Source organism: Lathyrus oleraceus, chromosome 1 (genome assembly GCF_024323335.1).
Source record: "Lathyrus oleraceus cultivar Zhongwan6 chromosome 1, CAAS_Psat_ZW6_1.0, whole genome shotgun sequence".
Lineage (NCBI taxonomy): Eukaryota > Viridiplantae > Streptophyta > Magnoliopsida > Fabales > Fabaceae > Lathyrus > Lathyrus oleraceus.
This window is the reverse complement of record NC_066579.1, coordinates 344539826-344611914: the sequence shown is the minus strand read 5'-3', so window position 1 is coordinate 344611914 and position 72089 is coordinate 344539826. Positions and strand designations below refer to the sequence as shown.

Here is a 72089-nt window from a genome sequence, read left to right as displayed (position 1 = left end):
CACCTTAATGAGGTGTAACGACTAAATATGATTTCTTTCCATTTTTAAACTAGTAGTTGATTAATTTGATGGCAACCAATCGACTGGAGTATGTTGTCAATCGACTGACAAGTCATTAAAGAGCGTAAATTATTTTCCTTTTTTGTGTCAGCCTCTAGCCTATAAATAGAGGTTTATTCCCACTTTTTTCATCATCCAGAAACGTTATTTCATTTCTCAATACTCACTTTCTCTCTAAAAATTCTTTTTGTTTACTTTCTCTCTCTAAAAGTTTAGTCAAAGTGCTTTTCGATAAAGTCATTTTACGAGTGACGAAGCTGTAATTATGGAAAGGTAATTTTGTAAGTTCACCAAGGAAGTTTTGTTTTCATCTTAGTTGAACATTTTATCCACTTAGGTTTTTTTGGGGGGTTCAAAGTTAAACTTGTGATAAACTTTTGTTTGGGGATTGTGTGATCAAGTCTCCGTTTAGGTTATTGGTTAGCCTGTGATAAAACCAAGTTTAGGTTCAAGCTCAGCCCGTGATAAAAGCTTGTTTCGATTAAAGCTCGGCCTATGATAAAAGCTTTTTTTGGTTAAAACTCAGCCTGCGATAAAACCTTAATACGATTAAATATCAGACTGGTGGTAAAATCTCATAGGTTCTTGGTTAGCCCAGTATAAAATCAAGTCTCACTCTGTGAGGTCATCTCGGTGTTAAAAGCTTCTAAGGTTTGTTTGAAGCTTGAAGAGTAACAACTCCAAGTTTCTTGTGGAAAAGAGACTAACCGTTTCGATCCATCATTTGGAAGGAAGACTCATTGTTTCTCTCTCTGTGTTTGTTGTTTGGTTGGAAGTTAGCCATAAACTTCATTTTTCCTTGTATAAGGGGGTTCGAGAGTTCAACCTACTAAAAATCTTAAGTTCATTGGATAATCTCAAGAATAATTCTTGGGGACAGGACTAAGTCATTTTTTACGGAACCTGTATAACTCCTGATATTTTCTCTCTTCCCTAAAACTCTTTATATTTCCGCATGTTATATTCTTCAAGTTTATTTTCCGCTGCATAACTCTAGAACTTTTCTAAAAATGTTTTCAAATTTTGATTTTAATTTCAAAGTTTTTCAAAATCAAGTTTTTCTGAAACACACAATTCACCCTCTTCGCCCCCTTCTCTTGTGTGCAAAATCACATGTCCAACAAAAATATCCTCTCATACAATCGTTCACCATTTTCATAACATCTTACAGTCTGCAAACACATTTATCCTCTTAGCTTCCACGTTCATCACTATTTCCTTGGAATTGATGATTCCTTATGCTTTAGTTGCTATTGCGTATAGGTATCTGTTTTTCCTCCATGTCGCCTTAGCTAAGTTATCATTTTTCCTCCCTTAAAGATGGCTTCCATATTCATTCACTAGCTATTGTCATGTCTCATCAGTGTATATCTTAATGTTTTCATTCTTCCAACTTCTGTGACTTGTGAGTTTTTGGATATCCTGCATCTCAATTTTATTATGATTATTCTTCCTTTTTTCCTTTTGAGGTCTGTGAATGAGCTTAAAAGCAAGGGTTTTTGTCTCCCTATTGTTATTCTTCATAAGATCGCGGTAAGTATTAAAGGTTTCCTTTGTGATGTTTTGAGTATCTTTCATATCGCCTTTGTTCTGATTATACTTTCTTTGTTCACTTTGGGATATGACTCAACTCTAAAGAAATAGTTTGCCTTTCATGGTCCTTACTTTTTAGACTATTGAGATAAGCATTTTGATTTTTCATATTTAGATGGATTTGTTAGGCTTACTATGTTTCCTTTTATCACTTTGATGACTCGTATTGAGCTTTGATACAAGAGTATTCTTCTCCAGACCATCATTCTCTAGACAATTGAAGTAAGTCCTTTGATTATCCTTGGTTTTGTTGGTCCTATGATATTTGTTATTATCCTTGTTCTCATGAAATACAATTTAGTTATGTATGTCCCAATGGGTACTCTGTTTGCTATTTTGCTGGTAGCATCAAGGTTATTATTTTGTTTATGTATCTTAATGTCTCCATTCTTCTTCTCATTCCGACTCCCTTTGTTGCTTTTCATGTTGGTGATCTGTAACCTTTGCTCACATCTCTAGTTACATTGCTCATATTTTTACTTCAAGATATCCATACCGAATTTTCTAGTGCTTTTCTGAACATTATTGGTATGTTTCTTGGATTTTGCTTCCTTATGATCCCACTTCTCTTTATTAGAGCTAGTGATGTTTTGTTGATTTTTGTTCCAGTTGTTTTCAGATTTGGTACCTTGGTATTGATTGATGGTATGATGTTGGATATCTTAATTATTTTTTCTTCATTTAATTGTTTTTATTCTTTGTATGAGTATGTCTAACTTGACCTTTAACTGTGTGGCAAGCATCTGGATCTTGATGAGAGTTACTCTGGCCTTTGGAGCATTCACATATCTGCCAATTTCTCTTGATGTTGATATTCAAAGAGGTTCCCTAATTCCCTCATTCCTCTATTTTCATGTATATACCCTAGGTTGACTTTGAATACTAAAAAAATTTTGAAACCTTTGAATCTTCCTTGTAGTTAGAGTGACCTGGGTTATTTGACTATCCTGATTGTAGAATCGATGACATCTGGTTTTGACTGAATAGTTACCATCCTCAGTATCCATTAACATGATAGAGTCTTCATAATCTAAGTTATCCATTACTACGGAAAAACCCTTTCATAAAGGTTGGAAAAGGGATTTCATCACACCTGACCAAACGTGGTAAAGTAGGGTGTGGTTGTTAGTTCGATGTTTTCAACCACAAGCGTGCAACCATTGTGATAAACTATGTAGCATGCTACCAATCACAACGGTTGGCTTAAATAACAGTTGTCATAAATATATGGTCATGAGTTTGGTACCCAACTACAACCAAATTAATGCGCATAAAAAATAATATTTCACCACAAATATATGTCCAAATGTGGTGGTATGTGTAAGAGTTTATTATAAAATATGAGATTGCTAGTTTTTTCATGTCCCTCATTAACCTAATTGCACGCATCTTATCTTATAATTAACTATTATTTAAATTCAATTTAATATCTATAACTCATAATATCTTAAAACCACATAACATATAATATCGGTTATTTTGAGATTTTTTTTTAAATGAGTTTATTTTTAATTGTGTTTTTAAGAAAAAAACAAATTATTGATTATTGACACTATAGATCTTGTTAACATCAACTTTTTTCTTCTTATTAGGCTCTACAATTATTATAATTGAAGCATCATAGATCTTTCTACTGCACCACGTGAATTTTTATAAATACTTTTTATTTTTGGAGATACACCTCCAGACGCACCTCTTGCACACTCAAGTAAGGTCATTGTGAGATACGTCATATATGTTAAATAATTTTTATTTCAAATATGTATTTCCGAAACGTTTTAAAAAAGACCTTAATTATTTAACAGTTCAGTAGATATTCCAAAGATGCATCTCCGAATATATGGGAAACATTTTAAAATTTACATCACTTTTGCATGTCAGATATTTTCGGAGATGAATCTTCGAAAATATCTGATAAAAGAAACATCTGCATGATCACACAACCATTGTTGACATAGTTGATTTCAACCAAACTCTTCACTCTAAAAACCCATCATTCTCAATCCATTTTTCATTCCAAATCTCCATCCTATTGATTCATCACATCATAGGGAGCAAAAGAAAATAAAATTTTAGATAAAAATTCTTCTTTCCCTCTGCATTGCTCACATTAATCTTTAATTTTTATTGAAAAAAGTTACGCCGTGTCCGAAAATGTATCTTCGGAACGTATATGAATTTGTCCGGAGACGCATTTCCGGAATTTGAGATTTTTTTAAAATGAGTTTATTTTTAATTGTTTTTTTAAGAAAAAAACAAATTATTGATTATTGGCACTATAGACCTTGTTAACATCAACGTTTTTTCTTCTTATTAGGCTCTACAATTATTATAATTGAAGCATCATAGATCTTTCTACTGCACCACGTGAATTTTTATAAATACTTTTCATTTTTGGAGATGCACCTCCAGACGCACCTCTTGCACACTCAAGTAAGATCATTGTGAGATATGTCATATATGTTAGATAATTTTTATTTTAGAGATGTATTTCCGAAACATTTTAAAAAAGACCTTAATTATTTAACAGTTCAGTAGATATTCCGGAGATGCATCTCCGAATATATGGGAAACATTTTAAAATTTACATCGCTTTTGCATGTCAGATATTTTCGGAGATGAATCTTCGAAAATATATGAAAAAAGAAACAACTGCATGATCACACAGCCATTGTTGACATAGTTGATTTCAACCAAACTCTTCACTCTAAAAACCCATCATTCTCAATCCATTTTTCATTCCAAATCTCCATCCTTTTGATTCATCACATCATAGGGAGCAAAAGAAAATAAAATTTTAGATAAAAAGTCTTCTTTCCCTCTGCATTTCTCACATTAATCTTTCATTTTTATTGAAAAAAGTTACGTCGTGTCCGAAAATGTATCTTCGGAACGTATATGAATTTGTCCGGAGATGTATTTCCGGAATTTGTTTGTATTCATTTTTGAAGCATTCTACAACAGTGGTAGCGCTTATGTTATGTTATGGTTTTAATTGTATTTATTAGATAAGGTGCACCCCGATGTTTTCTAAAAACAAGTTGTTTTTTCGAATGTCCAATGTGTAGTTGTTTCTCCAAATGTTTAAGGTGTTGTTGTGAAGGCGGTAGATGTTGACAACGACTTTAAAAATAAGCAAGAGTTTGAATTTTGTGATCAAATATTTCAATGGATTTGTATAATATCAAGATTCTAAATTTGAATTTTCTATTAATCGATATACAACATAGTTAGACTATTATATTTTTTGATAATGATTTTATTTGATTTAATAGTAATTTAAATTAGATCTAATAAACTATACCTGTGATATATAAAAGTGTTGTGTTACATGCCCATGCTGATGGCATAATGACGTAACAAGTTTCTTTCAAGTTTTATACATTGTAACTATATTATGTTATTGTTTTGCCAACACATAAACAGATGCAATATTAAGAAAGCATGATGTAAATATCATGTCATAGATATATGTATATTAGTTCATATCCTCATCATGCATGAAATTCAATTCTAAATAAAATGTTACATTTAAGATTTGACTTTATAATTAAAACTGAGTTTTCAATATGGTAATGGTCTTTTCGCTTTTGATTTGTCTTAAATGAATTATAATTTATAATGTAATCAATTTTCAAGCACGTAGTACCAGTGGTTTGATGGTAAAGTTTGTCTTTTGTTTATTTTTTAAATTAATTTGTAAAAAGAAAAATTATGAATTATGTAGTGTTAAGTAGAACAGTAGAAAGATAATTTGAAATTTTAAAGTACAAATTGATTGATTAGTAAAGTAGTCAAATTTATTAAAGTTTATGATTTTAAATTATACAATAGAATTTTCACTACGCCAAAAACTGGAATAGACAGCGCACCTTAGAGGGCGCTTTACTACAAAAGCGCTCTTTAAAGTGAAGCGAAAAATAAGGAGCAATAGACAGCGCACTTTAGAGAGCGCTTTTGTAACAAAGCGCCCTCTAAGGTGAAGCGAAAAAATAAGGAGGAGATAGAGGGACAACAATACATGGCGCTTTTTAGAAAGCGCTCTCTAAGGTTACCCTTAGAGGGCGCTTTTAATAAAGCGCTGTTATAAGTCCATGTGCATTTCCAGCTTATAAAGCGCTTCTGGAAAGCCTTAGAGAGCGCTTTCATAAGCGCCCTCTTAGGCCCCCTTTAGAGGGCGCTTTGTTTCCACAAGCGCCCTCTAAGGTGAAACGAAAAAATAAGGAGGAGATAGAGGGACAACAATACATGGAGCTTTTTAGAAAGCGCCCTCTAAGGTTACCCTTAGAGGGCGCTTTTAATAAAGCGCTGTTATAAGTCCACGTGCATTTCCAGCTTATAAAGCGCTTCTGGAAAGCCTTAGAGAGCGCTTTCATAAGCGCCCTCTTAGGCCCCCTTTAGAGGGCGCTTTGTTTCCACAAGCGCCCTCTAAGGTGAAACGAAAAAATAAGGAGGAGATAGAGGGACAACAATACATGGAGCTTTTTAGAAAGCGCCCTCTAAGGTTACCCTTAGAGGGCGCTTTTAATAAAGCGCTGTTATAAGTCCACGTGCATTTCCAGCTTATAAAGCGCTTCTGGAAAGCCTCAGAGAGCGCTTTCGTAACAAAGCGCCCTCTAAAGTGAAGCCAAAAAAAAAATGGAGGGACAACAATAGAGGGCGCTTTTGTGAAAGCGCCCTCTAAGGTTACCCTTAGAGGGCGCTTTTGAAAAAGCGCTCTCTAAGTCCATGTACATTTCCAGTTTAGAAGGCGCTTTTGGAAAGCCTTAGAGAGCGCTTTCAGAAGCGCCCTCTTAGGCCCCCTTTAGAGGGCGCTTTTTTTAAAAAAGCGCCCTCTAAGGTCCCCTTTAGTAAACATTAAAAATATAACATATACTGCATGTCTCTTTATTTTCCCTCTCTATAAGCTATTTCGTTTTCTCTCAACTGCGATTACTCTCTACTGCGATTACTCCCTCACCGTTCATCGTTCGTTCTCCCTCCCTCACCGTCATCGTCGCCGTTCGTTCTCCCTCCCTCACCGTTCACGTTCACTGCGTTATCCTCTTCCACCGTCACTGTTCACTTTCTTCTCCATCGTTACCGTCACCTTTAAGGTATTTCTCTTCTCCATCGTTACCGTTCACTTTCTTCATGTGTTTGATTATGGCATTTTCTAAACTTAGTTTTTCATTTTGTGCATTATGTTGATTAATGTTGTTTAGGGCAAACTGAGTTTTTTATTTCTGATTGAAAACTGATATATTTGAAGTGTGTTTGAGCTTGTTTTTGGAAGTTTGATGATTATGGATACAAGTTTGTTCATGTTCCAAACACCATAAGTTTGCATTGGTCTTTTGCATGCAGTAGGTGTGTGTGAGTTTGTATTCAATAATGATAAAAAAAAAAGAGTTTAGATTGTTGTAACATGAGAGAAATGGAAGGTATATGAATGTGTTCACGTATTGAATCATTGTCTTACTTGGGTCTTATTGAATCATTTCTATATTACAGATAAAATGGCTAACCAAGACGATACCAATGCCGCGAATGAATCACGTAATAATGTTGAAAAAGAAATCAAACTAGGATTGACTGTTATGAAGTCAATCATTCGTGCAAGAGACAAGGGTGTAAAATTTGAAGTACATTGGAGTGCTGAAGACCAACTAATTGAGCCTAACGGTTCAATGTTGGCAAGTTACATTGGTTTCCTTGTTCGCCAACATATTCCGATTACATGTGATAATTGGAGAAGTCCGGACTTGAAGGTTGGCAAGGAAAAAATATGGTCGGAGATAAAGGTACTTACCATATATTGTTATATGTTTTTTTGTTGACTATTTGTTAACCATATATTGTTATAATATTACTTTATAATAACACACTCCATTTGTATGTTTTTTAGAGATCCTTTCACATCGATGAAAGCCGGCAAAAATATTGTATTCAATTGGCCGGAAAAAGACTCCGAGGATTTCGATCCTTTTTGTGCAACAAATTTCTCAAGGATGAGGAAGGAAAATTTGTTGAAGGAGAACGGCCAATGAAGTATGCCGAGATTATTTCAGCCGATGAATGGAATAACTTTGTCGCCAAACGAAGAAACGAAAAATTCCATGTAATGTCTATTAATTATGCTATTATACAATTGTTAAGTTACTAAGTTCTAATATGCCTTAAAATTTTTTATCCAGGAAGTAAGCGACATAAATAGGAAAAGGGCATCAAAACCCGCGTATCCGTACAAAAAAGGGCGTATGGGTTATGCACGGTTACAACAAAGAATTGTGAGTATATTCAAATACTATGAGCTTATACATTGTCACAATATGTTATAATTGATGATCTTATAATCTAATTCAATGTGTAGCTAGCCGAGGAGAAAAGTGACGCAACATCTCTTCCGGATCACGTATTATGGAAGGCTGCTCGGGTTGGGAAGGATGGGGCTGTCGTTGAAGCGGTCCAAAATGTTTATGACGAATGTGTAAGTATATGTAACATTATTTCTTTAATTATATCGAAAATTTTGTTAGACATATAATTCATTTTTAATCTCCTCTAATAATATTTCAGGAGACTTTATCCCAAACCGTACCTTCAACCGAGGTCCAGGATTGCAGGAGCGTACTTAGTCGAGTACTAAATGTTCCTGAGTATTCTGGTCGTGTGAGGGGTAAGGGTTTTGGTGTGACTCCGTCGTCATTTTATAAAAAAACAAAAACAAAAAATCCTACCAACAAAGAGGTGATGGAGACCTTGGCGGAGTTAAGGGCACAAGTACTCCAACTGCAAAACGAGAATGCAAGGTATAGAGAGGAAAGGTGCGCTTCCGAGGCAAAAGATACTAGTGACCGAGCTAGTATCAATCATCAACCGAAATTTCCCGAGGTAATTATATATGTTATTATGAAATTAAAATAGCACTTTTTTACTTGACACATATACAAGTTAACAATAACATTTATTATTGGTTTAGGGCATTTCACCTTGTCAGCTGTATCTATCGTCACCAACTTATCGCATGGTTGGCAAGGGAAAAGTGCACAATACTTCGGGTGAATTACTTCACCATAATCCCCTCCCGGTGGGATTTATGAAAGTTTCGGTTGACCTCGTATTCGATACGGACGCCCGTCTACCATTACCTGACGTTGTTTCAGAGACAACGTTGATGCGAGATGCAGTCGGATCCTTTGTTGGTTGGCCGTCAGAGCTAATTTTCCCTGATGCCGAGGTATGTATGTTCTAAATGATTATGAATATTTAGTATTCACATTTCAATTGAGCTACAATTATGATATTTAATCAATTATATGGTAATGTTAGACTCCTACAAGACCCACACATAAAGTTGGTAAAGGGATTTCAAGACGCATCGAGTCGGTTGCATCTCAAAAAGAGGTACAAATATATATACCCATTGAATTATATACGCAACGATTCTGTTGCATCACAAAAAGTCATGATTTATTTTATATGAATTTTTAGGTTCCCGGTCGAGAGTTGAAAAGCGCTGCTAAGGATATTCCAACGACGTCCGGGACAAAATCTCAAATTTTGATGCGTCTTGAGAAAATGGTGGAGGAGTCCGATATTATGCATGGGGGGGCCATTCGTACTATAAATTTTGATGAAGGTGTTTTCGGAGCTGCTCATTTCGAAATAATTGGAAAGGAGGACTTCCAACAACTTTTTGAACACACCGAATTGGGCATCGCTGTCATTCATACATACATATGGTACTCCGATCAATCTATAATTTACTTAGTTGAACAATTTATTTACACATTTCAATGAGTAGTCTAATGTTTATTATGTTTCTATTTAAGGTATATGTATGTAACATTGATGCGGGGAACTGAATTGTGTAACCGTTTCAATTTTATTGCTGCTTCCCGTATCAACGCAACGTTAATAACGAATAATTCAACATCCGTAAAGAATGATCTAGTCGATATATTCATGGCGGCCGGCGATAAGTCTACACCCAGTTTGTATTTTTTACCGTTTAATTCTGGCAACGGGTTAGATTTTCTTTCTAATAATTTCATTCTAATCTATGTATATCTTTTACGTAGAAAATTTTCATTCATCTAAATTTTTGTTTTATTTTACAGTGGTCACTGGGTGTTGGTTGCTATGGATCTTTCGAGACTAATAGTGTATTATCTCGATTCTTTATCGGGTGATTGGAGTAAATATCCGAGTATGAAGAAGACGGTTGACGCGTAAGTGAAATTCCCCTAAATAATCGTGTGTATTTGTATATTTAATTATGTCTGTCAGATTGATCTCAATATACGTTTTTATTTTGTTAGGGCAATAATAAAATTTAGATTGAAAAAGAAATACCGCAATAGGAAGGACATTACCTGGATCAGAGTTCAGGTATATATTAAGTATCTTATTTTTGCTTATAATAGTGTTTGTTTTTTTGCTTATAATAGTGTTTGTAAGAAATTAACTATATATATATTGTTTGTTTTTCTGTGTAGTGTCCTCAGCAAAATAATTCGGTCGATTGCGGATTTTTTGTAATGAGATTTATGAGAGACATCATTGCGTTGAATCGTATAGACATCCCAAAAATGGTATGGAATAATAACTTAGGGTTTATTTTAATATTATCGGATATTTCATCTAATTTGTTACTAAATCATGAATATGTTTTATTCTCTTAATTGTAGTACTTTGAGGAATACAAATCTTACTCAAGAGCTCATTTGGATGAAATCAAGGATGAATTGTGTCAATACATTGTTGATCAAAGAATCATATAGCTAGGTTGTATATTGTTGTACATATATGTATGGAATGTTGTTGTTGTATGCTGTTGTTGTATATATGTTGTATATTGTTGTTGTAATTTTACTAAATCATGAATATGTTGTTGTATATTTTTGATCAAAGAATCATATATTAATGTTGTATATATGGAGGATTAATGTTGTATATAAATGGATTCATGTTGTATATATCAATGGATTAATGGTGTATAACATTGGATTAAAGGATGAAATCAATATGAATTTTACACTTTTGCAGCATGCGAACAGGTTACCAATTAAATATCCACTGTTTTTCAAACAAATTTTTTTTAAAATAACTAACACTTTAGAGGGCGCTTTGTCCAGAAAGCGCCCTCTAAACACTTTACATTGACAACTTTAGAGGGCGCTTTTTCCTGAAAGCGCCCTCTAAACACTTTACATTGTCAACTTTAGAGGGCGCTTTTTCCTGAAAGCGCCCTCTAAACACTTTACATTGACAACTTTAGAGGGCGCTTATTCCTGAAAGCGCCCTCTAAACACTTTACATTGACAACTTTAGAGGGCGCTTTTTCCTGAAAGCGCCCTCTAAGGTGTCTCTTTATGGACCACTCCAGAGGGCGCTTTTTTCTTAAAGCGCACTATAATGTGGCCCTTAAAGGGCCACTTTAGACAACGCTTTCTCCAGGAAAACAAAGCGCTGTCTTTACCTATGCCAGCGCCACTTTAGAGGGCGCTTAAAAGCGCTGTTATAGGCCAAAATAAGCGCCCTCTTTTCCCTTATTTGGCGTAGTGTTTGATTTGGATTCTATTATTGAATCCTGAGATGAAGAATTTTTTATGAACCTTATCACAAAAGATAAGAAATTCAAAATTCTCACATATAAAGAATCTTATGAATTGCTGAAACATAATCCTAACATAGAATAAACAAGAGAGTCTAAAAGGCTAAAGATTTAGGACCGAATACAATTGATAAATACTATATTTCTTTTATCTAATGGAAGGAAATATTAAGAATTTTATTTGTAAGATTCCTATTATTCTTCAAGTGGAAGATGATCCTAAGACTTATAAGGAAACAATAGCTTCAAGGGACTGCTCTTGTTTATAAGGAAGTATCATAGGGTGATTGTACACTAAACACCTACAAATCGAGATTAGTGACCAAAGGGTTTTTTAAACAAAAAGAAGGTGTTTATCATTTTGACACATATGCACTAGTAGCAAGCACAACGAAAATTAGAGTATCATTTGAATTAGCTTCTTTGCATGATCTTATAGTTCCTCAAATGGATGTCAAAATACCATTCCTATATAGAGATCTTGATGAGGAGATTTACATGGAGAAGCTAGAAGGCTTGTGACAATGAACAAATGGTGTGCTAGTTTGACAAATCCTTGTTGTTAGACGATATTGAGGAAATGCTTGATAAGTTCAAACACTTACACTTTAAGGAAGTGACCACTCCATTTGATCCTAGTGTCAAACTTCAAAAGAATTATGAAAGAGTTGTGGCTCAATTGGAATATACAAGTGCAAGCAATGTACTAGACATAACATAACATTTGCAATTAGTAAAATGAGTAAATTTTACAAGCAATCCAAATGGTGAGCACTGGAAGACCATCATTAGGATTTTCGGCTATCTTATGAAAACCAAAAATATTGGTCTCCATTATGGTAGATTTCCTTCCATATTAGAAGGGTATACCGATGTAAGTTTGATATCGAGTGTTGAATATCATAAATATGCATTTTGGTGGATTTTTTTACACTAGCCAGGGTTGCAATTTCTTGGAAGAACAGGAAACAAAAGTGGATCACTCTCTCATTTATAGAATCAAAGTTCGATGCTCTTGCTTCCGCTGGTGAAGAAGTTGAATGTTTGAGGGACATTCTTTTGGAAGTTCCATTAGCTAAAGACAATGTTTTAAAGGTGTTAATACATTATGGTAGTCTAGCCACTTTACCTAAAGCATACAAAAGGTGTATAATAAAAAGTCTAGGCAAGTAGAACTTAGACATTCTTTCGTGAGAAAATTGATTAAGGATGTAATCATTTCATTCACATATATATAATGGATTGCTTGATACATTTACTAAACCACTGACCATAGATTTATTAAAGACTACCTCGAGAGGTATGAGATTGAAACTCCTTGAATAAGGGTTCTGACAACGGTAGAAACCAAATTTGAAGTTTACAAACCTTAACCTTAGATTCAATGGGTAACAACTGGTTGTTGATTTGGATGTTTGTGCAATATTTTGTGACAATTTTGACTATTACATATTGAGGGTTGAGTTTTTTCAAACTCTTAATGAAGTTTTATAATAAGGATATGTATCTCAAGAAATAGATAGAAAAAGAAACTTCACCTATATGAATTTCGAGATGGTTTCGTCTCAAAGTGAGATTTGGAGTTTCTCTCATGAAAAATTCACGAAAACAGGAAAAACACACAGTTATAAATAGTGATAAGCGAGAGATGTAGGTGAAAAACCACTGAAGAGTGTGTGTGTGTGTGTGTAAGGTAATGTTGGTTTAATCACAAGGGATAATAGTTTAAAGCATTACTATCTACCATTTCGATTAGACTTTGCATTATCCTCACTAAGGTTCAGTTCACATCGAAAGATACTCAACTGTATTAACATTCTTTGTTTCTATTTTTCTGGAAATGATCTTGTTGTTATTAGAACAAGTGGGAGATTGTTATATATTATTCCAAAATGACAAGTAAATATGAAAGTGAATGTTAATTTTTTAATTCAAAAATTGGCAATACTTGTGAAGTGTTGCAGTAGGCAGTTTGTATTTTGAATTCATAAATAGGCCACGATTCATGAAGCGTTGCAGAATACGAAACAATACAACCTTTGAAAACTGTTGTTGTAGATGAAACAATGCAACGTTTGAAAAATGTTGTTGTAGGCGAAACAATATAATATTTAGCAAAAGTGTTGCTGAAAGTGCGTGTTTCATCAAGGGTCGCAACCTTATGAAACAACACCAGTATGACCTATAAATTAATCATTTTGGATTCTGTAAAACACATTATAAAAACCTATCTTCTTCACACAAAATTTCGTATTTCATCTTTCCGACATTCGAGTTTTCATCGGTCTTGTGCAAACTCGAGTATATGCTGAATTATCTTGGGTATTCCTATGTAGAAAATCTAAGACAATTCAAGAGTGTTTGAAATACTATAAAAAAGACGATTCCTTCGCGATTCTAGCCTCAATCCATTTAATTTACAAATTATTTTTCTAACAAAAAGCTTAACAATTTAGAAACTATACCTCCTTAAATCCAACATTTTTTTTTGTAGTGGCAATGACATTATGTTATATCTAAATAAGATGTAATATTATAGTATTTCTCTAGAACACCATATTTGATTTGTGCATTAAATTATTGGTTCATATTATTATTATTATTATTATTATTATTATTATTATTATGAGATTAATTAGAATACACTGTGAGTGTAAAACCATTTTACACTATCATCCAATTAAAACTATTCATTTTGACATATAAGCCTGTAAACTAAAATAAATATAATAGTAATTATTAAATCATAATAATAACAATTTCTCCACGTTTCTCTCTTTCTCTTTCTTCTTTCACGTTTCTCTCACTCTCTTTCTCTTTCTTCTTCCACTTTTCTCTCACTCCCTTTATTTCTCATTTCAGTTACATCTATTATTCTTCCCCTACTCCATCCATCTATTCAAAATTGATCTTTATACTTTCACAAATTTTATCTCACAAACTATATTTGCAAATCTCTACATACATGAGGTTAAACCCTACACTAATAATATTTTCTTCTTTTTTATGATTGTCTGACTTTCCAATTTTTTTTTTTTAATATTAAATTTAAGTAGAATAATTTATGAAATTCTACTGATTGTTGAAACTTTATAAAATTTAAAGCAATGGTAGCTTGAGTTTTAACAAATAATATGGGATTTGATTAAAAGAGAAAGATATAAGTATTGTATTCAATTTTACTAGCTTTACTAGTACAATATTATTTTTGTTATCATGTTTAACAGTTGTGTCAATATTGTTTTTATTATTATAACAGATTAAGAGATGCAAAACATACATGAAGATTCAACCATAGTTAGCTCTGATGACATGCTTGAAAGTGTTGTTGGTATTGATCCTCTCAATAGCAGACTACCAACAGAGCCTCCCTTAGAGCCATACGAAGGAATGGAGTTTGCATTAATTGAAGAGACGAGAATTTACAACACAAGGTATGCTAAGAACACAGGTTTTAGTTTCCGTATGGGTCGTGTTACTAAATCAAGAACAAATGGTATGATAATAGGTCGAGAATTTCTCTGTTCAAAGGAGGGATTTCGGGCAAAAAAAAATATGTGAAAGAAGAAAGTAATAGTATTATCGTACACGATGAAACAAGGGTAGGATGCAAGGTAATGTTGTATTTAAAGAAAAGTGGAGAAATATGGATTGTTTCAAGATTTGTAAGGGAGCATAATCATGAACTATTTTCTCCTAAAAGTTCACAGTTTCTTCGAGTACATAGAAAGAAGACTAATGTGCAAAAAAAACTTATTGATGTGTTGCATGATTCTGGTTTAGGCCCTAGTAAAATAAGATATGTCTTATGTACTGAAAGTGGTGGTGTTGATAATGTTAGATTTAGTCCACAAGATGTTATCAATTACTTAACTGAAAAGAGACAAAAAAGTTAGAAAATGGAGATGCTCAAATGATGTTATCATATTTTAAAAGTTATCAATTGAAGAATCCTGGGTTTTTCTATGCTTTTCAAATGGACGCTGAAGGAAGATTAGCAAATTGTTTTTGAGTTGATTCAAGGTCCAAAATGGCATATAAATACTTTGGTGATGTTGTTACTTTTGATCCGACATATTTGACAAATAAATATAAAATGCCTTTTGTTCCATTCACATGAGTTAATCATCATCAACAATCCATTCTTTTTGGTTGTGCTCTATTATGGGATGAAACTATAGAGAGTTTTTTTTTGTTGCTAAGTACTTGGTTAGAAGCAATGAGTGGAATTTCTCCTAAAACTATCATCACAGATCAAGATGCTGCTATTAGTAATGCAGTTGAAAAGGTATTTCCAAAGGTGAATCATCATTATTGCATGTGGCATATTGAGAAAAAAAGTTCCTGAATACTTGAATCGTGTCTATCATGAACATGGTGAATTTAAAAATCAATTTTACAAGTGCATCCACCAATCTACCACTGTTGAAGAATTTGATTCTGATTGGGAAGCAATGATTGATAAATATGGATTACAAGATAATCAATGGCTAAACAAGATATTCTCCATTCGAGAAAAATGGATTCCTGCTTATGTACGTCATAATTTTGGTGCAAGAATGTCTACCACTCAAAGGAGTGAAAGTATGAATAAATATTTTAAGGATTTTTTGAATTCAAGTACTTCATTAAGCCAATTTGTGACACAATATGAAAAAGCTCTTGATGCACGTTACAACAAGGAAAGAGAGAAGACTTTCAAAACAAGAAATTCAAAGCCACTTTTACGAACTTTATATCCCATGGAAGAAGAAACTTCAAAAATTTATACAAGAAAAATGTTTAGAATATTTCAAGATGAGTTGGTTGGTTCTCAATTATTTATCACAGAAAAGGTTAAGTTTTCTATTGAAGTATCAACATATAAAGTTCGTGAAATTTACAAAGAGAAGCCTATCTACTATGTGAATTTTCATGTCACTTCAAAAGAAGCAAATTGTAGTTGTCACGTGTTTGAATATTCAAGTATTCTTTGTAGACATGTATTATGTGTATTCATAAAGAAAAAGGTTTATTGTCTCCCTTCACAGTATGTTTTATGTAACACCCCAATTAAAATAAGCTAATTATTTAATTTAAATTAATATTTTATTTATTAATTTAATTGAATAATTGGAAGTTTGGATTAATATTATTATTTTGGAATAATAATTATTGGGATTATTATTATTGGATTATTATTTTATAATTGGAATAAAAGTGGAAAATCAGTAAAAAGGTCCCATTTGGTAAAAAGGTTATTGTTTTCACGTGAAAAGGAAAAAGAGACAGAACGTGGAAAAGGGCAAAAAGAGAACCAGAGAACGAAGGTTGAAGGAAGGAGAAGCTTGGAGCTCAGAGGCTGCCGGATTAACTCAGGTAAGGGGGGTTTATCGTTGATTGACGGGTATTATATGATAATATGTCATGGGTAGTGATAGACCTTTAATTTACCTTTGAATTGGATGATTATGATGAATTGTGGAATTACTTGATGAACGAAATTGGGTGATAATCGAAAGAAATTCGTAAGAATTGTATGTGATAATGTTAGGAGTTGTGAAATCGAATGGGGAATGATTCGGGTCAGATGATATGAGTGATTTCTGTGTAAATATGGACTGTGGAAGGGTAGATCGAATAGAACTCGTAGCAGAAAAGCCATTGCAGATCTGAGAATGCTGGTTTCTGGTCATACGCGTATGGCACTAGGCAATACGCGTATGGGATGGCTGGTACGCGTATGGCGCTAGGCAATACGCGTATGGATGAGGAAGATGAAGTTTTGAACGTAAAATGGTCTCTGGTGGTACGCGTATGGGGAAGTGATACGCGTAGCATACGCGTATGGAATTGGGCAATACGCGTATGGCTGGGTCAGGATTTGGGCAATACGCGTATGGGCATAGGCGATACGCGTATGGGCAGGATTGTGATTTCCTGTGCTGTTGTCGTGCAGTTTTTGACTGTTTAGGCTGAGTAGTGAGACTTAGCTGAGGTATGATGTAATGGGGATCAATTCCCGTTGTTTTGAGTATATAGTTATTAGTAGAGTGTGCTAATACTGTATTTGATTTATAGCATGTTGTGATATGCTTTTGTGATAAATGTATTGACAATGTGTGTTGGTTGGTATGCATTATACTGTAAATGTATCGGTTATGTATGCATCTGTGAATAGACTGTCATATGTTTATTCTTGAGTTGTTGTTGTTGTTGCATTGCTAGGTGATTAGCATGCATAGTCTAGCCTTTGGGGGCTGTAGCTAATTCCCATTGTGAGGAATTAGTGAGTTGTGGATTGTTGTTGATGCTTGCATACTAAATGAGTAGCGTGCATAGTCTAGCCTTTGGGGCTGTAGCTAATTCCCATGGTGAGGAATTAGTGAGTGAGTCATTAGATCTCAATGAGTGGGACTAGTGAGCTCAGTAGCCGTATCCAGAGGGATCGGTGAGCTTGGACTATATGTTCAAGAAGAGTCGGTACCGCATTTCATGGAGTCTCATTGCATAATGAATGCATGGCATAGCCTGTGGGGCTGTAGCTAATTCCCATTGTGAGGGATTAGTGAGTAAATCGTTGTGTTGTGTTGTTGGTGTTGAGCATGTTTTGATATATACATATGCTATTTGTTATTGTTGAGTATGAGGTTTGCGTTGATACTGCCGTTATGGAGTGGGTAGTCTGGTTAGGGTGATTTGATGCGTTATTTACTTAACATTACATGTTGTTGTATAATGCTTGTTATATTAATTGAGAAACTCACCCTTACACTATTTCTCAGGTAACCAGCTATGAGTGAATAGAAGTTAATGCTTGGAGTCTAGAGTAGTCTCCTAAGGGGTCATGCTCTGATAGATGTAACATCGGGATGGGATGTTTGAATATGTTTGATTTTGTTGTTGATCAACTTTACATGTAAAGTGGTACATGATTTGATTTTTTGTATCCGCTGCGAATTATGCAAAGAACCTTATTTGGATTAAATAAATGAGCATGACAGGTTAATTTGATGAATGTTGTGAAATAATTGTGTGACACCCTTCGGGGCATAATTACTCTGATTAATGTGTTATTATTTTTAATTAAATATTTTGGGGTATTTAGAAGGGTGTTACATTAGTGGTATCAGAGCATAGTCGGTCGTGTCGAATCGTAATTATTCTGTTTCCCCTGTACGGGATAGGTGTTGTTTAACCCTATCAGTACTTATTGTTTTAGCTTGTTTGGGTTTTCAGAATAGAGATGGCTGGAAGAGGTAGAGATGATGCTGCGATTGCTGAGGCTCTGGGTATGCTAGCTGGAGTCCTTGGAGGAAATCCTAATGTTGTGGGAATGGGAGCTGCTCGTCAGTTGAGTGAGTTCCAAAAGAACAATCCTCCAATGTTCAAGGGAGCATACGACCCAGATGGTGCTCAGAAGTGGTTGAAGGAGATCGAGAGAATCTTCAGAGTGACTGAGTGTGCCGATAACCAAAAGGTCAGGTTCGGTACACATATGCTGTCAGAGGAAGCTGATGATTGGTGGGTTGCTACCCGCACTGAGTTGGAAACTGCTGGTAATGCTGAGATTCCTTGGGCTGTGTTCAGAGAGAGATTTCTGAGGAAGTACTTTCCCGAGGATGTCAGAGGAAAGAAAGAAATTGAGTTCTTGGAATTGAAGCAGGGTAACAGGTCCGTTACGGAGTATGCTGCCAAGTTCACAGAGCTGTCGAAGTATTACACTCCCTATGCTGAGGCTGCTGGGGAATTTTCGAAGTGTGTGAAGTTTGAGAACGGGTTGCGTCCCGAGATCAAGCAGGCAATTGGATATCAGCGAATCAGGGTGTTTTCTGATTTGGTTGACTGTTGCAGGATTTTTGAACAGGATTCCAAGGCCAGAGCTGAGAACTATCAGCAGAGAGTTGATAGGAAAGGTAAGAATCAGATTGATCGTGGGAAACCGTATGCAGCTGGCAAAGGTTTCCAGAGGCAGAGTGGGATGAAGAGGCCTAGTGGGGGAGACTCTAGTGCTCCTGTTAAGTGTTACAGATGTGGACGGGCTGGACATCGTGTTCATGAGTGTACCAGTGCTGAGATGAAATGTTTCAAGTGTGGAAAAGGTGGTCATTTGGCTGCAGAGTGTCGGTTGAAGACTGTAACTTGTTTCAACTGTGGAGAGTTGGGTCATATCAGTCCACAGTGTCCTAAGCCGAAGAAAGAAAATCAGTCAGGAGGCAAGGTTTTTGCTTTATCAGGTTCTGAGACTTCTGCAGATGATCGTTTGATCCGAGGTACGTGTTATATTAATGGCTTTCCTCTTGTAGCTATTATTGACACAGGTGCTACTCATTCTTTTATATCGTTGGATTGTGCTGTGAAGCTTAAGTTAGAAATATCTGAGATGCATGGAAGTATGGTGATTGATACTCCTGCGAAGGGTTCAGTGACTACTACTTCGGTTTGTTTAAGTTGCCCTTTGAGTATTTTTGGTAGAGACTTTGGGATAGACCTTGTGTGTCTTCCATTAGTGCAGATTGATGTTATCTTGGGTATGAACTGGTTGGTGTTTAACCGGGTTTCTATCAACTGTTTTGATAAGACAGTGATATTCCCTGAGATTGAGGAAGGAAAGAGTTTGTTTCTATCAGCAAGGCAGGTGAATGAGGCAGTGGTAGATGGGGCAGAGTTGTTTATGCTGTTAGCGACTATGGAAGCTAAAGATAAACTGGTAATTGGTGATATAGCTGTGGTGTGTGATTTTCCCGATGTGTTTCCGGAAGAGGTGAACGAATTGCCACCAGAGCGTGAAGTTGAGTTCTCAATTGATTTAGTACCTGGTACTAGACCGATATCGATGGCTCCGTACCGTATGTCTGCTGTTGAGCTAGCTGAATTGAAGAGTCAGTTGGAAGATTTGCTGGATAAGAAATTTATTCGTCCGAGTGTGTCACCGTGGGGTGCACCAGTGTTGTTGGTTAAGAAGAAAGAAGGTACTATGAGGTTGTGTGTGGATTACAGACAACTGAATAAAGTGACGATCAAGAATCGGTATCCTTTACCGAGGATTGATGATTTGATGGATCAAGTGGTTGGTGCTAGTGTGTTCAGCAAGATAGATTTGAGATCTGGGTATCATCAGATACGTGTGAAGACTGAAGATATTCAGAAGACTGCTTTCAGAACGAGGTATGGACATTATGAGTATTCTGTAATGCCTTTTGGTGTGACTAATGCGCCTGGAGTATTTATGGAGTATATGAATAGGATTTTCCATCCGTACCTAGATCAGTTTGTTGTGGTGTTTATTGACGACATTTTAGTGTATTCAAAATCTGAAGAAGAGCATGCTGAGCATTTGAGAGTGGTTTTGGGAGTTTTACGAGAAAAGAAGTTATTTGCTAAACTGTCTAAGTGTGAATTTTGGTTAGAAGAAGTTAGTTTTCTTGGTCATGTGATTTCAAGAGGTGGTGTTGCTGTTGATCCTTCTAAGATAGAAGCGGTATCTAAGTGGGAAGCTCCGAAGTCAGTTTCTGAGATAAGGAGTTTTCTTGGACTTGCAGGTTATTATAGGAAGTTCATTGAGGGATTCTCTAAGTTGGCGTTACCGTTGACAATGTTGACTAGAAAGGGGCAAGCGTTTGTTTGGGATTCAAAATGTGAAGAAGGTTTCCAAGAGTTAAAGAGAAGGTTGACTACTGCTCCTATTCTGATATTACCGAGCTCGTCGGAATTATTTGAGGTTTATTGTGATGCTTCATTGTTGGGTTTAGGTGGGGTGTTGATGCAGAATAAGCAGGTTATAGCTTATGCTTCGAGACAACTAAGGGTTCATGAGAGGAACTATCCGACACATGATTTAGAGTTGGCAGCTGTGGTATTTGTTCTGAAGTTGTGGAGGCATTATTTGTATGGATCAAGATTTGAAGTTTTCAGTGACCATAAGAGTTTAAAGTATTTGTTTGATCAGAAAGAGCTGAATATGAGACAGAGGAGATGGTTAGAATTTCTGAAGGATTATGATTTTGGTTTGAATTACCATCCGGGTAAAGCAAATGTAGTGGCTGATGCGTTGAGTCGGAAATCCTTACATATGTCTATGTTAATGGTTAAAGAGTTGGATTTAATTGAGCAGTTTAGAGATTTGAGTTTGGTGTGTGAGAGTACTCACAATAGTGTTAAATTGGGAATGTTGAGGTTGACGAGTAATATTCTGGATGAGATCAGAGAGGGTCAGAAATCCGATATGCTTTTGGTTGATAAGTTGACTCTAGTGAATCAAGGTCAAGGTGGTGAATTCAGAGTTGATGAGAATGGTGTTTTGAGATTTGGTAATCGAGTGTGTATTCCGGATGTTACTGAGCTTAAGAAGAGTATTCTTGAAGAAGGACATCGGAGTGGTTTGAGTATTCATCCTGGAGCTACGAAGATGTATCATGATTTGAAGAAGCTATTTTGGTGGCCGGGAATGAAAAGAGAAATTGCAAGTTTTGTGTATTCCTGTTTGACTTGTCAGAAGTCGAAGATTGAGCATCAGAAGCCGTTTGGGCTAATGCAACCGTTGGCTATCCCAGAGTGGAAGTGGGATAGTATCAGTATGGATTTTGTTTCTGGTTTGCCGAGGACAAGTAAGAATTTTGAGGCTATTTGGGTGATTGTTGATAGATTGACGAAGTCGGCTCATTTCATTCCGATCAGAATGGATTATCCGTTGGAGAGACTAGCTGAGTTGTATATTGAGAAGATTGTGAGTTTGCATGGTATTCCGTCTAGTATTGTTTCGGACAGAGATCCTAGATTTACATCGAAGTTTTGGGAAGGTTTGCAGAGGGCTTTGGGAACTAAGCTGAGATTGAGTTCTGCATATCATCCGCAGACTGATGGTCAGACTGAGAGGACGATTCAGTCGTTAGAGGATCTTTTGAGAGCTTGTGTTTTAGAAAAAGGAGGTGCTTGGGATTGTTATTTGCCGTTGATTGAGTTTACCTACAACAATAGTTTTCATTCGAGCATCGGTATGGCACCGTTTGAAGCTTTGTATGGTAGGAGATGTCGGACGCCTTTATGTTGGTATGAGTCCGGTGAGAGTGCTGTGGTTGGACCGGAGATTGTTCAGCAAACTACAGAAAAGATTAAGATGATTCAGGATAAGATGAGAATTGCTCAAAGTCGTCAGAAGAGTTATCATGATAGGAGGAGGAAGTCACTTGAGTTCCAAGAGGGAGATCATGTGTTTCTTCGTGTTACTCCGATAACTGGTGTTGGTCGAGCTTTGAAATCGAAGAAGTTGACACCTCGATTTATTGGTCCTTATCAGATTTTGGAGAGGATAAGAGAGGTAGCCTATCGTATCGCTTTACCGCCGTCGCTTGCGAATTTGCATGAGGTTTTTCATGTGTCTCAATTGAGGAGGTACATTCATGATCCGTCGCATGTTATCCAAGTAGATGATGTACAGGTGAGAGATAACCTGACTGTTGAAACATCACCTATGAGGATCGAGGATCGAGAGTTGAAGCAGTTGCGGGGTAAAGAGATTGCCTTGGTGAAGGTAGCTTGGGGAGGACCAGCAGGTGGCAATGTGACTTGGGAACTTGAGAGTCAGATGAAGGAGTCTTATCCGGAGTTGTTCGCTTGAGGTATGTTTTCGAGGACGAAAACTCTTTTAGTGGGGGAGAGTTGTAACACCCCAATTAAAATAAGCTAATTATTTAATTTAAATTAATATTTTATTTATTAATTTAATTGAATAATTGGAAGTTTGGATTAATATTATTATTTTGGAATAATAATTATTGGGATTATTATTATTGGATTATTATTTTATAATTGGAATAAAAGTGGAAAATCAGTAAAAAGGTCCCATTTGGTAAAAAGGTTATTGTTTTCACGTGAAAAGGAAAAAGAGACAGAACGTGGAAAAGGGCAAAAAGAGAACCAGAGAACGAAGGTTGAAGGAAGGAGAAGCTTGGAGCTCAGAGGCTGCCGGATTAACTCAGGTAAGGGGGGTTTATCGTTGATTGACGGGTATTATATGATAATATGTCATGGGTAGTGATAGACCTTTAATTTACCTTTGAATTGGATGATTATGATGAATTGTGGAATTACTTGATGAACGAAATTGGGTGATAATCGAAAGAAATTCGTAAGAATTGTATGTGATAATGTTAGGAGTTGTGAAATCGAATGGGGAATGATTCGGGTCAGATGATATGAGTGATTTCTGTGTAAATATGGACTGTGGAAGGGTAGATCGAATAGAACTCGTAGCAGAAAAGCCATTGCAGATCTGAGAATGCTGGTTTCTGGTCATACGCGTATGGCACTAGGCAATACGCGTATGGGATGGCTGGTACGCGTATGGCGCTAGGCAATACGCGTATGGATGAGGAAGATGAAGTTTTGAACGTAAAATGGTCTCTGGTGGTACGCGTATGGGGAAGTGATACGCGTAGCATACGCGTATGGAATTGGGCAATACGCGTATGGCTGGGTCAGGATTTGGGCAATACGCGTATGGGCATAGGCGATACGCGTATGGGCAGGATTGTGATTTCCTGTGCTGTTGTCGTGCAGTTTTTGACTGTTTAGGCTGAGTAGTGAGACTTAGCTGAGGTATGATGTAATGGGGATCAATTCCCGTTGTTTTGAGTATATAGTTATTAGTAGAGTGTGCTAATACTGTATTTGATTTATAGCATGTTGTGATATGCTTTTGTGATAAATGTATTGACAATGTGTGTTGGTTGGTATGCATTATACTGTAAATGTATCGGTTATGTATGCATCTGTGAATAGACTGTCATATGTTTATTCTTGAGTTGTTGTTGTTGTTGCATTGCTAGGTGATTAGCATGCATAGTCTAGCCTTTGGGGGCTGTAGCTAATTCCCATTGTGAGGAATTAGTGAGTTGTGGATTGTTGTTGATGCTTGCATACTAAATGAGTAGCGTGCATAGTCTAGCCTTTGGGGCTGTAGCTAATTCCCATGGTGAGGAATTAGTGAGTGAGTCATTAGATCTCAATGAGTGGGACTAGTGAGCTCAGTAGCCGTATCCAGAGGGATCGGTGAGCTTGGACTATATGTTCAAGAAGAGTCGGTACCGCATTTCATGGAGTCTCATTGCATAATGAATGCATGGCATAGCCTGTGGGGCTGTAGCTAATTCCCATTGTGAGGGATTAGTGAGTAAATCGTTGTGTTGTGTTGTTGGTGTTGAGCATGTTTTGATATATACATATGCTATTTGTTATTGTTGAGTATGAGGTTTGCGTTGATACTGCCGTTATGGAGTGGGTAGTCTGGTTAGGGTGATTTGATGCGTTATTTACTTAACATTACATGTTGTTGTATAATGCTTGTTATATTAATTGAGAAACTCACCCTTACACTATTTCTCAGGTAACCAGCTATGAGTGAATAGAAGTTAATGCTTGGAGTCTAGAGTAGTCTCCTAAGGGGTCATGCTCTGATAGATGTAACATCGGGATGGGATGTTTGAATATGTTTGATTTTGTTGTTGATCAACTTTACATGTAAAGTGGTACATGATTTGATTTTTTGTATCCGCTGCGAATTATGCAAAGAACCTTATTTGGATTAAATAAATGAGCATGACAGGTTAATTTGATGAATGTTGTGAAATAATTGTGTGACACCCTTCGGGGCATAATTACTCTGATTAATGTGTTATTATTTTTAATTAAATATTTTGGGGTATTTAGAAGGGTGTTACTCTGATTCATGTCACTTCAAAAGAAGCAAATTGTAGTTGTCACGTGTTTGAATATTCAAGTATTCTTTGTAGACATGTATTATGTGTATTCATAAAGAAAAAGGTTTATTGTCTCCCTTCACAGTATGTTTTACATAGATGGTCTATTAATGCTAAAAAAGAAAAAGGTTTATTGTCTCCTCTACTTGTAGTTATTGCATGAAAAAGGGTCATACTAAGCCTAAATGTCCAAATTTAAATCAAACAAGGTATCTTAAAATTACATGTACATGTCTTCTCATTTTTTATCATGTTAATTTTATTCACTAACAACATACTTATGATTTTTAGGTGATAAATTCAATTTTCAAACTCTATTTTGAAACTTCTATATTGTTGGTTGATTAAGAGGTAATAGTTTTTTCTAATGTTACTACTTTTGCTTATATTTATACTAGTGTTAATTTTAATAATTAATTGTCTTCATATTATAATGGAAGGTTTTTATTCAAGTCATGCCTTATCAAGCCTTTTAGAACAGGAAAATTCAACAAGTTGCTTCTATGCTCTTTGGAGACTTCATCATAGCCTTATTTAAGTTGTTGACATTTTGCACTTACTATTTTACTCTACTGTGATTTTTGTGTTTAGATCAAATGGTCTTTTATTGATTTTTTTTTATGTTGGAGTCTATGAGGGATTAGAGAAACGTTTCTCATTCTTTATAAAGTTATGTGCTTATCCATTTATTCTTAACTTTTGAATTTTTTTCAAATTTTGTCTAATATTGAATGCTTTTATGTAGAGAGATCGTTAATTTTTATTTTCTTTTTCATGCTCAATCTATAGAGACAATTTATTATATCTTTCTCTTTTAATCAAATCCCATATTATTTGTTAAAACTCAAGCTACTATTGCTTTAAATTTTATAAAGTTTCAACAATCAGTATAAGTTCATAAATTATTCTACTTAAATTTAATCTTAAAAGAAGAAAAAAACAAGAAAAAATTGGAAAGTCACACAATTATAAAAAAAGTAGAAAATATTATTAGTTTAGGGTTTAACCTCATGTATGTAGAGATTTGCAAATATAGTTTGTGAGATAAAATTTGTGAAAGTATAAAGATCAATTTTGAATAGATGGATGGAGTGGGGGAAGAATAATAGATGTAACTGAAATGAGAAATAAAGGGAGTGAGAGAAAAGTGGAAGAAGAAAGAGAAAGAGAGTGAGAGAAACGTGAAAGAAGAAAGAGAAAGAGAGAAACGTGGAGAAATTATTATTATTATGATTTAATAATAATAATTATATTTATTTTTAATTACATGTTTATATGTCAAAATGAATAGTTTTAATTGGTTGATAGCGTAAAATGATTTTACACTGATAGTGTATTCCAATTAATCTCTATTATTATTATTATTAATATTATTATTATTATTATTATTGTTAATTATTATTTATTTTTATTATTATTATTATTATTATTATTATTATTATTATTATTATTATTATTGGAGCCTGTTTTTTATTCGTTGAATAAATAGTAGTGATACATCAATTGGGAAAAGGAAAAAAAATCTCAAGACGACATAATTAAACAACATCTAAAACATGAAATTCAGTTTCAATTGCTACTTAATTTTGAAAAAACTTCAAAGTTAGACTTGACTTCCACTATGAATAATAAATTTTACAAAGATATAATAAAAGTTATAAATGTATCTTCTAGCTCTAAGGGGGTGTTTGTTTCGTGGATACAAATGTTATTCCCGGGAATATGACATTGGAATTCACATATTCCATTTTTTGTTTCAAATTTTGATAGTTTATGTCTGGGTACTTTTTATTCCTAGGTATATGTTTTGTTCTTAATTTCTCCATTTTTATTCCCATGTCAAAGGATGAGAATCTTATATTCCCATGTGAATATAAAATAACCAACCATAACATCCCACTCTCATGTTATTTTAACACATTTACTTTTAATTTTAAATTTTTTAAAATTTAATTAAATAAATCTTAAAAATATTCCTAGGAACTTTATTGATTTTGGCAAACACATTGATGGGAATAAAGTTTCAGGCAATAATATTCCTAGGAATGATATTCCCGAAATTATAATTTTAATCCATCAAACAAACACACCCTTATTGTTCCGTTTTATTTCTACTTTTTCAATATTAAAAACTATTTCGCACAACACCATATATTTCCTAATCATACATGCTTATTTTAAAATTACATTTCTTTTAATATTTTAGATTAAATTTTAGAACCTAAATTAAAATTTATGAATAAAAGGTTGAGAATTAATTAATCACATAAAAAAATATGCGCTAGCAAATAAATATTTAAAATTTTATACTAAAAAACAAAATTCAATAAACAATATAATCAAATCAAGTTCATTCAATGTTATATAACTTTCTTCACTTAAAAGTGTATTTGAATTACCAACAAACTAGTAGTGTAATGTAGTATTTGATTTAATATTCATATGTTAATTGGAATAAGACAATCAAATATACATCATATTTCTCATCCTATGACATAAATGAAATATCTTGCCATGCATACAAATCAGGCTGATTATTCCAATTCACAATATCACCATTTAGTTGATTAGCCCATTCTTCAAAATTGGCAAGGTTAGAAGTCCGATTCTCAGGTTCAGCCACCGGATCATCTAGTTGTAAACATTCATCAAGTTGGTTAGCCCATTCTTGATGAGATTCAACCATCATATCATTTATCTTTGGAGGTTCATTAATTTGATTTGTTGATGAAACAAGAGGCAAGCTAACACAATTAGTAAAATTAATCGCCTCGTTAATAATATTATCATTAACTAGCACCATAGGATCATCAGAGATATGTTGTATTTGAGGAATGCTATTTGTGAGATCAAGTTGACTTGAAAGTGAAGATGCCACATTCTCTTGAGTTTTGTTTTGCATCAAATTATTTTTCTCACTTTGCATATTTTTCAGCATGTTGATTTTGTGATTACAAGCTTGAATCTTAGCATCTACAATACCAACAAAGCCTTTAAGTTGTTCTACGTCCATAGTATGGAAACATGGACTCCATGTTGGATACTTGTTCATCATAATCTTTTTGCGCAATTTGAAAATTTCAGCTTCAACCATAATTTTCCTATTCGCAAAATAGTCACTCATATCAAACTTCTTTAGAGTCGTCTCAATCTTTTGTTGCTCGTACTTTTTAAACATCGTGTGTACAATTGTTGAGTCTTGTGGCCAAATTGTCGGTCTAGCATTACCATCGTCGCCATCGTACACAACTAAACAAGCTTCAACTTCAAACTTTCTAGAAAACTCAAAAACTTTTTTTATTAATCCTTTATGTCTTTGAAGGTGTAGCACCCCAAAATTTGCCCTCCTCATTCATGCATTCATTTTTTGGTCATTTAGCATTGCATATTGCATTTCATCATGTCGATCAGGATCAAATCCAAGAAGCTTGAATGTCACCCAAAGCACTCACCTTGAAGGAGCAAAAAGCAGAGCTTGAGCTGTCATGCTCGCTAGGCGAGCAGATGGTTTGCTTAGCGAAAGGAACTGTCATGCTCGCTAGGCGAGCAAATCCTTCGCTAGGCGAGGCACGCACATTTTTGAAAATAAAACAGACAGTAAAACAGACTTGGACCTCTCTCAAAAGCCCACAAAGCCACGAAATTAGGCTATAAATACTAGAGTGGTCAGTGAAACAAAAGCCTGGACAAAACCTGGAGAGAAACCTAGACAGAGAGAGTGAGAATTAATCTGCAGCAACCTCCAGGCAACTCTGAAAGGTTCATTCTGACTCACACACTTTCAGCTCAAGCAAACCCTAACATTGGTTTGCAAATCCAGCCGTGCCATTTGATTTCAATCGATCTCTCCAATCAGGTTTGCCCTTATTCCCATTACCTTTGTGCTTTGAATTTGAATACTCTGAATGTTTGAGGTATGATGGATGAATTCCATTAGGTTTTTGCCCACGGGTTCATAATTATGTATGAATGTATAAATAATGCCTTGAATGCTTAATCATTTAATTTCTGAAGTGTATGCCACAGGGTTTGAGGTTTCTGAAACCATACTGTTATCCATGAAAAATCCAAAACCCGCAGGCGCTCACTAGCACCTTCGCTAGGCGAGCACGCACCGACGCTTCGCCAAGCCTTCGCTAGGCGAGACAGTAGCGATCGCGACAGTAGCATTTGCTTTTTTCTGTTTTGCTCTAATCTGACTTACGTTTGTCATAGCATGTTTTCTCCTAATCCTTATCGTGTTTCACTAACCCTTTTGTTGAGTTTTTGTGAAGGCTCACATGACTTTTGCAGGGATAGCTCGCTGGATATTCCACTTTGCTTGTGGGATACCATTTGGGAGATTTATTCTGATTGCCTTGTTGGCACGTTTACTTTATACATGTTTGTTTTGTATGTGTTCGTATCCCCACAGGTAGCGCGATTCCTTCGTCAAGGACTGCCTTTTTGCATGAGCATCCCTAACCCTACCAACTCATTGATTTTTCTTCTCCTAAGAACACGTTAACTCCTTCTACTACAGGCGAGTAAGTCTCCAAAGGTCGAGCATCCGATAGATTGCGTAGTAACGTCGTTCGTCCAAAACCCAATCCATAACCCCGTAGTTAGCCGAACTACGGCTTGCTCTGATTCTCATTCCAGATGAGATACGTAGGCATAAGACGCGATGTCTTAGCGAGCAGAATTACCCTTAACCCCTAGGTAGCCGAGCTACGAAGACTTTGATTCTCATATTCAGATGAGATACGTATGCAGTGGATGCGACATCCGTGCGAGTCATTTTCTTTTACCCCTTTTTTTAGTAAATAACACATTAGATAAACCCACACCCTTTAGACAAGAACTACAAAAGTGGATCCCGTAGAGTACTACGGATGCGTAGGGGTGCTAATACCTTTCCCTCGCATAATCGACTCCCGACCCCAAGATTTGGTTGCGAGACCCTGTCTTGTCCGTTCCTTTTTCCAGGTTTACTTCGAGCATTTCCTTTCCCTCCTTTGGGATAAATAATGCACGGTGGCGACTCTCCTGTCGTTCTTCGCCGGTTGTTTTTTTTCGCATTCCATTTTTCAGGTTGCGACAGCTGGCGACTCTGCTGGGGAAACGATTTCCCTAAGCGAGTCCCTCCTAGCTTTTGTAGGTTGTTTGTTTATTGGGTGTTTATTCTTTTGTACAGTTATTTATCTTTCAGTATTTAGCTGCTTTATTGCATTGTGTACATATGACTGCCGTATCTGCTGGTTCTGTTTGTGAGATGAGTTCTATACCCGAACTCGAGTGCACTTAGGATAGGAGAATGGCATAGTCTTGTTGACTTGTGTGGAGTTATTCTTTAGCAAGTTGACTTGCAAGCCCATTCACTTGGTGGAGGTCATGTTGGGATCAATAATGTCACACAAGTAAGTTGTGGTTACACATTACTTTTTCCAATATAGACCTTAGAAGCCAAGGACCTTAGTTTACCAAACCCATCTTGGCCTATTCGTAGGACGTAGTGCAAAAGTCGTTCAAGTGTAAGATTTGATACGATTGTTACGCGATACTACACTCATAAGAGTCTCTCTTGAGAATATTTTTGGAATACGAGTAGTCGTTCCTCCGATAATATCCGAAAGATGGGATTATGACTATGGGAACCTTTTGTAGAACATGTTTGGCAGGTTTAAACCTCAGTACACTCCCTTTGGGTGGTTCTTAACCTAAACTCCATGCTCGTGACTTGCAACAAACCCTTGATTCATGGTTGATCCATTCAGGTATCCTTAATATCAATGAAACTTGGGTGTTGATAAGGTGTAAACCATAATCCACCAAAATGGGTGGTTGATATTAAGGATAACATGATCCATCCCATGACCTTTGTTTGGTGTGCTTTGCTTGATCCTCTTAATTTCTCTCCAGGCAGTGCAACCTGACAGATGTTCAAGCGGATCCAGCAATTCTGATTGACATGCCATTGCATTGTATAACATCATCTGCATATTTGCATCCAACATCTCATGCTGATTCATTTGCAGGGTATTCCCTTTTTAAGGGGGGGCCTTAAAATCGAATAAGCAGTGCATCGCATACCATGCATACTAACCCTTGTTTGTTTTGTAGGTGTCACCGCAATGTCTAATGTTTGTTCCCTGTTTCAGGCAGTTATTGGTCCCAAGCGAGTTCACAGGTACCCGACCAAGGAAAATCGTCCGCTACTAGCGATAGACCAGATACAGAAAGAGCTGGCTGATATGCGTGAAAGGATGGATCAGTTCATGACATTGATGACTGGTATGGCAGAAGGCCAGGCGAAGCTGAGGGAATTGGTTGAGCAACCGAGACCCGATCCAGAGGTGAAGACTTCGCCATCGGTGGTCAAAGACCGACTCTTGAAAGGACAAATTTTCCCGGGCTGTGGGGAAGAGTGCAGAAATTGTCAAGACGCCGAGAACGGATGTGATAGTTTAAGAAGGGGTATTCAGCAACTGATAGATGAAGGTTGTCTTCAGTTCGACCAGACCCGTCCAGTGAAGAATGATGTGTCGACAGTAACGTTTTATTTTACTCCTGAAGAAATATATGTTCCCGAGAGACCCGCTCCGACAACAATATATTTCCTAGAAAGTCCAGCACCAATTTACTCTGACAACCCTCAACCGACTTTGATTGGTCTGGTCACCATCACGGTACCAGGACCTGTTCCGTATGAGAAAGACAATTCTATCCCGTGGCACTATGGGGCTGATATCTACTGCCAGGGGCAGAAAGTCAACGAAGAAGACATTGACATTGGTAGCTCCGCTGTAGACAATGTTGGAGGAATTGGTGGCTTCACTCGCAGTGGACGCCTATTTGCACCATCAACATTGCACACGAATGCTGAAGTTGAGGCAACTGCCAAGGCTAAAGGAAAACAGGTATCCACCGAAGAGGTTACTACTGAGGAAGCTCCTTCTAAGACCGCATTCGAGAAGGAAGTGGATGAGTTTATGAGGATTATCAAGAAAAGTGACTACAAGGTAGTCGACCAGCTGAATCAGACACCCTCAAAGATCTCAATTCTCTCACTATTGATGTGCTCTGAGGCGCACAGAGCAACCTTGTTGAAAGTACTGAATATGGCCTATGTTCCACCAGAGATAACTGTTAACCAGCTGGAGTCGGTAGTCTCAAATGTAAACGCTAGCCATGCGCTAGGTTTCACCGATTATGACCTAACATTCGAGGGCAGGAATCACAACAAAGCCTTGCATATCACAATGAATGCAAAGGGACGGTGCTTTCCCATGTCTTGGTTGATACAGGCTCTTCTCTGAATGTTCTTCCAAAGAAAGCCTTAACGAAGTTGGATTGCGATGACATCATCCTGAAGCCAAGTAATCTAGTTGTGAGGGCTTTTGATGGCTCTAAGCGAGTTGTCTGTGGCGAAGTTGAGTTGCCAGTTAAGATTGGACAACAGGTATTCAAGAGTGCCTTTTATGTGATGGATATCCAGCCTGCCTATAGTTGTCTGCTAGGTCAGCCCTGGATTCATGCTGCCGGTGCTGTTACTTCTACTCTCTACCAGAAGCTCAAATATGGATTAGAAGGTCAGATCGTCACTGTCTGCGGTGAGGAGGATATTTTTGTTAGCCACCTGTCTACATTTAAGTATGTGGAAATGGATGGCGAGATGCATGAGATGCTGTGTCAGGGCTTCGAAACTATAAACATCAGTAAGGTCGTGCCCGAAGCTGTCTTTTCACCTGAGTCTGAGAAGGTCGGGACTTCTATCTCTTCATACAAGCAAGCTGTTGAAGTGGTTAAGGCTGGTAATGCCCAAGGCTGGGGCAAATTTGTGGAGCCAATCATAAAAGAAGACAAGTTTGGATTGGGGTATACTCCGGGGTCTCAGAAGAATGAAGCTGGTACTTTCTCCAACGGGGGTTTGGTTTCTCCCCACATCGTCAATGCTGCAAAGGAAGACAAGGCTGACAGCGACTGTGACTTAGATAGCTGAATTCGCTTGTGTGTCCCAGGAGAAAAGATCGACAGTTGGTCGTCTGAAAAAGTCGTCCGGTTTACTCTACTGAAGGAGTAACTTTTATTGTTTTCCTTTTATTACATGCATAATAAAGTCTTACACTTTGACCAAGGTGTAATGACTCATCTGTAGGGTCATTCATTTAGTTGCATTTCGCAATTATTTTCATCATCAATAAAGGACAGCTTTTGCAAACAATTTTGTGTTCTCTTTCTTTCAATTATTTTTACTTTTACAAAAACGGCAATGTTTCTTTTTCATGTTTCTTTTTCGTTTTTATTTCCAAAAAGACACCTCGTAAAACTGATCACCCGGATCTCACTGCTAACGACACTGCTATGGCTAAGTATGACTTTGACAATCCTATCTATCAAGCCGAAGAAGGGGCTGAGGAAGATTGTGAATTGCCTGAGGAGTTAGCCAGGTTTTTGAAACAGGAGGACCGAGCTATTACACCTTATCAGGAAGTGATTGAGACCGTCAACATTGGTACCGAGGACGACAAGAAAGAGATCAAGATCGGGGCCAGTCTACAGGCCGAGAGGAAAAGACCGTTGATCATGTACTTGACTGTGTTAGAAAGGTCAATGGGTTGTGTGCTCGGTCAGCATGACGAGTCAGGTCGAAAAGAGCATGCAATATACTACCTTAGCAAAAAGTTTACCGACTGTGAACAAAGATACTCACTGCTCGAGAAAACTTGTCGCGCTTTGGCATGGGCTGCTCGCCGACTAAGACAGTATATGTTGACTCACACGACTCTATTGATATCAAAGATGGATCAAGTTAAGTATATTTTTGAAAAGCCAGCGTTTAGCGGAAATGTTGCTAGGTGGCAAATGATGTTGACAGAGTGTGACATCCAATACACTTCACAAAAAGCCATCAAAGGAAGTGTCTTGTCAGACTATCTTGCCGAGCAACCGATTGATAATTACCAACCTATGAGGTTCGACTTTTCTGATGAGGACATCATGTTTCTCAAATCGAAAGATTGCGATGAACCACTCCCGGAGGAGGGGCCTGACCCTGAATCCAAATGGATTATGATGTTTGATGGGGCGGTCAACGTCAATGGTCGCGGAGTTGGTGCAGTGTTGATCACGTCGGAGGGGGTTCATATGCCATTTTGTGCCAGAATAACTTTTCCCTACACCAACAATGAAGTCGGACAAAGCAGAATGGGCCCGTTCTCGATACAATCAGCTGAGCCTAGTTGAGGAAAAGAGACTAGCAGCTATATGCCATGGCCAACTATATTGGAGATGGATGAAGAGAGCATTTGATCAGAAAGTGCGCCCTCGGAAGTATCAAGTTGGTGAAATGGTACTCAAAAGAATTCCTCCTCCCAACACAGATCACAGGGGCAAATGGACACCGAACTATGAGGGTCCATACATGGTTAAAAGGGTTTCTCTGGCAGAGCTCTGATACTAACAATCATGGATGGCTAAGACTTCCTATCCCTTGTCAACTCGGATGCAGCTAAAAAATACTTCGCATAAAATTGACCCGCTGGACAAGTAAAAAGAATAGTCCAGGCAAAAAAGGGCATCCCGACGAACCAAAAAAAGAATAAAGAGGTTCGGGCAAAAATTAGGGATATAAAAATAAAAAATGTACACCCGGTGAGTCGAAAACCCAAAAGGGCGGCTCAGGCAAAAAAGGGTATCCCGGTGGATCGAAAACCCAAAAGGGCGGTCCATGCAAAAGTTAGGGAATAAGCGAATGACTGCAACCTGAGTTCACCTGTGTTATATCACTGTTTCATTCAATCCGGCAATCTTCGAAGGTTAAAGATCGTCTAATCATCCACTTCAGAAAGCAAGATGAGCAAAGCGTCTTGAGGACATACGAGCCATAGCAGAGTCAAAACTCAATGGGACCCCGTTTCCACATTGCCATTAGGATAGTTTCTCTTGTTCAATTTATAGCGATCGCCTCTTTCCAGGGATCAGCTTCCTGATGTACTCGCCTATTCCTGGCACAAATTTTTCAACCAACAAAAGTCGAATAATTCAGTTAAAAAGCCTCTTTATTTTTCATTTATCAGTTTGTTTGCAAAAGATGTCTGAATTCTTGAGGAAACATATTGCATCTGAATATAATGGTAGCTTTTACAGATGGCTTGCGCAGGAAAACAGTCAAAATTGCTTTGAATGTGCTTAATCCCGGACGGTGAATTCAAACCGAGTAATTCCCCGGGGCATACATGCATTTTTTGGTTACAGGTCACAGGAACCGGATGCCAAGTCATGAATCCTCACCCCCAAGTGGTTGACAAAGCCTCTCCTCTGCAGAGCAGGTTCCCCAGTACAGTTGACAGTATCCAGACTGTATATCCCCAGTAGAGTTGACAGTATCCAGACTGTATATCCCCAGCGGAGTCGACAGTGCCAGATTGTATCTTCCCAGCAACAGTGGAGTAGTTGCATACCCGACAGGCAAGAGGGGGGTGTTCCCAGTGTTCATCTTTTCCCCCAGCAGATTATTTTTAACATATTTGTTTTAATCCCAAGCTTGAGGACGATTAGCAAGTTCATATCCCCAGCAAAGGTTGATTCCCGCGACATTCCCCAGGAAGTGCTTTCCTCACAGACTCTCCTCACAGAGCCTCGCCGAACAAAGTTCCCATAGTTGATACTCCCCTAGCAAGGTCAACTTTTCAAAAGGCCAATTTATTTTTGGTGGCTCATTGGTCCCGGCAGACGAATCATTCCCCACAGAGCATTCAAGGATTGATACAGTGATCCGTTCCCTACCAGAGTTTGCTTCCCCAAGCAGATTTCTTTTTACACCATGCATAACATTTGCATTTGCATGCATATCATATCAAGCATACACGTACGCTGATAAACAGGTTCTTCAAAGCAGACCGAAGAATTGCTATACAACCAAAGTCATGAGATCCAGCCAAAGGATCAAGTGTGTGTGATCCAGCCTGAGGGTCATTTCGAAGATTCAGCCTGAGAATCATTTTCCAGCGATCCAGCCTGAGGGTCATTTCGAAGATTCAGCCTGAGAATCGTTGTTCCAGTGATCCAGCCTGAGAATCGTGTTCCAGTGATCCAGCCTGAGGGTCATTTTGAGGATTCAGCCTGAGAATCGTGTTCCAGTGGTCCAGCCTGAGGGTCATTTCGAAGATTCAGCCTGAGAATCATTTTCCAACGATCCAGCCTGAGGGTCATTTCGAAGATTCAGCCTGAGAATCATTTTCCAGCGATCCAGCCTGAGGGTCATTTCGAAGATTCAGCCTGAGAATCATTTTCCAACGATCCAGCCTGAGGGTCATTTCGAAGATTCAGCCTGAGAATCGTTGTTCCAGCGATCCAGCCTGAGGGTCATTTCGAAGATTCAACCTGAGAATCATTTTCCAGCGATCCAGCCTGAGGGTCATTTTTGAAGATTCAGCTTGAGAATCGTGTTCCAGTGATCCAGCCTGAGGGTCATTTTGAGGATTCAGCTTGAGAATCGTGTTCCAGTGATCCAACCTGAGGGTCATTTTGAAGATCCAGCCTGAGGGTCATTTCGAAGATTCAGCCTGAGAATCGTTTTCCAATGAGCCAGCCTAAGGTTCAATTTGAAGATTCAGCCAGAGACTCGACTACGAGCGTTATCTCCCCAGCAAGCCATCTAGAGGAATAGATTGACAGCTCAACAGAAGATCAGCCTACAAGAGGATCCAGCCCGCGGATCGCAATTCGAAGAGTCGTTACAACATGTTCTAGCCTGAAGAATATGTACGAAGCCCAAAAGTGGGATATTCTCGAAACTGCATATCTAACATGAAGATTGTAGATTCCGAAAAAGGGTCAACCAGCGCATGCCTCAGATGCGAGATCCTGATGATGAGAATTTATCACCAAAATAATCCAGATCTAGCCAGAAGATCAAAGTCAGGTCTAGCCCGAAGACCGAGAATAGATTCAGCCAAAGAATCGAAACGAAATAGATCTAGCCAGAAGATCGAGTCAGGTCTAGCCCGAAGACCGAGAATAGATTCAGCCAGAGAATCGATCTCCAGTAAAGATCTAGCCAGAAGATCAAAGTCAGGTCTAGCCCGAAGACCGGAAATAGATTCAGCCAGAGAATCGATCTCCAGTGAAGTCGCCAGAAGATCGAAGTCAGGTCTAACCCGAAGGCTGAAAATCGTATCCAGCCAGAGGATCAAAATCGTATCCAGCCAGAGGATCAAAATAGTATCCAGCCAGAGGATCAAAATCGTATCCAGCTAGAGGATCAAAATCGTATCCAGCCCGAGGATCAAAATTAATATCCAACCAGAGGATTAAGTTGAGTATAGATTCGGCCAGAGGATCGAAACTCCAGGTTAAGTCGGAAGACTGATTCAGATTCAGCCAGAGGATCAGAAGAAAAAAAAACAGCGCGGTGTATTTCAGCACTGTGTGTGGTGTTCTCAGAGCGTAAATTTTCGATTTGTCTTTGGTTTCAATCACAGCTCACCCTATTTGTCTGATAAGCTGTTCGCTTTCATCCTGCTCGGGTTAGCTGATGATCGAATAGGGGCAGCTGTAGCACCCCAAAATTTCTCCTCCTCATTCATGCATTCATTTTTTGGTCATTTAGCATTGCATATTGCATTTCATCATGTCGATCAGGATCAAATCCAAGAAGCTTGAATGTCACCCAAAGCACTCACCTTGAAGGAGCAAAAAGCAAAGCCTGAGTTGTCATGCTCGCTAGGCGAGCAGATGGTTCGCTTAGCGAAAGGAATTGTCATACTCGTTAGGCGAGCAAATCCTTCGCTAGGCGAGGCGCGCACATTTTTGAAAATAAAACAGACTTGGACCTCTCTCAAAAGCCCACAAAGCCACGAAATTAGGCTATAAATACTAGAATGGTCAGTGAAACAAAAGCCTGGACAAAACCTGGAGAGAAACCTAGACAGAGAGAGTGAGAATTAATCTGCAGCAACCTCCAGGCAACTCTGAAAGGTTCATTCTGACTCACACACTTTCAGCTCAAGCAAACCCTAACATTGGTTTGCAAATCCAGCCGTGCCATTTGATTTCAACCGATCTCTCCAATCAGGTTTGCCCTTATTCCCATTACCTTTGTGCTTTGAAGTTGAATACTCTGAATGTTTGAGGTATGATGGATGAATTTCATTAGGTTTTTGCCCAAGGGTTCATAATTATGTATGAATGTATAAATAATGCCTTGAATGCTTAATCGTTTAATTTCTGAAGTGTATGCCACAAGGTTTGAGGTTTCTGAAACCATACTGTTATCCATGAAAAATCCAAAACTCGCAGGCGCTCGCTAGCACCTTCGCTAGGCGAGCACGCATCGATGCTTCGCCAAGCCTTCGCTAGGCGAGACAGTAGCGATCGCGACAGTAGCATTTGCTTTTTTCTGTTTTGCTCTAATCTGACTTACGTTTGTCATAGCATGTTTTCTCCTAATCCTTATCGTGTTTCACTAACCCTTTTGTTGAGTTTTTGTGAAGGCTCACATGACTTTTGCAGGGATAGCTCGCTGGATATTCCACTTTGCTTGTGGGATACCATTTGGGAGATTTATTCTGATTGCCTTGTTGGCACGTTTACTTTATACATGTTTGTTTTGTATGTGTTCGTATCCCCACAGGTAGCGCGGTTCCTTCGTCAAGGACTGCCTTTTTGCATGAGCCTCCCTAACCCTACCAACTCATTGATTTTTCTTCTCCTAAGAACACGTTAACTCCTTCTACTACAGGCGAGTAAGTCTCCAAAGGTCGAGCATCCGGTAGATTGCGTAGTAACGTCGTTCGTCCAAAACCCAATCCATAACCCCGTAGTTATCCGAACTACGGCTTGCTCTGATTCTCATTCCAGATGAGATACGTAGGCATAAGACGTGATGTCTTAGCGAGCACAATTACCCTTAACCCCTAGGTAGCCGAGCTACGAAGACTCTGATTCTCATATTCAGATGAGATACGTATGCAGTGGATGCGACATCCGTGCGAGTCATTTTCTTTTGACCCCCTTTTTTTTAGTAAATAACACATTAGATAAACCCAAACCCTTTAGACAAGAACTACAAAAGTGGATCCCGTAGAGTACTACGGATGCGTAGGAGTGCTAATACATTCCCCTCGCATAATCGACTCCCGAACCCAAGATTTGGTTGCGAGACCCTGTCTTGGCCTTTCCTTTTTCCAGGTTTACTTCGAGCGTTTCCTTTCCCTCCTTTGGGATAAATAACACACGGTGGCGACTCTCCTGTCTTTCTTCGCCGGTTGTTTTTTTCCGCATACCATTTTTCAGGTTGCGACAAAATGAATGTTATTTTCCGAGCTTTTTGATTTTCAATGAATTTCATCTTTATTTTAGCACGACCCATTTCTACAAATATAAATATAAAAGTTTGTTAACATGAAAATCATCTTTATTCTTTCGTCACATACTTCATTATTCTTTAATTGTACAACATATAAAATTAAATAATTAATATTTAAGATACAATTTTTTTATAACATCAAGAATACTTATATATATCAGCATAATCATTATTACATATACTAAAATAATATAGAGAATGTTTAATTATGATTAACATGAAGTTCTACAAATTGTTGACACAAAATAATTGATACCATTGTATTGACGAAAGACACATAGAGAGAAGACAAATAAATGATTTAAACAAACAAACTCAAGAATATAGAACAATCAACCATAATAAGAAAGAAAAAACATGTAACAATGTATAAATATGAATGTTGTATCAAGATTCTTACATTCTGTAGGCTTGTTGATCTCTCGGAACTATGTGCTGCTTTCTTATTATAATGAGTTAACAATACAATAACTTAGCACCAATGTAAGCCTCTTTTAAAATGAGTAAAATAGATCTTTTAATTTTGAAAATCAAATCTATACATAAATTTTGTTACCGTTTGAAATCAAATTTTAATAAGTTAGGAAATCTTATATATCTTTCATTTATTATTAAAATATTTACATCTATAATTAGGAGATATTGTAAATTAATGGTTTGCCTGATCATCACCCAAAATAAATCTTCATTAAGGTTTTTGGAGACTTCCATTATAGCTTATAATTATTATTATTTCAATTCAATTTAATATCTCTAACTCATGATATCTTAAAACAACACCACATATTATTATTATTATTATTATTAATATTATTATTATTATTATTATTATTATTATTATTATTATTGGAGCTTGTTTTTTATTCATTGAATAAATAGTAGTGATACATCAATTGGGAAAAGGAAAAAAAATCTCAAGATGCCATAATTAAACAACATCTAAAACATGAAATTGAATTTCAATTGCTACTTGATTTTGAAAAAACTTCAAAGTAAAACTTGACTTCCACTATGAATAATAAATTTTACAAAGATATAATAAAAGTTATAGTTTTATTTCTACTTTTTCAATATTAAAAACTATTTCGCACAACACCATATATTTCCTAATCCTACATGCTTATTAAAATTACATTTCTTTTACTTTTTTAGATTAAATTTTAGAACCTAAATTAAAATTTATGAATAAAAGGTTGAGAATTAATTAATCACATAAAAAAATATGCGCTAGCAAAGAAATACTAAAAAATAAAATTCAATAAACAATATAATCAAATCAAGTTCATTTAATGTTATATAACTTTCTTCACTTAGAAGTGTATTTGAATTACCAACAAACTAGTAGTGTAATGTAGTATTTGATTTAATATTCATATGTTAGTTGGAATAAGACAATCAAATATACATCATATTTCTCATCCTATGGCATAAACGAAATATCTTGCCATGCATACAAATCAGGCTGATTATTCCAATTCACAATATCACCATTTAGTTGATTAGCCCATTCTTCAAAATTGGCAAGGTCAGAAGTCCGATTCTCAGGTTCAGCCACCGGATCATCTAGTTGTAGAAATTCATCAAGTTTATTAGCCCATTCTTGATGAGATTCAACCATCATATCATCTACCTTTGGAGGTCCACTAATTTGATTTGTTGATGAAACAAGAGGCAAGCTAACACAATTAGTAAAATTAATCACCTCGTTAATAATATTATCATTAACTAGCACCATAGGATCATCAGAGATATGTTGTATTTGAGGAATGCTATTTGTGAGATCAAGTTGACTTGAGAGTGAAGATGTCACATTCTCTTGAGTTTTGTTTTGCATCAAATTATTTTTCTCACTTTGCATATTTTTCAGCATGTTGATTTTGTGATTACAAGCTTGAATCTTAGCATCTACAATACCAACAAAGCCTTTAAGTTGTTCTACGTCCATAGTATGGAAACATGGACTCCATGTTGGATACTTGTTCATCATAATCTTTTTGCGCAATTTGAAAATTTCAGCTTCAACCATAATTTTCCTATTCGCAAAATAGTCACTCATATCAAACTTCTTTAGAGTCGTCTCAATCTTTTGTTGCTCGTACTTTTTAAGCATCGTGTGTACAATTGTTGAGTCTTGTGGCCAAATTGTCGGTCTAGCATTACCATCGTCGCCATCGTACACAACTAAACAAGCTTCAACTTCAAACTTTCTAGAAAACTCAAAAACCTTTTTTATTAATCCTTTCTGTCTTTGAATGAATGTTATTTTCCGAGCTTTTTGATTTTCAATGAATTTCATCTTTATTTTAGCACGACCCATTTCTACAAATATAATTATAAAAGTTTGTTAACATGAAAATCATCTTTATTCTTTCGTCACATACTTCATTATTCTTTAATTGTACAACATATAAAATTAAACAATTAATATTTAAGATACAATTTTTTTATAACATCAAGAATACTTATATATATCAGCATAATCATTATTACATATACTAAAATAATATAGAGAATGTTTAATTATGATTAACATGAAGTTCTACAAATTGTTGACACAAAATAATTGATTTCATTGTATTGACGAAAGACACATAGAGAGAAGACAAATAAATGATTTAAACAAACAAACTCAAGAATATAGAACAATCAACCATAATAAGAAAGAAAAAACATGTAACAATGTATAAATATGAATGTTGTATCAAGATTCTTACTTTTTGTAGGCTTGTTGATCTCTCGGAACTATGTGCTGCTTTCTTATTATAATGAGTTAACAATACAATAATTTAGCACCAATGTAAGCCTCTTTTATAATGAGTAAATTAGATCTTTTAATTTTGAAAATCAAATCTATACATAAATTTTGTTACCGTTTGAAATCAAATTTTAATAAGTTAGAAAATCTTATATATGTTTCATTTATTATTAAAATATTTACATCTATAATTAGGAGATACTGTAAATTAATAGTTTGCCTCATCATCACCCAAAATAAATCTTCATTAAGGTTTTTGTAGACTTCCATTATAGCTTATAATTATTATTATTTGAATTCAATTTAATATCTCTAACTCATGATATCTTAAAATAACACCACATATTATTATTATTATTATTATTATTATTATTATTTTTTTTATTATTATTATTATTATTATTATTATTCTTAATATTATTATTATTATTATTATTATTATTATTATTATTATTATTATTATTGGAGCCTGTTTTTTATTCATTGAATAAATAGTAGTGATACATCAATTGGGAAAAGGAAAAATAATCTCAAGACGCCATAATTAAACAACATCTAAAACATGAAATTGAGTTTCAATTGCTACTTGATTTTGAAAAATCTTCAAAGTAAAACTTGACTTCCACTATGAATAATAAATTTTACAAAGATATAATAAAAGTTATAGTTTTATTTCTACTTTTTCAATATTAAAAACTATTTCGCACAACACCATATATTTCCTAATCCTACATGCTTATTAAAATTACATTTCTTTTACTTTTTTAGATTAAATTTTAGAACCTAAATTAAAAGTTATGAATAAAAGGTTGAGAATTAATTAATCACATAAAAAAAATATGCGCTAGCAAATAAATACTAAAAAATAAAATTCAATAAACAATATAATCAAATCAAGTTCATTTAATGTTATATAACTTTCTTCACTTAGAAGTGTATTTGAATTACCAACAAACTAGTAGTGTAATGTATTATTTTATTTAATATTCATATGTTAGTTGGAATAAGACAATCAAATATACATCATATTTCTCATCCTATGGCATAAACGAAATATCTTGCCATGCATACAAATCAGGCTGATTATTCCAATTCACAATATCACCATTTAGTTGATTAGCCCATTCTTCAAAATTGGCAAGGTCAGAAGTCCGATTCTCAGGTTCAGCCACCGGATCATCTAGTTGTAGAAATTCATCAAGTTTATTAGCCCATTCTTGATGAGATTCAACCATCATATCATCTATCTTTGGAGGTCCATTAATTTGATTTGTTGATGAAACAAGAGGCAAGCTAACACAATTAGTAAAATTAATTGCCTCGTTAATAATATTATCATTAACTAGCACCATAGGATCATCAGAGATATGTTGTATTTGAGGAATGCTATTTGTGAGATCAAGTTGACTTGAGAGTGAAGATGCCACATTCTCTTGAGTTTTGTTTTGCATCAAATTATTTTTCTCACTTTGCATATTTTTCAGCATGTTGATTTTGTGATTACAAGCTTGAATCTTAGCATCTACAATACCAACAAAGCCTTTAAGTTGTTCTACGTCCATAGTATGGAAACATGGACTCCATGTTGGATAATTGTTCATCATAATCTTTTTGCGCAATTTGAAAATTTCAGCTTCAACCATAATTTTCCTATTCGCAAAATAGTCACTCATATCAAACTTCTTTAGAGTCGTCTCAATCTTTTGTTGCTCGTACTTTTTAAGCATCGTGTGTACAATTGTTGAGTCTTGTGGCCAAATTGTCGGTCTAGCATTACCATCGTCGCCATCGTACACAACTAAACAAGCTTCAACTTCAAACTTTCTAGAAAACTCAGAAACCTTTTTTATTAATCCTTTCTGTCTTTGACTGAATGTTATTTTCCGATCTTTTTGATTTTCAATGAATTTCATCTTTATTTTAGCACGACCCATTTCTACAAATATAAATATAAAAGTTTGTTAACATGAAAATCATCTTTATTCTTTCGTCACATACTTCATTATTCTTTAATTGTACAACATATAAAATTAAACAATTAATATTTAAGATACAATTTTTTTATAACATCAAGAATACTTATATATATCAGCATAGTCATTATTACATATACTAAAATAATATAGAGAATGTTTAATTATGATTAACATGAAGTTCTACAAATTGTTGACACAAAATAATTGATTTCATTGTATTGACGAAAGACACATAGAGAGAAGACAAATAAATGATTTAAACAAACAAACTCAAGAATATAGAACAATCAACCATAATAAGAAAGAAAAAACATGTAACAATGTATAAATATGAATGTTGTATCAAGATTCTTACTTTTTGTAGGCTTGTTGATCTCTCGGAACTATGTGCTGCTTTCTTATTATAATGAGTTAACAATACAATAATTTAGCACCAATGTAAGCCTCTTTTATAATGAGTAAATTAGATCTTTTAATTTTGAAAATCAAATCTATACATAAATTTTGTTACCGTTTGAAATCAAATTTTAATAAGTTAGAAAATCTTATATATCTTTCATTTATTATTAAAATATTTACATCTATAATTAGGAGATACTGTAAATTAATAGTTTGCCTCATCATCACCCAAAATAAATCTTCATTAAGGTTTTTGTAGACTTCCATTATAGCTTATAATTATTATTATTTGAATTCAATTTAATATCTCTAACTCATGATATCTTAAAATAACACCACATATTATTATTATTTATTATTATTATTATTATTATTATTATTATTATTATTATTATTATTATTATTATTATTATTATTATTATTATTATTATTATTATTATTATTATTATTATTATTATTATTATTATTATTATTGGAGCCTGTTTTTTATTCATTGAATAAATAGTAGTGATACATCAATTGGGAAAAGGAAAAAAAATCTCAAGACGCCATAATTAAACAACATCTAAAACATGAAATTGAGTTTCAATTGCTACTTGATTTTGAAAAATCTTCAAAGTAAAACTTGACTTCCACTATGAATAATAAATTTTACAAAGATATAATAAAAGTTATAGTTTTATTTCTACTTTTTCAATATTAAAAACTATTTCGCACAACACCATATATTTCCTAATCCTACAATCTTATTAAAATTACATTTCTTTTACTTTTTTAGATTAAATTTTAGAACCTAAATTAAAATTTATGAATAAAAGGTTGAGAATTAATTAATCACATAAAAAAATATGCGCTAGCAAATAAATACTAAAAAATAAAATTCAATAAACAATATAATCAAATCAAGTTCATTTAATGTTATATAACTTTCTTCACTTAGAAGTGTATTTGAATTACCAACAAACTAGTAGTGTAATGTAGTATTTGATTTAATATTCATATGTTAGTTGGAATAAGACAATCAAATATACATCATATTTCTCATCCTATGGCATAAACGAAATATCTTGCCATGCATACAAATCAGGCTGATTATTCCAATTCACAATATAACCATTTAGTTGATTAGCCCATTCTTCAAAATTGGCAAGGTCAGAAGTCCGATTCTCAGGTTCAGCCACCGGATCATCTAGTTGTAGAAATTCATCAAGTTTATTAGCCCATTCTTGATGAGATTCAACCATCATATCATCTACCTTTGGAGGTCCATTAATTTGATTTGTTGATGAAACAAGAGGCAAGCTAACACAATTAGTAAAATTAATCGCCTCGTTAATAATATTATCATTAACTAGCACCATAGGATCATCAGAGATATGTTGTATTTGAGGAATGCTATTTGTGAGATCAAGTTGACTTGAGAGTGAAGATGCCACATTCTCTTGAGTTTTGTTTTGCATCAAATTATTTTTCTCACTTTGCATATTTTTCAGCATGTTGATTTTGTGATTACAAGCTTGAATCTTAGCATCTACAATACCAACAAAGCCTTTAAGTTGTTCTACGTCCATAGTATGGAAACATGGACTCCATGTTGGATACTTGTTCATCATAATCTTTTTGCGCAATTTGAAAATTTCAGCTTCAACCATAATTTTGCTATTCGCAAAAGAGTCACTCATATCAAACTTCTTTAGAGTCGTCTCAATCTTTTGTTGCTCGTACTTTTTAAGCATCGTGTGTACAATTTTTGAGTCTTGTGGCCAAATTGTCGGTCTAGCATTACCATCGTCGTCATCGTACACAACTAAACAAGCTTCAACTTCAAACTTTCTAGAAAATTCACAAACTTTTTTTATTAATCCTTAGTGTCTTTGAATGAATGTTATTTTCCGAGCTTTTTGATTTTCAATGAATTTCATCTTTATTTTAGCACGACCCATTTCTACAAATATAAATATAAAAGTTTGTTAACATGAAAATCATCTTTATTCTTTCGTCACATACTTCATTATTCTTTAATTGTACAATATATTAAATTAAACAATTAATATTTAAGATACAATTTTTTTATAACATCAAGAATACTTATATATATCAGCATAATCATTATTACATATACTAAAATAATATAGAGAATGTTTAATTATGATTAACATGAAGTTCTACAAATTGTTGACACAAAATAAATGATACCATTGTATTGACGAAAGACACATAGAGAGAAGACAAATAAATGATTTAAACAAACAAACTCAAGAATATAGAACAATCAACCATAATAAGAAAGAAAAAACATGTAACAATGTATAAATATGAATGTTGTATCAAGATTCTTACTTTTTGTAGGCTTGTTGATCTCTCGGAACTATGTGCTGCTTTCTTATTATAATGAGTTAACAATACAATAATTTAGCACCAATGTAAGCCTCTTTTATAATGAGTAAATTAGATCTTTTAATTTTGAAAATCAAATCTATACATAAATTTTGTTACCGTTTGAAATCAAATTTTAATAAGTTAGAAAATCTTATATATCTTTCATTTATTATTAAAATATTTACATCTATAATTAGGAGATACTGTAAATTAATAGTTTGCCTCATCATCACCCAAAATAAATCTTCATTAAGGTTTTTGTAGACTTCCATTATAGCTTATAATTATTATTATTTGAATTCAATTTAATATCTCTAACTCATGATATCTTAAAATAACACCACATATTATTATTATTATTATTATTATTATTATTATTATTATTTTTATTATTATTATTATTATTATTATTTTATTATTATTATTATTATTATTATTATTATTATTATTATTATTATTATTATTATTATTGGAACCTGTTTTTTATTCATTGAATAAATAGTAGTGATACATCAATTGGGAAAAGGAAAAAAAATCTCAAGACGCCATAATTAAACAACATTTAAAACATGAAATTCAGTTTCAATTGCTACTTGATTTTGAAAAAACTTCAAAGTAAAACTTGACTTCCACTATGAATAATAAATTTTACAAAGATATAATAAAAGTTATAGTTTTATTTCTACTTTTTCAATATTAAAAACTATTTCGCACAACACCATATATTTCCTAATCCTACATGCTTATTAAAATTACATTTCTTTTACTTTTTTAGATTAAATTTTAGAACCTAAATTAAAATTTATGAATAAAAGGTTGAGAATTAATTAATCACATAAAAAAATATGCGCTAGCAAATAAATACTAAAAAATAAAATTCAATAAACAATATAATCAAATCAAGTTCATTTAATGTTATATAACTTTCTTCACTTAGAAGTGTATTTGAATTACCAACAAACTAGTAGTGTAATGTAGTATTTGATTTAATATTCATATGTTAGTTGGAATAAGACAATCAAATATACATCATATTTCTCATCCTATGGCATAAACGAAATATCTTGCCATGCATACAAATCAGGCTGATTATTCCAATTCACAATATCACCATTTAGTTGATTAGCCCATTCTTCAAAATTGGCAAGGTCAGAAGTCCGATTCTCAGGTTCAGCCACCGGATCATCTAGTTGTAGAAATTCATCAAGTTTATTAGCCCATTCTTGATGAGATTCAACCATCATATCATCTACCTTTGGAGGTCCATTAATTTGATTTGTTGATGAAACAAGAGGCAAGCTAACACAATTAGTAAAATTAATCGCCTCGTTAATAATATTATCATTAACTAGCACCATAGGATCATCAGAGATATGTTGTATTTGAGGAATGCTATTTGTGAGATCAAGTTGACTTGAGAGTGAAGATGCCACATTCTCTTGAGTTTTGTTTTGCATCAAATTATTTTTCTCACTTTGCATATTTTTCAGCATGTTGATTTTGTGATTACAAGCTTGAATCTTAGCATCTACAATACCAACAAAGCCTTTAAGTTGTTCTACGTCCATAGTATGGAAACATGGACTCCATGTTGGATACTTGTTCATCATAATCTTTTTGCGCAATTTGAAAATTTCAGCTTCAACCATAATTTTCCTATTCGCAAAAGAGTCACTCATATCAAACTTCTTTAGAGTCGTCTCAATCTTTTGTTGCTCGTACTTTTTAAGCATCGTGTGTACAATTTTTGAGTCTTGTGGCCAAATTGTCGGTCTAGCATTACCATCGTCGTCATCGTACACAACTAAACAAGCTTCAACTTCAAACTTTCTAGAAAATTCACAAACTTTTTTTATTAATCCTTAGTGTCTTTGAATGAATGTTATTTTCCGAGCTTTTTGATTTTCAATGAATTTCATCTTTATTTTAGCACGACCCATTTCTACAAATATAAATATAAAAGTTTGTTAACATGAAAATCATCTTTATTCTTTCGTCACATACTTCATTATTCTTTAATTGTACAATATATTAAATTAAACAATTAATATTTAAGATACAATTTTTTTATAACATCAAGAATACTTATATATATCAGCATAATCATTATTACATATACTAAAATAATATAGAGAATGTTTAATTATGATTAACATGAAGTTCTACAAATTGTTGACACAAAATAAATGATACCATTGTATTGACGAAAGACACATAGAGAGAAGACAAATAAATGATTTAAACAAACAAACTCAAGAATATAGAACAATCAACCATAATAAGAAAGAAAAAACATGTAACAATGTATAAATATGAATGTTGTATCAAGATTCTTACATTTTGTAGGCTTGTTGATCTCTCGGAACTATGTGCTGCTTTCTTATTATAATGAGTTAACAATACAATAACTTAGCACCAATGTAAGCCTCTTTTATAATGAGTAAATTAGATCTTTTAATTTTGAAAATCAAATCTATACATAAATTTTGTTACCGTTTGAAATCAAATTTTAATAAGTTAGAAAATATTATTTATCTTTCATTTATTATTAAAATATATACATCTATAATTAGGAGATATTGTAAATTAATGGTTTGCCTGATCATCACCCAAAATAAATCTTCATTAAGGTTTTTGTAGACTTCCATTATAGCTTATAATTATTATTATTTGAATTCAATTTAATATCTCTAACTCATGATATCTTAAAACAACACCACATATTATTATTATTATTTTTTTATTTTTATTATTATTATTATTATTATTATTATTATTATTATTACTATTATTATTATTATTATTATTATTATTATTATTATTATTATTATTATTATTATTATTATTATTGGAACCTGTTTTTTATTCATTGAATAAATAGTAGTGATACATCAATTGGGAAAAGGAAAAAAAATCTCAAGACGCCATAATTAAACAACATTTAAAACATGAAATTCAGTTTCAATTGCTACTTGATTTTGAAAAAACTTCAAAGTAAAACTTGACTTCCACTATGAATAATAAATTTTACAAAGATATAATAAAAGTTATAGTTTTATTTCTATTTTTTCAATATTAAAAACTATTTCGCACAACACCATATATTTCCTAATCCTACATGCTTATTAAAATTACATTTCTTTTACTTTTTTAGATTAAATTTTAGAACCTAAATTAAAATTTATGAATAAAAGGTTGAGAATTAATTAATCACATAAAAAAATATGCGCTAGCAAATAAATACTAAAAAATAAAATTCAATAAACAATATAATCAAATCAAGTTCATTTAATGTTATATAACTTTCTTCACTTAGAAGTGTATTTGAATTACCAACAAACTAGTAGTGTAATGTAGTATTTGATTTAATATTCATATGTTAGTTGGAATAAGACAATCAAATATACATCATATTTCTCATCCTATGGCATAAACGAAATATCTTGCCATGCATACAAATCAGGCTGATTATTCCAATTCACAATATCACCATTTAGTTGATTAGCCCATTCTTCAAAATTGGCAAGGTCGTCAGAAGTCCGATTCTCAGGTTCAGCCACCGGATCATCTAGTTGTAGAAATTCATCAAGTTTATTAGCCCATTCTTGATGATATTCAACCATCATATCATCTACCTTTGGAGGTCCATTAATTTGATTTGTTGATGAAACAAGAGGCAAGCTAACACAATTAGTAAAATTAATCGCCTCGTTAATAATATTATCATTAACTAGCACCATAGGATCATCAGAGATATGTTGTATTTGAGGAATGCTATTTGTGAGATCAAGTTGACTTGAGAGTGAAGATGCCACATTCTCTTGAGTTTTGTTTTGCATCAAATTATTTTTCTCACTTTGCATATTTTTCAGCATGTTGATTTTGTGATTACAAGCTTGAATCTTAGCATCTACAATACCAACAAAGCCTTTAAGTTGTTCTACGTCCATAGTATGGAAACATGGACTCCATGTTGGATACTTGTTCATCATAATCTTTTTGCGCAATTTGAAAATTTCAGCTTCAACCATAATTTTCCTATTCGCAAAAGAGTCACTCATATCAAACTTCTTTAGAGTCGTCTCAATCTTTTGTTGCTCGTACTTTTTAAGCATCGTGTGTACAATTTTTGAGTCTTGTGGCCAAATTGTCGGTCTAGCATTACCATCGTCGTCATCGTACACAACTAAACAAGCTTCAACTTCAAACTTTCTAGAAAATTCACAAACTTTTTTTATTAATCCTTAGTGTCTTTGAATGAATGTTATTTTCCGAGCTTTTTGATTTTCAATGAATTTCATCTTTATTTTAGCACGACCCATTTCTACAAATATAAATATAAAAGTTTGTTAACATGAAAATCATCTTTATTCTTTCGTCACATACTTCATTATTCTTTAATTGTACAATATATTAAATTAAACAATTAATATTTAAGATACAATTTTTTTATAACATCAAGAATACTTATATATATCAGCATAATCATTATTACATATACTAAAATAATATAGAGAATGTTTAATTATGATTAACATGAAGTTCTACAAATTGTTGACACAAAATAAATGATACCATTGTATTGACGAAAGACACATAGAGAGAAGACAAATAAATGATTTAAACAAACAAACTCAAGAATATAGAACAATCAACCATAATAAGAAAGAAAAAACATGTAACAATGTATAAATATGAATGTTGTATCAAGATTCTTACATTTTGTAGGCTTGTTGATCTCTCGGAACTATGTGCTGCTTTCTTATTATAATGAGTTAACAATACAATAACTTAGCACCAATGTAAGCCTCTTTTATAATGAGTAAATTAGATCTTTTAATTTTGAAAATCAAATCTATACATAAATTTTGTTACCGTTTGAAATCAAATTTTAATAAGTTAGAAAATATTATTTATCTTTCATTTATTATTAAAATATATACATCTATAATTAGGAGATATTGTAAATTAATGGTTTGCCTGATCATCACCCAAAATAAATCTTCATTAAGGTTTTTGTAGACTTCCATTATAGCTTATAATTATTATTATTTGAATTCAATTTAATATCTCTAACTCATGATATCTTAAAACAACACCACATATTATTATTATTATTTTTTTATTTTTATTATTATTATTATTATTATTATTATTATTATTATTATTATTATTACTATTATTATTATTATTATTATTATTATTATTATTATTATTATTATTATTATTATTATTATTATTATTATTATTGGAACCTGTTTTTTATTCATTGAATAAATAGTAGTGATACATCAATTGGGAAAAGGAAAAAAAATCTCAAGACGCCATAATTAAACAACATTTAAAACATGAAATTCAGTTTCAATTGCTACTTGATTTTGAAAAAACTTCAAAGTAAAACTTGACTTCCACTATGAATAATAAATTTTACAAAGATATAATAAAAGTTATAGTTTTATTTCTATTTTTTCAATATTAAAAACTATTTCGCACAACACCATATATTTCCTAATCCTACATGCTTATTAAAATTACATTTCTTTTACTTTTTTAGATTAAATTTTAGAACCTAAATTAAAATTTATGAATAAAAGGTTGAGAATTAATTAATCACATAAAAAAATATGCGCTAGCAAATAAATACTAAAAAATAAAATTCAATAAACAATATAATCAAATCAAGTTCATTTAATGTTATATAACTTTCTTCACTTAGAAGTGTATTTGAATTACCAACAAACTAGTAGTGTAATGTAGTATTTGATTTAATATTCATATGTTAGTTGGAATAAGACAATCAAATATACATCATATTTCTCATCCTATGGCATAAACGAAATATCTTGCCATGCATACAAATCAGGCTGATTATTCCAATTCACAATATAACCATTTAGTTGATTAGCCCATTCTTCAAAATTGGCAAGGTCAGAAGTCCGATTCTCAGGTTCAGCCACCGGATCATCTAGTTGTAGAAATTCATCAAGTTTATTAGCCCATTCTTGATGAGATTCAACCATCATATCATCTACCTTTGGAGGTCCATTAATTTGATTTGTTGATGAAACAAGAGGCAAGCTAACACAATTAGTAAAATTAATCGCCTCGTTAATAATATTATCATTAACTAGCACCATAGGATCATCAGAGATATGTTGTATTTGAGGAATGCTATTTGTGAGATCAAGTTGACTTGAGAGTGAAGATGCCACATTCTCTTGAGTTTTGTTTTGCATCAAATTATTTTTCTCACTTTGCATATTTTTCAGCATGTTGATTTTGTGATTACAAGCTTGAATCTTAGCATCTACAATACCAACAAAGCCTTTAAGTTGTTCTACGTCCATAGTATGGAAACATGGACTCCATGTTGGATACTTGTTCATCATAATCTTTTTGCGCAATTTGAAAATTTCAGCTTCAACCATAATTTTCCTATTCGCAAAAGAGTCACTCATATCAAACTTCTTTAGAGTCGTCTCAATCTTTTGTTGCTCGTACTTTTTAAGCATCGTGTGTACAATTTTTGAGTCTTGTGGCCAAATTGTCGGTCTAGCATTACCATCGTCGTCATCGTACACAACTAAGCAAGCTTCAACTTCAAACTTTCTAGAAAATTCACAAACTTTTTTTATTAATCCTTAGTGTCTTTGAATGAATGTTATTTTCCGAGCTTTTTGATTTTCAATGAATTTCATCTTTATTTTAGCACGACCCATTTCTACAAATATAAATATAAAAGTTTGTTAACATGAAAATCATCTTTATTCTTTCGTCACATACTTCATTATTCTTTAATTGTACAATATATTAAATTAAACAATTAATATTTAAGATACAATTTTTTTATAACATCAAGAATACTTATATATATCAGCATAATCATTATTACATATACTAAAATAATATAGAGAATGTTTAATTATGATTAACATGAAGTTCTACAAATTGTTGACACAAAATAAATGATACCATTGTATTGACGAAAGACACATAGAGAGAAGACAAATAAATGATTTAAACAAACAAACTCAAGAATATAGAACAATCAACCATAATAAGAAAGAAAAAACATGTAACAATGTATAAATATGAATGTTGTATCAAGATTCTTACATTTTGTAGGCTTGTTGATCTCTCGGAACTATGTGCTGCTTTCTTATTATAATGAGTTAACAATACAATAACTTAGCACCAATGTAAGCCTCTTTTATAATGAGTAAATTAGATCTTTTAATTTTGAAAATCAAATCTATACATAAATTTTGTTACCGTTTGAAATCAAATTTTAATAAGTTAGAAAATATTATTTATCTTTCATTTATTATTAAAATATATACATCTATAATTAGGAGATATTGTAAATTAATGGTTTGCCTGATCATCACCCAAAATAAATCTTCATTAAGGTTTTTGTAGACTTCCATTATAGCTTATAATTATTATTATTTGAATTCAATTTAATATCTCTAACTCATGATATCTTAAAACAACACCACATATTATTATTATTATTTTTTTATTTTTATTATTATTATTATTATTATTATTATTATTATTATTATTATTATTATTATTATTATTATTATTATTATTATTATTATTATTATTATTATTATTATTATTATTATTATTATTGGAACCTGTTTTTTATTCATTGAATAAATAGTAGTGATACATCAATTGGGAAAAGGAAAAAAAATCTCAAGACGCCATAATTAAACAACATTTAAAACATGAAATTCAGTTTCAATTGCTACTTGATTTTGAAAAAACTTCAAAGTAAAACTTGACTTCCACTATGAATAATAAATTTTACAAAGATATAATAAAAGTTATAGTTTTATTTCTATTTTTTCAATATTAAAAACTATTTCGCACAACACCATATATTTCCTAATCCTACATGCTTATTAAAATTACATTTCTTTTACTTTTTTAGATTAAATTTTAGAACCTAAATTAAAATTTATGAATAAAAGGTTGAGAATTAATTAATCACATAAAAAAATATGCGCTAGCAAATAAATACTAAAAAATAAAATTCAATAAACAATATAATCAAATCAAGTTCATTTAATGTTATATAACTTTCTTCACTTAGAAGTGTATTTGAATTACCAACAAACTAGTAGTGTAATGTAGTATTTGATTTAATATTCATATGTTAGTTGGAATAAGACAATCAAATATACATCATATTTCTCATCCTATGGCATAAACGAAATATCTTGCCATGCATACAAATCAGGCTGATTATTCCAATTCACAATATCACCATTTAGTTGATTAGCCCATTCTTCAAAATTGGCAAGGTCGTCAGAAGTCCGATTCTCAGGTTCAGCCACCGGATCATCTAGTTGTAGAAATTCATCAAGTTTATTAGCCCATTCTTGATGATATTCAACCATCATATCATCTACCTTTGGAGGTCCATTAATTTGATTTGTTGATGAAACAAGAGGCAAGCTAACACAATTAGTAAAATTAATCGCCTCGTTAATAATATTATCATTAACTAGCACCATAGGATCATCAGAGATATGTTGTATTTGAGGAATGCTATTTGTGAGATCAAGTTGACTTGAGAGTGAAGATGCCACATTCTCTTGAGTTTTGTTTTGCATCAAATTATTTTTCTCACTTTGCATATTTTTCAGCATGTTGATTTTGTGATTACAAGCTTGAATCTTAGCATCTACAATACCAACAAAGCCTTTAAGTTGTTCTACGTCCATAGTATGGAAACATGGACTCCATGTTGGATACTTGTTCATCATAATCTTTTTGCGCAATTTGAAAATTTCAGCTTCAACCATAATTTTCCTATTCGCAAAAGAGTCACTCATATCAAACTTCTTTAGAGTCGTCTCAATCTTTTGTTGCTCGTACTTTTTAAGCATCGTGTGTACAATTTTTGAGTCTTGTGGCCAAATTGTCGGTCTAGCATTACCATCGTCGTCATCGTACACAACTAAACAAGCTTCAACTTCAAACTTTCTAGAAAATTCACAAACTTTTTTTATTAATCCTTAGTGTCTTTGAATGAATGTTATTTTCCGAGCTTTTTGATTTTCAATGAATTTCATCTTTATTTTAGCACGACCCATTTCTACAAATATAAATATAAAAGTTTGTTAACATGAAAATCATCTTTATTCTTTCGTCACATACTTCATTATTCTTTAATTGTACAATATATTAAATTAAACAATTAATATTTAAGATACAATTTTTTTATAACATCAAGAATACTTATATATATCAGCATAATCATTATTACATATACTAAAATAATATAGAGAATGTTTAATTATGATTAACATGAAGTTCTACAAATTGTTGACACAAAATAAATGATACCATTGTATTGACGAAAGACACATAGAGAGAAGACAAATAAATGATTTAAACAAACAAACTCAAGAATATAGAACAATCAACCATAATAAGAAAGAAAAAACATGTAACAATGTATAAATATGAATGTTGTATCAAGATTCTTACATTTTGTAGGCTTGTTGATCTCTCGGAACTATGTGCTGCTTTCTTATTATAATGAGTTAACAATACAATAACTTAGCACCAATGTAAGCCTCTTTTATAATGAGTAAATTAGATCTTTTAATTTTGAAAATCAAATCTATACATAAATTTTGTTACCGTTTGAAATCAAATTTTAATAAGTTAGAAAATATTATTTATCTTTCATTTATTATTAAAATATATACATCTATAATTAGGAGATATTGTAAATTAATGGTTTGCCTGATCATCACCCAAAATAAATCTTCATTAAGGTTTTTGTAGACTTCCATTATAGCTTATAATTATTATTATTTGAATTCAATTTAATATCTCTAACTCATGATATCTTAAAACAACACCACATATTATTATTATTATTTTTTTATTTTTATTATTATTATTATTATTATTATTATTATTATTATTATTATTATTACTATTATTATTATTATTATTATTATTATTATTATTATTATTATTATTATTATTGGAGCTTGTTTTTTATTCATTGAATAAATAGTAGTGATACATCAATTGGGAAAAAGAAAAAAAATCTCAAGACGCCATAATTAAACAACATCTAAAAAATGAAATTCAGTTTCAATTGCTACTTGATTTTGAAAAAACTTCAAAGTAAAACTTGACTTCCACTATGAATAATAAATTTTACAAAGATATAATAAAAGTTATAGTTTTATTTCTACTTTTTCAATATTAAAAACTATTTCGCACAACACCATATATTTCCTAATCCTACATGCTTATTAAAATTACATTTCTTTTACTTTTTTAGATTAAATTTTAGAACCTAAATTAAAATTTATGAATAAAAGGTTGAGAATTAATTAATCACATAAAAAAATATGCGCTAGCAAATAAATACTAAAAAATAAAATTCAATAAACAATATAATCAAATCAAGTTCATTTAATGTTATATAACTTTCTTCACTTAGAAGTGTATTTGAATTACCAACAAACTAGTAGTGTAATGTAGTATTTGATTTAATATTCATATGTTAGTTGGAATAAGACAATCAAATATACATCATATTTCTCATCCTATGGCATAAACGAAATATCTTGCCATGCATACAAATCAGGCTGATTATTCCAATTCACAATATCACCATTTAGTTGATTAGCCCATTCTTCAAAATTGGCAAGGTCAGAAGTCCGATTCTCAGGTTCAGCCACCGGATCATCTAGTTGTAGAAATTCATCAAGTTTATTAGCCCATTCTTGATGAGATTCAACCATCATATCATCTACCTTTGGAGGTCCATTAATTTGATTTGTTGATGAAACAAGAGGCAAGCTAACACAATTAGTAAAATTAATCGCCTCGTTAATAATATTATCATTAACTAGCACCATAGGATCATCAGAGATATGTTGTATTTGAGGAATGCTATTTGTGAGATCAAGTTGACTTGAGAGTGAAGATGCCACATTCTCTTGAGTTTTGTTTTGCATCAAATTATTTTTCTCACTTTGCATATTTTTCAGCATGTTGATTTTGTGATTACAAGCTTGAATCTTAGCATCTACAATACCAACAAAGCCTTTAAGTTGTTCTACGTCCATAGTATGGAAACATGGACTCCATGTTGGATACTTGTTCATCATAATCTTTTTGCGCAATTTGAAAATTTCAGCTTCAACCATAATTTTCCTATTCGCAAAATAGTCACTCATATCAAACTTCTTTAGAGTCGTCTCAATCTTTTGTTGCTCGTACTTTTTAAGCGTCGTGTGTACAATTGTTGAGTCTTGTGGCCAAATTGTCGGTCTAGCATTACCATCGTCGCCATCGTACACAACTAAACAAGCTTCAACTTCAAACTTTCTAGAAAACTCAGAAACTTTTTTTATTAATCCTTTCTGTCTTTGAATGAATGTTATTTTCCGAGCTTTTTGATTTTCAATGAATTTCATCTTTATTTTAGCACGACCCATTTCTACAAATATAAATATAAAAGTTTGTTAACATGAAAATCATCTTTATTCTTTCGTCACATACTTCATTATTCTTTAATTGTACAACATATAAAATTAAACAATTAATATTTAAGATACAATTTTTTTATAACATCAAGAATACTTATATATATCAGCATAATCATTATTACATATACTAAAATAATATAGAGAATGTTTAATTATGATTAACATGAAGTTCTACAAATTGTTGACACAAAATAATTGATACCTTTGTATTGACGAAAGACACGTAGAGAGAAGACAAATAAATGATTTAAACAAACAAACTCAAGAATATAGAATAATCAACCATAATAAGAAAGAAAAAACATGTAACAATGTATAAATATGAATGTTGTATCAAGATTCTTACATTTTGTAGGCTTGTTGATCTCTCGGAACTATGTGCTGCTTTTTTATTATAATGAGTTAACAATACAATAATTTAGTACCAATGTAAGCCTCTTTTATAATGAGTAAATTAGATCTTTTAATTTTGAAAATCAAATCTATACATAAATTTTGTTAGCGTTTGAAATCAAATTTTAATAAGTTAGAAAATCTTATATATCTTTCATTTATTATTAAAATATTTACATCTATAATTAGGAGATATTGTAAATTAATGGTTTGCCTGATCATCACCCAAAATAAATCTTCATTATGGTTTTTGTAGACTTCTATTATAGCTTATAATTATTATTATTTGAATTCAATTTAATATCTCTAACTCATGATATCTTAAAACAACACCACATATTATTATTATTATTATTATTATTATTATTATTATTATTATTATTATTATTATTATTATTATTATTATTATTATTATTATTATTGGAGCTTGTTTTTTATTCATTGAATAAATAGTAGTGATACATCAATTGGAAAAAGGAAAAAAAATCTCAAGACGCCATAATTAAACAACATCTAAAAAATGAAATTCAGTTTCAATTGCTACTTGATTTTGAAAAAACTTCAAAGTAAAACTTGACTTCCACTATGAATAATAAATTTTACAAAGATATAATAAAAGTTATAGTTTTATTTCTACTTTTTCAATATTAAAAACTATTTCGCACAACACCATATATTTTCTAATCCTACATGCTTATTAAAATTACATTTCTTTTACTTTTTTAGATTAAATTTTAGAACCTAAATTAAAATTTATGAATAAAAGGTTTAGAATTAATTAATCACATAAAAAAATATACGCTAGCAAATAAATACTAAAATTTTTATACTAAAAAATAAAATTCAATAAACAATATAATCAAATCAAGTTCATTTTATGTTATATAACTTTCTTCACTTAGAAGTGTATTTGAATTACCAATAAACTAGTAGTGTAATATAGTATTTGATTTAATATTCATATGTTAGTTGGAATAAGACAATCAAATATACATCATATTTCTCATCCTATGGCATAAACGAAATATCTTGCCATGCATACAAATCAGGCTGATTATTCCAATTCACAATATCACCATTTAGTTGATTAGCCCATTCTTCAAAATTGGCAAGGTCAGAAGTCCGATTCTCAGGTTCAGCCACTGGACCATCTAGTTGTAGAAATTCATCAAGTTTATTAGCCCATTCTTGATGAGATTCAACCATCATATCATCTACCTTTGGAGATCCATTAATTTGATTTGTTGATGAAACAAGAGGCAAGCTAACACAATTAGTAAAATTAATCGCCTCGTTAATAATATTATCATTAACTAGCACCATAGGATCATCAGAGATATGTTGTATTTGAGGAATGTTATTTGTGAGATCAAGTTGACTTGAGAGTGACGATGCCACATTCTCTTGAGTTTTGTTTTGCATCAAATTATTTTTCTCACTTTGCATATTTTTCAGCATGTTGATTTTGTGATTACAAGCTTGAATCTTAGCATCTACAATACCAACAAAGCCTTTAAGTTGTTCTACGTCCATAGTATGGAAACATGGACTCCATGTTGGATACTTGTTCATCATAATCTTTTTGCGCAATTTGAAAATTTCAGCTTCAACCATAATTTTCCTATTCGCAAAATAGTCACTCATATCAAACTTCTTTAGAGTCGTTTCAATCTTTTGTTGCTCGTACTTTTTAAGCATCGTGTGTACAATTGTTGAGTCTTGTGGCCAAATTGTCGGTCTACCATCGTCGCCATCGTACACAACTAAACAAGGTTCAACTTCAAACTTTCTAGAAAACTCAGAAACTTTTTTTATTAATCCTTTCTGTCTTTGAATGAATGCTATTTTCCGAGCTTTTTTATTTTTAATGAATTTCATCTTTATTTTAGCACGACCCATTTCTACAAATATAAATATAAAAGTTTGTTAACATGAAAATCATCTTTATTCTTTCGTCACATACTTCATTATTCTTTAATTGTACAACATATAAAATTAAACAATTAATATTTAAGATACAATTTTTTTATAACATCAAGAATACTTATATATATCAGCATAATCATTATTACATATACTAAAATAATATAGAGAATGTTTAATTATGATTAACATGAAGTTCTACAAATTGTTGACACAAAATAATTGATACCTTTGTATTGACGAAAGACACGTAGAGAGAAGACAAATAAATGATTTAAACAAACAAACTCAAGAATATAGAACAATCAACCATAATAAGAAAGAAAAAACATGTAACAATGTATAAATATGAATGTTGTATCAAGATTCTTACCTTTTGTAGGCTTGTTGATCTCTCAGAACTATGTGCTGCTTTCTTATTATAATGAGTTAACAATACAATAATTTAGCACTAAAGTAAGCCTCTTTTATAATGAGTAAATTAGATCTTTTAATTTTGAAAATCAAATCTTTACATAAATTTTGTTACCGTTTGAAATCAAATTTTAATAAGTTAAAAAATCTTATACATCTTTCATTTATTATTAATATTTACATCTATAATTAGGAGATATTGTAAATTAATGGTTTGCCTCAAAATAAATCTTCATTAAGGTTTTTGTAGACTTCCATTATAGCTTATAATTATTATTATTTGAATTCAATTTAATATCTCTAACTCACAATATCTTAAAACAACACATATATAATATAACTAATTTTTAGACTTATTAAAAAATAAGTTTATTTTAAATTGTTATTAAGTTAATATGAGATTTTTAAATGAATGACCATGAAAGATAAAAGATGATTTGCTAATCAGATATGACGTGTCTTTTAAAATAAATAATAGATTTTTATTTTCTTGTTTTTTTTAAAAAAGTATACATAATTATTCATTTAAAGAATTAATATCTTTAAGAATATATATATATATATATATATATATATATATATATATATATATATATATATATATATATATATATATATATATATATAAGATTAATTATTATACACTGTCAGTGCAAAAATATTTACACGGTCGATTTATTATAATTATCCGTTTGTATTATTTTATAGGTTTTTAAAATAAGAATCAAACTTATTTCAATATCTAATATTTGTAATTAACTGACAGTATAAAAATTCTTTTACGATGTTAATATATTTCAATTAAATTATATAAGTATGTATATATTGATTAATATTTCATTTGTATTATCTTATGGATTCCTAGTGGTGATTGTTTCTCCTTTGTTACTTTGTTTAACCTTTTTTTTTTTTTGGATACACAACTCTTCTATAAATCTTGTGCTCTCTTTCTTCCAGAAGGAGTAGGGATGAAATACATATCATTTTAGAAATATTAATTCCTTTGTAAAGAACTGCACACAAGTTTGGTGCCTTGTAATTTCTCTAAATTATGAGTTAAAATTTTGTTCTATACATTCAATGATAAATTCCGTTCGTTTTTTTCCTGGTCTTTTAGTACAACTTGTAGATAGTTAAGTGAGAGGATTCAATCTTGATTTAGCATTATAGGTACTTTCATTTAATATTGTTTTGTTAAATACTATTGAGAAAAATCTTTCTGAAAATCGTTAGGAGAGACCGCAATCGCTCTATATGATTAGGAGGTTTTTAGTAGTTGTTCCTTTTTCATGGCTAAACTTCCTTTTACATTGCTTCATTTATCAATCATCCTTAAAGGCATTATCTCTTTACATCCGTTGTAAAAGTGACTAAGCGTCCGTCGCCTACAGTAATTTTCAAATAATGTTTTGTCTATCAATTTATGTAACCCCATTGTAATCATTGGGCCATTTCATAACCCTCCCTTGTGATCGTCCTTATGGTTTCCTCTCACTAAAGTCGGGTCCGACTTATTCCTCCTTTTGATTTATCACGTGGTCGGCTCCGACATGTTGGCCTTGTATCTAAGCAAATTTTAACTGGGTTCTGACTTCTGTAGGGTTATGATTACCCGACCTACTTGCCTCTTTGTACTCCGTTTTCCACAAGCCTGACTTCATGGAATTCTGGGATGTACATAATCCTTCGGTCACGAGGTCCTATTGGATTGAAGTGTTCGAACAAGATAATCTTGGAATTCCCTCTTCCCTGGATCAACCTCCTACTCGGCGAATCATTGAGGTGTCAGTCATCTTAATGATGAAAAATCTTTCTCTCTCCTCATCATGATGGTTATTATGGGAACTACCATGTGTCATCATTGCTCTTCTTTGATATGAATTTTTGACCATTACAAACTTATTTTAAAAGGACTTTGTTCTTTCGCTTTGTTTATCACCAAAGCTAATAATCTTCTTCCCAAGTGTTGCAGATAAATTTCTACTTCAATCATCGCTCAATTCTTCTGCTACTTCAACCTTAGGTATCGTATTCTTTCCCCTTTTCACTCTCTTTTTATTCTTTTATTATGTCTTCAATACGAAGTTGTAGTCACTCGGGAAAATGTTCGATTTTCCTTACTATCCGTGATATAAATAGAATTTGGAATCACTGAATGAGAGAATGTTAGGGTAACTTGAGTAGTATGGATTTTAATCAGATTATTAGAGAAGTTTATGGTGAAATCCCTTCACCTATTAGTAACACTGACTCAGAGTCTTCGTCCTCAGGTTCTTTGGACACTCAGATGGAGGCAATATGATCTTTTATATACAAAGAAGTTCTGAGTTATGACCATAATATCATTGACGAAAGCTATATCTCGAAGCTTCTTTCTAATACCCTAGTCTCTTCAACCGAGAATGAGTAAGATGTCATACTAGCACCTTGTGTGGCTGGTGAGAGGGTCTGTATTACTCGGCCCAAAGGAGTGTCTGATGAATACTTCTATTTCTATTCAGGAGTAATTGAGGACTTCAAAATCTACATCCCTTTTACTGATTTTGAGTCTGATCTTCTCAAAACCCTAAACATAGCCCCTTCTCAATTACGCCCAAATGGTTGGGGTTTTATCAAGGCTTTTGAAATTGTTTGTGACGCAATGGACATAACGCCTAACTTAGGATTTTTTTTTCTTATTTTTTGAGTTGAATGGGGCGCAAAAAGGAGGTTGGGTTTCTCTCAGCGGGATTCTGGGGAAGAGCTTCCTACAAGCTTACACTACTAATTGTAAGGATTTTAAGGACAAATTTCTTCAGCTTTGACTATAACAAGTTGAATGCTTTGGAAGTCCATCCTTTGGCCGTTTTGGATGCCTTTCGGGTCTTGAAAGTTAAGGATTTACTACAAATGGCTGAAGACCCGGAACAAATTTATAATTTCTTAGGTAATGTTTATATGTGCTTATTTATTGCTTCTTAATAACCTTATTAATCCTCATGTTTTTTTTATTTCTGCTTGTGCCTTTTATTTTCAGCGAAAATGACCAGCCTCAAGCTTTCCAAACAAACGAAGTTAATGGCGGAAGCCAGAGCGAGGCGTGGGGATCAATCGACTTCTAAAAGTGATCTGACGATTATTTAAACTCAGACCATTAAGATGAAGAAGATGGAAGCTACCAAAGCAGCCCCCAATACATATGAGCCCTAGGCTACCTCTATTCTTCCCTCTAGGAATTCTAAGTCGGTCTCTCCAAAGAAAATGAAGACCTTGATGAATGATGATGTCAGTTAGGCCGACCTGGCTATCGCCACCTTGATGCAGGATTCAGGTAGTAGTCATCATACTAACCCATCCTCTGAATTCAAGTTTTGGTCCAACAATTCTGACGGTCTGCGATATCTCTATGATTATCTGAATGCAACTGAGGACGTTGAGAAGGTGAAGTCAATAGGTGCTCAGCAGTTAACACAAAACCCTGGGGCTTATCTGATGAGGTTCACAGTCATTACTCGATGTCTTTTTGAAGTGGGTGATACCTATGAAAATAATGAGACTCGTCTTACTAAAGACATAAACCAGTTGAAGGATGATTTGAAATCCCGGACCCTCCAGGTATATGAGCTTACCAAGCAGCTTGCAGAGATGATGAAACAGAAAAAGACATTGGATTCCCAATTCTCGGAAATGACTAAGCAGAAGCCCCTATAAGAGGTTAAGGACTCCTCTACCCTACCCTTCATGCATAAGCCCTTATTGAAGTTTATTCTCCCGGACCCTTCAGGTATAGTACGCCCCAGGAATCATTGTTTCGTTTTCAAAACGACTCAATGGCCCAATTTGGGCAACTATACCGTCCCCAATTCACCCAACCCCAACGCCCTAACTACGATGACATGGGCACCGAACTCCATTACGGAAGTGCCGTTGGTCAGAGCCCCTCCGGATATTGGGAGCAAATGATGACACATTTGTCAAATACCGCTGGAACTTCCTCCGGACCTTCTAACCAGCCATCGCTCGATCAGGTCAGCATCCAAAGACCACAAACACCTCAAGAAAATCGTGGGAGACCTCGGAGACAAACTAACGCACCGGGATGTGGAACCGGGGGACGTTATAATTAGGCAGGTCATTAGTCTTTTGTATGTCCAATGTAACCAATTATTACATATTTAATGAATTTATTTTTTTCATTATTATTTTTTATATATTAAATAATAAATATTAAATATTAAAAATAAAAAAATTAAAAAAAATTAAATAACTAAAAAAATAAAAATAAAAATAAAATAATAGGAGGGGGTGTATGCGCCAGATGAATTGGCGCATACACCCACCTTTAAAAACACACTCAGGCGCCAGAGACATTGGCGTCTCCTCATGAGAACCAATGCATGTGCGTCAATGCTACTGGTGTCTCCTCTTATTGGTATGGGGTGCGTCAATTCATCTTGCACATCTTCTACCGAACTTGGTTATTTTAGTGTTTTTTGAAAAATTGATTATTTTAGAAAAAATTTAAAAAATTTGATTATTTTGAAAAAAAATCTTGGGGAAACACTAAAAATCACCCATTGTAATTGGCAAAAGGGCAAAAACCCAACTATGATTTAATCCAATAAAATAGTCGAGTTTCAGTTTTTTTTTATAAATAAATAATATAATATGTAAAATAAAATAATTAATAATTATAAAAATAATATAAGAAAACAGAAATAATTGTATTAAAACGGGGAGAAAAAAATAAGTTTAAAAATATTAAAAAGCGAGAATTAAAAATTAAGGAATCAAATACGATGCATGTATGTGAACAAGGTGAATAAGATGTACGAATGGTAGATGTGTTAGCAGGAATTGGAGCGCCAGAATGGTATGTGCTGTGTTCAGAACAAGCCAGTACTGTACCTACAAACACTTCAACTTCAAGCAACTATTTTATTACTAATTTCATGCTATCATTTTACTCTTATACCCCTATTCATTTGCTTCTATTTTATATTTGATTATGTAGGAAGCAATGCTAACATATGATAACAAGATCCAATCAGTTTCTAGTGCTCTCTCATGTTTAGACCGACCAGGGAAAGGATCCTATCACTTTGCACGTGCTTTCTTTCTCAACTTCTTCATTTTTATTTATTTAATTAAACTCATTTATAACAATTTGATTGTGTTGGGTCATGAGGAAAAGCATCAATATTATATTAAATATTGATATTTTTTCTCGTGATCCAACTTATTGATGATGAATGAATAGAAAGGTAATGAAAAAGCAAGACAATAAAATAAAAGAAAAATGGCAGAATGTCAGAAACCCCACAAGAGCAGCACGAGAAGAGCACAGACCTGGGTGCACCTGCACAGCACTGCATCTCTGAAATGAAAAAATAAGGTCAAAGTGTAAGTGGAGGGTCTGAGTTAAAGTAACAGCAAAAAAAGTTAAAGAGTTGAGTACCTAGCTAGGTGCAGTAAAAGCTTCAACCGTACTATAATCTTCTCACTCAGACACCACAGTTTTTGTGTTCTGAATACTCTCACCAACAACTCTTTAATACACTTTCATACTGCATTACACACTACTGGTAATTAATTATTCTGACTACTTTCATGCCTCAGGTGGTCCATTATATTTACTACTTCTAAATTATGCGTTAATGTGAATTTTGTATATAATATAGTTTATTGATTATTAGTTTATAGATTTCCGTAGAGATGTCAGAGAGAGACAAGAGGTGGCAGTGAGACAGGTTAGCTGCTGCAAAAGCAGCAGTGAGCAACAACAACAACAGAACACAGCCATTACTTTTATTATATCCATCTATTCTACAGAACAAGATTCTAATCTAATGTTTCCACTTCCTCAATCCTTAATAAATAAATATACCTACTACTTCTCTAACACATCTCTTCTATTATCATTCATTATTTATTACTACCATTACCTCTCTCAACTCAACAACTTGTCTTCCATTTCTGAATACCATTAACTATGAACAAGAACAAGTTTCCTTTTACTCCCTCACAATGGCAAGAGCTTGAACATCAAGCTCTTGTTTACAAGTACATGGCTAGTGGTATCTCTATTCCTCCTGATCTTCTTTTCACCATCAGAAAAAGCTTTTTGGACTCTCCTCTCTCTTCAAGACTCTTGCCTAACAACCAACAACATCACTGTAAGTCTTTTCTCTTATGGTTACACAGTCAAAATGCTATTTGAATCCTTTATGACCAACTTTCTGGTGCAGTTGGCCGTAAACAGTATGTGTGTACGGCCAACTCCATCCTCTATGACTGTCTGTAGTTGGCCGTGGACAATCTGTCGACGGCCAACTGCACCCTCTATGACTGATTTTCTGATATAGTTGCATCAGAAAGTCTGTTATAAAAGATAGAGGTTGATGAAATTATTCTTTTTAACAATTTTTTTGTTTTTCAGTTGGATGGAACTATCTGCAGATGGGTTTAGGAAGAAAGATAGATCCAGAGCCAGGTAGATGCAGAAGAACAGATGGAAAGAAATGGAGATGTTCAAAAGAAGCATATCCAGATTCTAAATACTGTGAGAGACATATGCATAGAGGAAAAAACCGTTCAAGAAAGCCTGTGGAAGTTCTGAAAACAACAACAAATAATGCTTCAACATTTGCAAACTCATCAAACACCAAAAATAGTTCTTCTTTGTCCTTTGATACACAACAACACCAAAACTACCCTCAAAATTCTATCTATGGTTCCAATTTGCAACATTCCTTTATGTATCCTCACACTGCATCAAGGTCATCAGCATCATCTGGTATTGGTTTGTCATTTGAAGACAATAATGCTTCCTTGTTTCTTGACAGTAACTCTTGCTCTCAGAATAATGGAGATTACAGGTTCTTCTTAAAACCATGATTTTTCATAGTGTTTGAAATTTTAATCAGGGCTTTAACTTTAATAATAAATAATTTTGGAGTGAATGGTCATTTTGTTATTTGAATGTGTAGGTTGCTGTCATGTCATTATAGTTCCTATGTGTGACAAAATTAGAAGGAGATACTTAAATGTGTCTTTTGTTAATTGGTTTGGTTTGTGTCTTTTGTTGTTTAGTTTGTTCTTTGGATTTTTCTTCTCTTGTCAATTTGATTTATAAAAATTATAACTAAAATAGATATTTAGGGCTACTTTTGTAATTTTGCTATATATGGAACATTGCTTTGAATTAATTACTTTTGAAGTGTTTGTGAATTGTGATTGTGTCTGATTCTTTTAGTTATCATTTGGTAAAAAAAGGAACAGGTATGTGTATGGACAAAAAGAAGAGGTAGATGAGTATGCATTTTTCAAAGAGCCTTCCGGTAGCACTACTATGAAAAGCTTCTCTGCTTCATCAATGGAACATGATCCTTGGCAACTAACACCACTCACTATGAGTTCATCATCATCATCATCTTCATCTCTGAGACAGAGGAGTTTTTCTTCTATGTCCAATGATTACTCTTGCTTGCAACTTCAGAGCTTCAATGAACACTCAAAACAGCAAGAACAAGAAGAACCTCAGAAAATTGTTCATCGCTTCTTCGATGAATTGCCGCACAAAGGGAGAGACCAATGGCTTGATTTGGATGATAAATCATCCACTACTCAACTCTCGATTTCTATTCCTTCTTCTGCTCATGATTTTCCAACTTTCACTTCAAGAAATAATCACCATGGTGAGTAATTGAACTTCTTTCATATCCATTCATTTCAATTTCTTTGAACGACTCTGCATAGTTTTCGATCATTCTTGATTGTTCATATATCAAAATTGTATATCTAAAACATTGGTATTGTTTTGTAGATGGTTGAGCAAAGTTTTCAATAATGTGTCTCCATATGTACGTGAATAAAGGAAGTTGCAATGGATTTGTGTGTCCATGAGATGATACAATGACAATGTGTAGTGTGGTGTGTGCTAATATAGTTTCTTTGTTGAGTTCTTTCTTACTTCCAAAAATAGTATGAAACTCTCTTTGTGACAACACTAATCATGTTAATGGCTGGACTAATATTCACTAGCACAAATGTTTTACTGTTTTTTTTTAATGTTTTCCTGTTTTTAATATGTGCTATAGGGACAAAATATTAAGACCAACGATTATTTTCATATAGATAAAGTGTTTCAATGTATTTCAAAGTCCTAAAATTAGGATTAACTTGTTTAAATAGAAATGAATTTAAATCTAATGGGTTGTTTAATGAATCTCTTATGTTTTTGAAAGTAAAATAACAAAATATTATTATTTATAACACTCCTTTCTTAAACCGATGTCGATCATCCTAAGTTTATAAGTAAATTGGTTGAATAGTTTTATTAGGAAATTCTTAACACACCTTACAGCTAATGTCAAAAATGTATGTAGGGGATAGTTATCGATCTACAATATAATTTAAAATGCCAATTAATCTCAATTTATTTTGTCATGTTGTACTAAATAGGGCTATGTGCAATACAAAAACAATTACATAGGGCATTCACATTGTATTAACAAAACTTTAAACACTTGTTTTATCCATAATAGTCCACAAATTCTTAATGTCGTAGCTTTCAATTATATTTCACCACTTGATCAAACAACTACATTTTACATAAAGTTTCGACACAAAAAGATACAATAGTTTGAAATGATATTCTATCAAACACTAAACCTATATAACCAACGTCAGCCACCATTGTTATACTTCCATCTTTTTTAAATTGGAGTTTTCTTTTTGCAGTGGTTTTGGGATATTATAGAAAACCTCACCCTCAGATCATGTATTAATTAGCTCATAACATTAATTGCATATGTCAAATTTAGTCCAGAGTATCTCGAGTCAATTAAATTTTCCGTTGACCTTTAAACTTGACATTATCAGTTTTGGGATTTCCTCCTCAAAGTCCATTTTACAATTTTTTTGAATGGGAACACGTTAGGTATGTATTCAACATATCCTGGTTTTTTAAGAAGTACTTAAAGGATGATATTATTGGTCTTCAATAGTCCAGAACGCTAAAAAATATGTGATGAAGTGCGAAAGGTGCCATAAGCACAAAGACATTAGCCGATGTTCAATCTTGTTGATTTGAGCATAGATGATAATTCTCTTTCATTTGGAGACATGTGATTATTTTTTCTAACTAAGCGCAAATGATCATTTAAGTCAATATTGTTAATTTTAGTGTAGATAATTATTTCTTGTCTTCTAGTATAGATGAATATTACGTCTCTTCTAGAGGAAGATGATCAGTCTCCGTCTATAATGTGTTTTAAGTCAATCTTTTATTTTAAGTACTATATCATCTTTTATAAATACTATAATGTGTTTTTAAATACAACACATTTTTAAATTATATAAAATAATACTCGAATATTTAACATAAAAGAAACTAATAGAATACCAAGAAAAAATGTTGATTATATTAATGTATAAGATTTAAAAGAGAAAGATCGAATAGAATAAAGATAAAATTTAGTGAGATGAGAAAAATAATGTGTTATTTTGGAGTAAGACAATATAACTATTAATATATATTTTTTAAATTTTATAGTTATGTAGGCTTAATGGGCTACTCACGGTCCATACGAGTTAACCCTAATGGATAGCATGTTTTTTAGGAATGTGATAAAAAATATGGCCTCTAATTTTAAGGTCCAAGCTCTATGATTTTTTGGATCGGACGGACCTGACTATATGGGCTAGCCCATTTTGACCGCTCTAGTTGTATGGATCAGACAACTTTTATTATTTGAAGATTTCTTAATGCACTCTTTATGTTTCTTAGCCACCATACAAAATTATTTAAATGCTCCAAGATTCCGGAGATGCATCTCAGGACCCACCAAATTCTGAATGAACGTTGAAATATTTCAGAGATGCATCTCCGTAACAATTTAAAACATACTATACATCACACTCAGAAAATATTATACATGTGAATTCGACCGGAGATGCATCTCCGTGAATATTTCAGAGATAATCTTCGTAATGTATCATAATAGAATTTTTCATGTTATGTTATGTTTACGTGTATTTAAATGCAGATTTAAACCATATCATACAATCGAAAATCAAAAATAGACGTGTATATATATATATATATATATATATATATATATATATATATATATATATATATATATATATATATATATATATATATATATATATATATATATATATATATATATATATAAAGACCAATAAGTGTCAAAAATGTCATACAACCGAAACCAATAAAGTAGCATGATGTCAAAATAAAATACATGTCATTGTATGACTGCTATATACTAATATAATATTATGTATGTCTGATTATATCTCCTCTACATCCTCTACCTTCTCGGCCATCAGTCCCCCCGGTTCTTTGGCGTTGTCTCTGATACATCAATGTCCCCCGTGCCTTCGTCATGATGGGTTCTAGGATCTGACTCACATCAGACCTATCATGGAAGATACCTCTGTTAATGCATGTCTGCGCAATCTCCATAATGCAATGACATCTAGGCAAGACATCCTCGGTATGATCTAACTGTGTTTGCTCCTCCTCAAGTATCTCCTGATGAGAAAACTCTAGAGATGCATCACTGAAATCTGGGAAACTAAAACGCTGAAAAATTTTGGACATGCATCTCCGGAATTTCTACAACTCAGAAGTTACGTCAATGGCGTCAATGTACCTCATGCAATCCCAAAAAATATGTTTTGATCATTCTTTCACCCAACAAAACGTATAATACACTATATCTAAACTATCTTAAATGTTATTTCTACTCATTTGTAACCTTAATCATCGATTTTTACTCATTTACACAAAAACTCAAAAATTTATCAAAACTCAAAAAACTTACAAGGATTGATGTTTCTGATGTTAGAGATGCTAATTGAAGTTCCCTTGAGACTTGTTGATTGAGTTTTGACTTGGTGTAGAGAAAAAAGTTGAGCGAGTTAGAAGTAGAGTTTGAGTAAAATGAAAAATGAGGAATGAGAAT

General features: G+C 33.1%; 6 protein-coding genes, 1 long non-coding RNA gene and 5 pseudogenes across 8 annotated transcripts; 2 read left to right on the top strand and 10 right to left on the bottom strand.

The window, feature by feature from the left end:
- Positions 1-22667: 22667 nt before the first annotated feature.
- LOC127135661 (uncharacterized) lies at positions 22668-24773 on the top strand. Its single transcript, XR_007808634.1, has 3 exons — positions 22668-22848; positions 23109-23208; positions 24615-24773. It is a non-coding gene; the product is annotated as an uncharacterized LOC127135661 (long non-coding RNA).
- Positions 24774-27475: 2702 nt separating this feature from the next.
- LOC127105997 (uncharacterized) lies at positions 27476-30227 on the bottom strand (the record flags this gene model as incomplete). The annotated part of the gene is made up of 2 exons (XM_051043241.1): positions 27476-28331; positions 30214-30227. Coding segments are annotated over 2 exons (870 nt in total), but the record flags the coding sequence as incomplete, so codon positions are not given.
- Positions 30228-40757: 10530 nt separating this feature from the next.
- LOC127105995 (agamous-like MADS-box protein AGL80) lies at positions 40758-41654 on the bottom strand. Its single transcript, XM_051043224.1, has one exon. It carries the CDS (start codon positions 41652-41654, stop codon positions 40758-40760), a length of 897 nt encoding a protein of 298 aa, XP_050899181.1.
- A 1475-nt stretch (positions 41655-43129) lies between these two features.
- LOC127105985 (MADS-box transcription factor 57-like) lies at positions 43130-44026 on the bottom strand. The gene has a single exon (XM_051043212.1). It carries the CDS (start codon positions 44024-44026, stop codon positions 43130-43132), a length of 897 nt encoding a protein of 298 aa, XP_050899169.1.
- Positions 44027-45513: 1487 nt separating this feature from the next.
- Positions 45514-46410, bottom strand: LOC127105977 (agamous-like MADS-box protein AGL80; annotated as a pseudogene).
- Positions 46411-47889: 1479 nt separating this feature from the next.
- Positions 47890-48786, bottom strand: LOC127105967 (agamous-like MADS-box protein AGL80; annotated as a pseudogene).
- Positions 48787-50268: 1482 nt separating this feature from the next.
- LOC127105958 (agamous-like MADS-box protein AGL80) lies at positions 50269-51168 on the bottom strand (annotated as a pseudogene).
- Positions 51169-52668: 1500 nt separating this feature from the next.
- Positions 52669-53565, bottom strand: LOC127105954 (agamous-like MADS-box protein AGL80; annotated as a pseudogene).
- A 1491-nt stretch (positions 53566-55056) lies between these two features.
- On the bottom strand, positions 55057-55956 carry LOC127105943 (agamous-like MADS-box protein AGL80; annotated as a pseudogene).
- Positions 55957-57435: 1479 nt separating this feature from the next.
- On the bottom strand, positions 57436-58332 carry LOC127105934 (agamous-like MADS-box protein AGL80). The gene has a single exon (XM_051043156.1). It carries the CDS (start codon positions 58330-58332, stop codon positions 57436-57438), a length of 897 nt encoding a protein of 298 aa, XP_050899113.1.
- A 1452-nt stretch (positions 58333-59784) lies between these two features.
- Positions 59785-60675, bottom strand: LOC127105923 (agamous-like MADS-box protein AGL80). Its single transcript, XM_051043145.1, has one exon. It carries the CDS (start codon positions 60673-60675, stop codon positions 59785-59787), a length of 891 nt encoding a protein of 296 aa, XP_050899102.1.
- Positions 60676-66890: 6215 nt separating this feature from the next.
- LOC127135647 (growth-regulating factor 1) lies at positions 66891-69154 on the top strand. Of its 2 annotated transcripts, none has more exons than XM_051062312.1 (4): positions 66891-67268; positions 67532-67970; positions 68374-68789; positions 68918-69154. In XM_051062312.1, the coding sequence occupies exons 1-4, from the start codon at positions 67085-67087 to the stop codon at positions 68923-68925; spliced, it is 1047 nt and encodes a 348-aa protein (XP_050918269.1). In that variant the 5' UTR covers positions 66891-67084; the 3' UTR covers positions 68926-69154. The 2 variants fall into 2 exon arrangements, with proteins under 2 accessions (XP_050918269.1, XP_050918265.1); XM_051062308.1 differs by having other exon boundaries at positions 68368-68789.
- Positions 69155-72089: the final 2935 nt, after the last annotated feature.

What these genes read in the sequence shown, in the direction of transcription:
- LOC127105934 (XM_051043156.1), bottom strand. Translation starts at nt 58,332, where the DNA reads ATGGGTCGTGCTAAAATAAAGATGAAATTCATTGAAAATCAAAAAGCT.
- LOC127105923 (XM_051043145.1), bottom strand. Translation starts at nt 60,675, where the DNA reads ATGGGTCGTGCTAAAATAAAGATGAAATTCATTAAAAATAAAAAAGCT.
- LOC127105985 (XM_051043212.1), bottom strand. Translation starts at nt 44,026, where the DNA reads ATGGGTCGTGCTAAAATAAAGATGAAATTCATTGAAAATCAAAAAGAT.
- LOC127105995 (XM_051043224.1), bottom strand. Translation starts at nt 41,654, where the DNA reads ATGGGTCGTGCTAAAATAAAGATGAAATTCATTGAAAATCAAAAAGCT.
- LOC127135647 (XM_051062308.1), top strand. Translation starts at nt 67,085, where the DNA reads ATGAACAAGAACAAGTTTCCTTTTACTCCCTCACAATGGCAAGAGCTT. An exon ending in TAACAACCAACAACATCACT is followed by an intron (nt 67,269 to 67,531) that starts GTAAGTCTTTTC and finishes TTTGTTTTTCAG; the next exon opens with TTGGATGGAACTATCTGCAG. An exon ending in CAGAATAATGGAGATTACAG is followed by an intron (nt 67,971 to 68,367) that starts GTTCTTCTTAAA and finishes TGGTAAAAAAAG; the next exon opens with GAACAGGTATGTGTATGGAC.